Genomic DNA, 60,948 nt, shown 5'->3' with positions numbered 1-60,948 from the left:
TCAAATGGACTCTACTTCCAAATCTCCTCACTTAAGGCAACATTCTGACCAGAACCTGCACTACTGTTGATCAACCTACCAGCAGCATGGCCATCATGACACTTTTCAGGTTTTGAACACCATCTACTACATACATTGGCTGTGTGTCTGGATCTGAGGGTACCACAGTGTGGCTCAATAACATACTGCATTGTTTGCAACATAGGGGTTGGGGTGAGGTACATGGGCTGCTGAATGGCATACATCTGATTAGGAATCACCACGTTCTAATGAACCGTCACACTAGGAAGAGTAGCTGTGTGACTTGTCTTCTGCAGGTATCTTTTGCAGAGAAACAACCTTCTTCTCCTTAGTGATCACTTTCTCTGAGACAGGAAAACCATTTACTTGGAAAGAGCCTCCACTTAACCCCATTACTCCACTAGGCCTGGAAGACACATTTTGTTCTGCAAAGACTGCACTCTGCATTCCTGACAGCTGACCTGCCTGCAGTACCCCCTGGGTCAACCCTGAGGTTCCCGCCTGCACTACCAATCCGCTGGCTCCCTGTCCGTCCACAATGTGGATGTTCTGAGACCCAGAAAGGTTTCCCCTGTGTAGAGACCCTTGCTGGACCCAAGAAGACCCTCCTGGGATCACCTGTCCAGATGCCATCTGACCATCCACCAGCAAGATTTTCTGAGATCCAGACAGATCACGCTTCTGCAGGGTTCCATTCTGGAGAAGCTGGCCTCCGCTTCCTGCTCCTTCCAATAAAATAAGGTTCTGTGATCCATAGAGATTCTTCATGCCTACAAGGCCTGAGTTCACTCCCACTAAACCCTCTCGTACCACCTGACCAGTACCTACACTACTGCTGACCACCCCTCCAACAGCCGGACCTGTCACAACCCGCTCCTTCATAATCACGCTTTCTGGGCCTGGAACACCATCTACTACATACATTGTCTGCATGTTTGAAACTGAGGGCAACTCTGACACCAGCACAGTGTTGTGAACCTGTGGCTCCATAACATACTGAGTTGTTTGCAACACAGGGGTCGAGGCGAGGTACACAGGCTGCTGAATGACATACGCCTGATTAGGAATCATCGCATTCTCACGAACTGTCACACTAGGAAGAGTAGCCGTGCGACTCGTCTCTGCGACAACATGCTTTTCCACATGGCTACTGGGTGGAGGTAAACTAGACGCACTGAGAGCACTGTTTGTGACCACACTTGTCATCGTGGTGTGTTCTGCTTTGGGCTGTGGTGGTGGGACGGACACCTCTGGTTCCACTTCTGGACCTCTACAGATCTCCGCCAGGGTTTTGAACTTGGGGCCCAGGTTGTTCAGAAATTCCAGATCATTGTCTGCCTCAAGGAGACTGCAGCACCCAACAGACCCCACGGGTGATCCGTGTCCTTCGAAGTTAAATGCCAACAAGTCTTCTTTCGTGGCTTCATTCCCTGCTGCACAGCTGGCCTTCTACAAGATTGACAGAAAAATACAATAATTAGAAATAAACTGTCTGAAAAGCGGAGGTACTGTGATAGCTGTAACTACATTATTTAAGTAATTTCTGTTCTTAAAATAGAACAGCCATATTGATAACAAAGCATATAAAAGAGTACACATAATAATGTTTATGAAGTAAAATTGTTGTAGATACTTTTTCTCTTAAAGACATAAAATACAGGCTTCCCTCATTTAGTGAGTATAAATCATTGCAGAAAATCTTCTTGTGAAGTCAATTCTTGTTAAATGACTTTTATCATAATTTTTCATAATAGCCCAAAGATGTGTTTGGTCTATGAGAGAAAAGCATGATGTCATAGTTTTCTGCTGGAAAAGTGGGTTGCTCTCTCTGTGTGAAGTGTCCTGGGGTTTTGTTCACAAGTGAGAGAAATGGGGAATGGAGATCTAAAGGTGGACTGGGGTTGCATCAGCAGTTTTGCGGGCACTCTACTGATCTATGGTGGTCAAGCGGGAGTGAGGCTTTGAAAAAAGCTCTTGGTTCACCTCTCAGTCTGTGTCCCCATTGCTCACCTATGCTCATGAACTTTCAGTCATGATCACAACAATGAGGCTGTTAACAGTAGCAAAAATTATGCTTTTTTCACAATTCCAGTGAAATCTGGGTGAGGAGTTTTAGGCACTTGGGGGAAAAAAAGCTGGAAATGATGGATGCTTTCAAAAATAATGCTCTTAATAGTTATTTCTTAATTAATAAACTTCCTATAAAGCTCAGTAAACACACACACACACACACACACACACATTTTCAGAACCGCTTGTCCCATACGGGGTCACGGGGAACCGGAGCCTAACCCGGCAACTGAGGGCGTAAGGCTGGAGGGGGAGGGGACACACCCAGGACGGGACGCCAGTCCGTCACAAGGCACCCCAAGCGGGACTCGAACCCCAGACCCACCGGAGAGCAGGACTGTGGTCCAACCCACTGCGCCACCGCACCCCCTCCCTCAGTAAACAAAAAAGTTAAATCAAATCAATATTTGGTGTGACCACCCTTTGCCTTTAGAATAGCATCAGTTTTCTTAGAAACACTTGCGTGTAGTTTTTTAAGGTGCTTGGCTGGTAGGTTGTTCCAAACATCTTGGAGAACTTGCCACAGTTCTTCCACAGACTTTGGCTCTCTCACTTGCTTCTGTACCTGCATGTAATCCTAGACTGGCTCAATGATGTTCAGATCAGGGCTCCATGGGGACCAGACAAATTGCCTTCTGGTAAAGCCAAAAATGACAAATTGTGACTCATCGTCCAGAGGACCTATTGCCGTATTTCTGCAACCCAGTTTTCATGCGTAGGTGAATTGCTTGGCTATATTTCCACAGAATGGCTTTTGAGTCACATCTCTTTCTGAAGACCATTTCTGACAAGACTCCTCCGGACTATTGATGGGTGTACCAGGGTCCCAGTGGTTTCTGCCAGTCCAGAGCTAATAGTGATGCTAGACATCTTCCACTTTTGAAGGTAAGTAAACTTGATGTTCCTCTAATCTACTGCACTCAGTTTCCGTAGCCAAACACTGCTGTACTGGTCCTCAACCTAGTTTCTTTGTGCTTCTGCCCAAGAGCATGGCCTGCACATCTGAAAACAGCTGTCTGCTAAAAATTTTCAGCTTGGAAGGAACCTTGCTGACAAAGGATGACCACCTTGTGTCTTGTTGGTCTTGCCATGGTGTAAGATCTGAAAGTTAAACTGCCACATTTTCCACAATCCTTTTCAGTATGGTTGCCCCCCACCCAGTTTTATTGTCTCTTCACAGCTCTTTCTCTTGCAGTTCATCGGTTTTCTCATGTTAATGGACATACAAAATAGGCTTGGGTGTTTTTGTCAAATGCAAATTTCAGTCATTAAGGCCATTCTCAAAAGAAAATGCAGTCAAAAGTTCCAGTTTTTTACCTAGGCAAACTTTTTCTGTTGTTCACATTAATAATAATGCAGATTACGAACCTGTGCAAAGTTGTCTTTCAGATAATGATCAGGCAGGGCTATTCCATCATATATATCACCTTCAGCTCTTTCAAACCTTAAGAAAGAACTTCCTTGGTCCTTATCTATTGTTTCCCTCTGTGGCATATAATCCATTTCCATGAGGTCATTTGCCTGAAAAAAGGAACTAGCACCACCACCTGTCATGGAAGTGAACAGGAGACCAGTGCCTACAGGTACAGGAGGCCATCCAGTTTTACTGAACCCATTGTCCAAATCAGCAACTATATGCATTAGCGGGACTTCCTGTGGAGGAGAAAAATATACAGATATATGAGAGTAAAAGAAGTTTTAGTTATGGTCAGAATAAATACAGCATATGCACCAGTTATTTAAAGAACTAATACAAGATAATACAAGTATAAGGCAATACGCCATCCTACTGAAAGTGTTGTATCCAGCAAAACAAGATCTTCAAAAAGTGTGATATTCCTATACTTTTACAATTTAATATACTTTTATTAAATTGGTGCATATGGTGGAAAGAAACAAACTAACTTTGCTTAAGAATCACACATTAGCAACTATGTTTCTCTTTCTCCGAATGTTATGCACATATTGTATTCTCTGAGATGTACGTTGCTTTGGAGGAAAACGTCTGCTAAATGAATACATGTAAATGTATTCTGAAAGTATTCTAATGAAGTCACATACCCAGACATTCCCAATCAATGAAATAGCACTGACTCCTAGCTCTGATATGAGTGCATATGCATGGCAATTATTTGGATCTCATCAACAAAACTATAGCTGCTTCCTTAATTCATCATAGCACTCTGTTCCACGTTGTTTTTGCAAATACAGACTTCCCTTCCATACTGAATGTTATCTGATCCTGAATATCTGCCTGTAAGATGAATTCTCAGAAACAACCTTATAATTCATTTAAATTAGAAAGAATGAATGATGCATTCCTGAGACATAACAACATTATCAAACTTGCAAATTCCTGCCATGTATTTTAAACATAAAAAGTTTATTTCACAGCTAAATCCAAAATCTCCAAAGTACTATTGACACCTTTAAGTCCAAGGTTTAGATGCACATCTTCAAGACTACTTATGGATAATGCATTCATGTGTCCTTCTTTAAATACTGATATTTATTGTATTTCTTTTGCTTTTGTTTACATCAGATAAGCAAGGAAGTACACAGCTACAAGACATCTAAGATGCGCAGGAGAAGCCACAACATGGGTGGGAGATTACTTGCTTTGTGTTGTGTTTGATGTTATCAAGGCTTGTATTCTGAATTTAAATTTCTGTTCTTGTGAAGCATCTCTTGTATGTCAGTAACTCATAATGCCAGCATGGTACAAATCACAAAATAGGTGACTCAATTTTGAAGTGACAAAAATAAACTTGAAGTTATAGTTAATCTCCTGTGAGCCCAACAAAAACTTTTTTAAAAAAAACTGTAACAATATACATAAGACTAATTCCTTATATACAGACAGACATAAACTTAACTTGTCTTATATAAACACAGCACATTCTAACAGAGTAATGCATAATAAACTTCAAGTGTCCACGCTTATTACACCTTAATTAATTCATTAAATATTAAGTATTTCATTACTTACATCTCTTTTACTTTGAAAAGCATAATAACTTCAAATAATTACGAATGAAACTATTATTCACCTTATCCTCCCCCTGTCCCTCAGTATGGTACGCAATCAAGTATTCTTTTGTGTCAAAGGGAATGTCGGCGAAGCCCCCTGCAATCCCCCCAGCACCAGCACCCCGGCATGTACAGAACAGCAGCAGAAGGGGTACAACTGCGGGAAATTGTAAAGAAACACAAATGTACCTGTAAGTACACTAAGCAGATGGGTTTAATTGGTACAATAACAACAAAAAACACTATAACCTTTTATATATTTCTAAAATGTTTTATAAATCCTCTTTCTACTTATGTAAAGCATATGCACAAAACCAGTTTATTCTAAGTAAATACTGCTAGCTAAAGTATTTTAGAATAAGCAAAGTGATGTTTGTACAGAAAACTGGAGACTGACTATTGATACCAGCACCTCTAAAAACAATTTACTCACATTTTTTTTAAGTTTTATCATCCTCAGCCCAAATCCAGAAGAATTACTTCAGTAAATATTAGAAATGCCATCACACTCTGATTGTAGTCTTCCACATCACTGATTTCTTGGGTTCTATTTGGTTCACTTAAGGTAATGAGAACTTACATATAAGCAGCAAAACTCCAAGGAAAGCTGTAAATATTCCTCTGATCCCAAAGGATTTTGAGGGCAGTAGATCTGATCTGATGTTACAGTCTCCATTTTCTGTACAAGTGCAAACGTCGAGACGAAGGACTTGGTTGTCAGGGCAGGCAAGTCCTTGGCGGTCTTTTATTATCATAGTGACCTCATAGAAACCTGGCCACAGGTCATCTTGGGATCTCAATACTGCACTCTTGTCTGCGGGGAAAAAAGCAGACAAGTTTCCTCAGGACATGTGCTGATGGCAGGATTCCAAAGGCAAAATAATTGTAATAACTTTGCGAGTTTGTTTAAAACGGGAAGGCAACAAGTACTAATAAAGCTCTTAGCCTTTGAAGATCTTACCATCAAATGTCTGCAACTTCCATTGACCTCTAGTACGTTCTGGTACAATTGCAAACTCAAAGGGGGCAGCATTTGGTTCAAAATCCTCATCGACAGCTGTGACGATCACAGGGTGGTCACCTGAGCACTGGGACTGGTAGGTACTGGACAGGTGAGGACAGTAATCATTGGTGTCCTGGACCTGGAGAGCGATGGTACCTGTGGCCGTCTGGGATGGCAGATCTGGAAATAAAATTCCCGTAAGCACACGCACACGCATGCGCACACGCACGCGCACACACACACATTGTCTGAAACTACTTGTCCCGAATGGGGTCGCGGCAAGCTGGAGCCTAACCCGGCAACACAGGGCGCAAGGCTGGAGGGGGAGGGGACATACCCAGGATGGGATGCCAGTCCATCGTAGGGCACTCCAAGCGGGACCTGAACCCCAAACCCACCAGAGAGCAGGCACAAGCCAAACCCGCTGTACCACCACACCCCTCATTCCCATAAGCATTCATATAAATTGATAAGAAATGCTGAAAGGAGAACTATGACTCTACATTTTCTTCATCTTTTTTCTTTGTTTCTGTTTTTACAGCTCCAATTTCAAAGCTGTTCTTAAACTGTTTCACAGCGTATGAGTGGTACAAGAGGCTGTGAGTTCAGGCCCTGCTCACTCTGAGTGGAGTTTGTATGTGCTCCCCATGTCTGTGTGGATTTCCTCCGGGTGCTCTGGTTTCCTCCCACACTCCAAAGACATGCTGTTCAGGTGGATTAGTGACTAAGTCACCCATAGTGTGTGAGTGACACAGAGAGTGTATTCCATTGATGTATCGATGAGTGACTAATTGTAAGTAGTGTATCTAGCAATGTAAGTCACCGTGCTGAATAAGGTGTGTGGGCTGATAACACTGCGTAGTGTTCATTGGAAGTCACTTTGGAGCAAAGCATCTGCTAAGTAACATAAACATAAATTACCTTCAACTGTGTGCATTTATGCAGTTGGCTAATTTTTACATTCAGATTACTTCATTTAGCAGACGCTTTTCTCCAAACTGATTTCCAATGAACACTACGCAGTGTTGTCAACCCACACTTTACATACTAAATTTTACTAGAGCAACTGAGGGTAAGTGCCATGCTCAGGGGTACTAAAGCAGTATGTGGTATTTATATCTGCAACCTTTCAATCCAAAGGCTACAGCTCTAACCACTCGGCTACCAGCTGCCCCTCCACCACTGTGTGGTCTTCTTTGCCGTCATAGTTTGGCATGTGCTCGTTTAAGTTCTCAGCCTCCGTCATCCTTTGTTTGCTAGTTTCACCCGTTACGATTTTGGTAAGCATGGCCCCCTTATGGACTATCAAAACGATGTCAAGCTTCTTAGATGAGCATGAATTACTTTGCATTGTTTTCATTGATTTCTTTTTTAACTGTCCTTTCTTGGTTTCTGCATTAAAATGTTGGATTGAGGCTAAGTATCAGCAGCACAGAAGATAGTGCAACTGTGGTATTTCCTAACTGGTTTACCTGTTGCTCCCAGTGTTTTAACGCAATTTACCTCACCTGCATTTTACTGACATACTTGCCTGAAGTCATACAGATGATTTTTGCATGATATGTCCCATTAATCACATTTTTAGACTCCCGGTCCGGAATCTTCATCAGTTTGATTTCAGCTGTATTTTCATCGACCGAGAGCCAGTTTTCTGGATCGTAGCCTTTGGCGTACCTTGGATACAAGAAGAAGGCCTGTTCCCATGAGATCTTTACTATATATTATTTATGATATCGAACATCTGAAACAGGTAATCTTCATTAATGCTTATTCATATGCTATATATATAATTACAGTATACAGTATATACACACAAATATATACAACAATTAAAATTCATGCAATTTAAATAATTTCAGGATGGAGAGCTGAGAATAATGTATAGATAAGTTATATTATATAACATAATTAATTTTCATTAATTCCCTTACATATTTGACTCATTACCTATAAAAAAAGTATATATATATTCTTATTTTATTTGAAAAAAAATAGAAGTATTTGCAACAGCTCACCTGACATTTTTAGCAATCTTTCCTGTATCTTCATCAAAAGCTGGATATGTAGCAATGGGATGCTGAAGTTTCACCTCTGAGCGGTCCTCAGATACCGACACAGTCATCACACTGGGGCTGAACTTGGGCATGTCCTTCAGGTTCCTCATATTGATCTTTATTGGGTATTGTTTGAGCTTTCTGATTCCCTGGCTGGTGGCTGAGCTGGAACCTGAGCCAGAGGAAGAACTTGGCCCCATAGAAGAGACAGAATCCCCTTCTTCAACTTTAGCCTCTGCTTGCATGGGTGCCACATTACTAACAACCACTCCCAGCTGGAAATTTTGAACTTTCTCGTAATCAACTTCCTTAATTAAAACAGAAAACAAGCGTTCCGTGGGTATAGCAATTATCTTCATTCATAACAAGAATTTCCGTTACAGTGTAAAAAAGGCTCAGCTGGTAGTGGAGGTTAGAGCCACTGCCTTGTGCTCCAGGGACATGAATTTTGAATCCTACCTCCTGCTGTTCTACCCTTGAGCAGGTTACTTTCCCTGAATTGCACCAGCCAAAATTACCCAGTTGTATAAATATGCAAATCATTGTATGTAGCTTTGAAGAAAATCATCATGTGAATAAATAATAGCAAAAGAGGAATAGTGAGCCATTTTGTACCTTTCTCAAGATCAAGACCCCTTCATTGGTCTTGGGGTCTGTTTCAATACTGAAGATGCCATCCTCGTTTCCTGACACTATTTCAAACATGGCCAGCCAGTTGTCAGTGTTTTCTAAATCATTGTCCAAGACCTTCATTCTCAGCACTTCCACATCGGCTGTGTTCTCATCTACACTGGCATCATACTGAAAGAGGTACATGTAGTGATGTCTTCAAAAAGGGAGACACATGACATGAAGACACAGATATATAGTGCTTGTTTCCTACCTCATCCTTTTCTAAACTTGGTATGTTGTCGTTGATGTCTTCAATGATAACCTTCATTGTAGTTGTTCCAGTGTTCCCCCATGGTTTACCATCCATGTCTGAAGCTTCTATTGTCAGTATGTATGAACTGCTTCTCTGTTCAAAGAGTGAGCAAGAGAGTTTAATATCAATCCATTCGATGTAAACAAACAGGACTTTGTCTTTCTACTTGTGTGTTTAGTAGGTTCACTTTTCCACACCATGAAAAGAAAGTGGCTATAATGCAAATGGTGTGTGGAAACAACTGAAAACAGCAAGCGCGTGGTGTTACATGTATTTACAGTTTACAAACACAATCATTTCTTTCTGAACTCCATATGGAATAAACATTGAAAACATACATGAAATACATTTTAAATCATATTTCACATAAGCTGCTCCTGCCCTGTTGACACCTTGTTTACAGTGCCAAATTCTACAGCACATACATGTAAAAATGCATATGGTACATGTGTACGTACTTCTCGATCCAGAGTAGGTTTAGTAACGTAAATTTCTCCTGTTTCAGATCTGATCTCAAACATATTTTGAATGTCTTGGGGTTCCTGATGAATAATTTTGTATGCGATTTTAGCATGGAGGGTTTCAGGGTCGTCTTTGTCTGTGGCATTTACTTGAGTGACAAAGGTACCTAGAAATCAAAATTTATACATCGCTTAAAGTATTTTTTTCAGTTATTTAAAATATACAGTTGGTCTAATGGTCTCCAAAACTGCTTTCGTGACTCGGCTTTTTTTCTTAACATTGTTTAAATGAAGTTAGATGGTAAAATAGAAAAAATGCAATATCAAATTGTATATATGTCAAGTCGAAAGTAATGCACCGGTCAACTTTTGAATTAAACATTACTAGTACACATGTAAACGTTTTCACTTCTAATCCACCATTCATCCACAATTTGTATACATAGGGAAATTTTACCTGGTGAGCTGGCTTCCATGACAGAAACAGGTGGTAATTTTTCAAATATGGGTGAGTTATCATTTTCATCTACAACCTCGATAATTAGGTCAATCGAATCTTCTGCTGAAGAGCCATTGCTGAATTTTACAAAACCTTTCATCTGTCCAGAAAACCAATAAACAATCAAACAAACAAACAATTGTAGGTATGTGGTTCAGAGAACAAATGCTAAGGATAGAAACTAGAAGTAGTAACTATTACAAAGTATTTATAATGAAACTAGTAATATTCTTACGGCACTTACATTGTACCTTGATATTTTTTCTCTGTCTAAAATGCCAGTAACCCTAACGAAGCCACTGATCTGATTAACTATGAAGAGATTAACTGGGTCTTCAGTAGCACCTGGTCCTTCCAAGAAGTAATTCACATTTTCTTCGAGATCGCTGTCAGATCTAATCTGAAACAAACAAGAACAAATATTCCAGGAGTCAGATTGTAATACCAATACCACTATTAGAAGCGGTGGCAGATCATTTTGGCATAGCATGCAGTAATTTCTCAAAATAAAATATTCAGTAGTCTGAAGTATGAGATGGAAACGTGGATCCCATGGAGAATACTTCTGTTTTGGTGTTTGGTCTTCTTGGAGGGCCTACACCTAGCACTGGGCAAGGATGTTGAGCCCTCCACTTGGACCACACTTGACAGAGGACAGGAGATGATGGGGTGTTGTGAGCAGCACACATGGGACTGTTGAGGTTAATGGGCATCTAAATGCTTTATCTGTGATTGATAGGTGCTTACTGAAGGAAGGGGAGTCCAAAACTTCTCTCGAAGACTTTTATTTATACTCCCCGTTAAGCATCACACACAATTGTCACACACAAAAAAATAAATAAATAGCTGCTGCAAAGGAAGCAACAATTATATGTTAGCAACCGTGCTCACACACAAATGTCAGCAACAAAATTTATAAGCTCATATAGCTATATCAAATGTAGTATGCACCTTTTTGCTGAAAACAATATAGCATGGATCATGTTGAGGGATCAGCAGAAATACAGAAAACAATTAATTAAATTCCTGGTCTTACTTTCGCAATATAATCTCTGTTTCTGTAGTCCTTGTTTTCAACAAGCTTCGTGGGAATCACCCATTCTCTTTTTTGTCGTCTGAGCTTCGTCTGTTGAGTGGCATCTATGTCATTTTTTAAGACCTTTAAATGCAGAAAAATTTGAAGAATGTACATTGCAGTGTAGTGGCAATACTCTGTCTTGGTCAGAAAATGCAAATTAATTCTCAAGAGATTTAGTCATGTTCTTAGATGAAAAGGAACACCAAACCATATCAGCATGGTAAATAAGTGGATCAGTCAGAAAGTATCTGCAGGAATCTTGATTGTAATGGTAATCAGAATAATCTGTATTCTAATTCTAATAAATTATAATTTTATAATTTTATAATTATAATTTTTAATGTAGTGGACTCATTGTATTTTTCTCCGGAATGTATGCTGCTTTAGAGAAAGGTGTCTGCTAAATGAATAAATGTAAATGTAGTAATATAAAAAAAATATACACAATAATATCTTTATAAACGGACTGTATATTTTACTCTGTAGCATGCAGCAAGGCACATGATAACTGGAAAACATATGTGCGTGCATGTGTATACACACACACACACACACACACACACCATGGTCTATGTTAGATCAGTACAGTTATAAGGTGTTTCCTCCCATAGTCCAAAGAGATGCAGTTCAGCTGGACTGGAGACTCTAAATTGCCCCTAGTACGTGACTGAGTGAGTGACTGTGTGCATGTGGCTACCCTGCAATAGACTGGCATCCCACCCAGGGTGCAACTCCCCAGCCTTGCGCCCATTGATGCCTACATAGGCTCTGGGTCATGGTAACCCTGCTCAGGACAAACAGTTATTGAGACTAGATGGAAGGATAGAAAAATGTTTTTGATTACAAATCTATTAAAACACACTTTCTGAACCGCTTGTCCCATACAGGGTCACAGGGAACCGGAGCCTACCCGGCAACACAGGGCATAAGGCCGGAGGGGGAGAGGACACACCCAGGACGGGACGCCAGTCCATCGCAAGGCACCCCAAGCGGGACTCGAACCCCGGACCCACAGGAGAGCAGGACCCGGTCCAACCCACTGCGCCACCGCACCCCCTTCTATTAAAATACTTCAGAATAAATAATTGTGTGCACTATTGCCAGAAATTACCAGTGACACTTGTTTTCATGATAACTAAATGATTTTAACTGAAATGACCTATAATCCATTATTATAATAATGTAAATAATTGTAGTAATGCTATGTTAATATAATATTATAATAATCATTAACGGCATTATATATCGTTAACATTTATCTAAAAAAACACAACAAATGTTTTACACATAGCCTGACCACCATTTGGTCTTAGGTCCACAAAAATCTTTTAAAGTGTTTAGAAATCTTTGTTTCTTACCACCACAATGAGGAACCAAATCATGCCTGATCTTGCCAGCGGACTGAAACTCATGATTAAAATCTTGGAAACTGATTTTTTGACTAAATTAAAAGTCACACATGTAAGTTGTTCTTCCTTAGTGATGGATCCTGTCCCAGTAACTGCTGACAGACACTGTGAGAAGAACAAATGTAAAGTTTTCCATTTCCTTGGTCACACACCACTGCAAGTCTTATAAAACAAAGTGTCCCGCCCACAACACACACACACAAAAGACAAAAAAGAAAAATGAGGAAAAGTTGTACCCAGGTACTGTATTGATGCACACACACACCTTGGTTGAATATGTTACCGAATTCTTTAGAATTTCCATAGTCACACCTTCTTCTTAGTAACACAGGAAGGAGGGGAATTTAACTATAAAACTGAAATGTAAAACCAAAATTAAAGGTTAAACATGTACATTCTCTGTAGAGACCTGCAAGTAGAAAGAGGGATTAATAAGTCATCCAAAGCACAAAGCATCTTACTGCATCACTTCTTAGTCTTGTACTGTCACATCCCAGACCATACCCCACTCTACCGCACCATCAGGAATGAGCAGGGTCCAATATTTACATTTACATTTATTTATTTAGCAGACGCTTTTCCACAAAGTGACTTCCAATGAACTCTGTGTAGTGTTATCAGCCCACGCGCTTTATTCACCGTGGTGACTTACACTGTTAGATACACTACTTACAATGAGTCTCTTATCCATACATGAGTGGAACACACTCTCTCTGTCACTCACACACTATAGGTGAACCTGAACAGCATGTCTTTGGACTTGGACAATATAAAAGAAGAGAAGCCACGCCACTGCTCCCAAGTTGTACGATCTCCATGAAACAACCATCCCCTCCGAGTTCGCAGCTTGCTTCTTTCGTCCTTCGCCCTGTGTTCCTGCCTTGTTACCCCAGCCCTGACTCCTCACCCCAAGTCGTGACATCCTGACCTCGACCACGACTTCGGATCATCCCTCGGTAGGATGTTCGCTCCTCGATTCATAGACCCACGCCTGTCCCCAACCACGATGCTTGCCTTGCTCTTCGGAAAATAAAAAAATCCAGCACTTGGGTTCTCCTTCCTGTCTCCTGTCCTTCTGTTCCTGACAGGTATTGTTAACTGTCATGTCTTTCTAGAGTAAAATATAACTCTGACCGCAACATACAAGTTACACAGACTCTAGAAAGTTTAACTGCGTCTACAAATAATGTTGTAGATCCAAACACTGTAATAATCGCTAGATGTGTCATAAATATACATTTTCTTAATGTTTTCTTTGACTTTTTTTAAACACTGATACAACAGAAGCAAATTGAAACTTCCTGCTAAGACTGTTCCAGTGAACCATCCTAAGCACTTGCTTGTGGAAATTACAGCAAAACACTGTGCCATTTTAGTTACTGTTTTCCTACCTTTTACTTCAGGTAGACCTAATGACAGAAAGCACTTTATATGCTTCCTTCAACATAGCTGCTCATAGTGTCACATTAAACAACACTGACTTTTTGAATTTCACTTTCACACTGGCTGTTCTGTGGAAACCAACTTCCTCAGCACTAGTTAACTATTTAATAAATTCCAAAAATTTCAGAATTACTGTTTCTCAAAAGAATTTTAAAACAATTCAGCATTAAATTAAACCTACTGAGAAAATATTTGCCTTTCAAATCACAAGGCAAATCAGAATGCTTCAACTTAACTAAATGGGGAGTTCCGACAAGTTGAAGCAAACTAGCCAGTGTTTGTTTACTAAAGTTTTTATTAACAATTATAATAGCTATGTAGTCTTTGTTATTAAAAATAGACAGTTAATAAATTAACAGATTGAGTAAACATCACATCAAGAAGTAGAACTTTATTAGAGCCTTCTAAAAATACATGTGCAAGAAGAAATTGCAATAACATGTAAAGCCACAAAAACATGCCCAGGGCTGCCAAGTTTGTCTGATTCTCTAATACAGGAATGGAAAACTTGCTTCATAATGGACGAATTTTAATGGACGAAACTGAATGGATGTAATTCTAAAAGAAAAAAAAAAAAAAAAAAAAAGGCCTTCAAATTCACTAACACATCGCTGTTCCCATAAAAGCAATATATTTCCCCTTACCTGGCAACCTGGTACATTGTTTGTTGGTAAAACATTCATAAAACACAGTACAATTTATTTCAAAAGCCCCAACTATGAAACAATAAAAGGCATTCATCAGTGTTATAACGTTGATACTGCAGATTTTTGCACATACCACAATTTCAATTAAAGTATAAATTCAGATATATACAGCTGAAAGCATCACTAAAGAGTAAAAAATAATCACAACAACTATACCATCAAAATATCTATAAAACAGAAAAATATGACACCACGATTTTAACTATAAATTCAGGAAAATGCAACATGTATGACAGGAAATGTGTGGGGTATAAAAATTTCTAGCATGAAAATAGGTAAACAAGAACATGCACAAGCTCAAAATAAATGCAGATATTTATCTATTTTCTGACAGCTCATTCTTAAATTTTTGACTCCACTTCAGCACATTTACACGGTTTAATGAATCTTGCACCAATAAAGTGTAAGGTACCATGCTCCAGTATAACATCAGTTAGTTGCCTGTCAGACCAGTTCAGAATTTCCTCATAGGCAAACTTTTTGGTTCTCAACTGGTGGGTTTTTTTTTAGCTTGCTGAAAGTAGCTGGGGGCACAGTGGTGCAGAAGGTTTGGCCGTGGCCTGCTCTGTAGTAGGTCTGGGGTTAAAATCCTGCTTTGGGTGCTTTGTGGCGGACTGGCGTCCCATCCGGGGTTTGTCCCCTCCTCCTCCAGCCCTGAACCCTGTGTTGCTGGGATCGGCTCCAGCTCGCTGCGACCCCGCTTGGGACAAGTGGTTGTAGACAGCGTGTATGTGTGTGAGAATGTAGCTGCTGATAAAAACATAATAATGCTTGTGCTGCTAATGTAGAGCTTTGGGACTTGAGCTTTTGAACAAAACATTTTCCACTTCAGACCTTAGGAAGATCCACCACTGCCAACTTAAATTACTTGTGATGGTAACAGTACTCTAAGATATATCAGAAAAAGCTACAGTAAAAAATACCATTTTGGAAAGTTCTACATGACTGTACCTGTTAACTTTTTGACCCTGAACCATCACTGTACGTATGTAGTCATACTTGCTTTTTCTTGGTTTATGGTCTTTCTGTATGCTGCTTTGACCGTGTGCTGTACATAAAAGCAAATCTAAAAAAAAACAAATTCCTAACAATAAAAAAAAAGTTTCTTCCCCACAACTGACAGAATGCAGGAATACCTGTTAGACTTGTGCTGTCCTGACAATCTGGATGGTCTGAGCAGCAGCCTGCTTATTTTCACTGCCTTATTTACCGAAACCATCTAAACATCTAGTTTCAGTAAACATTAACACACTTAAAAACAATCAAAAACTAAATTAACCGCTGTGAATAAGGATATCAGCTTTTTAATAAAGCAAATTTTATATTCCCCATGCACAATTACTTTATATGAATTAATTTAATTTTAATTTCCATTGTATTTTCAACATTTCTTTCACTTGTTTCATTTTAAAAATACAATAACAATGACTGAGAATACAAACACCTTATTCAAATTATTATACTCTATTAATACCATCCATCCATCCATCCATCTTCCTCCGCTTTTATCCGGGGCCGGGTCGCGGGGGCAGCAGTCCGAGCAGAGTACTCCAGACCTCCCTCTCCCCGCACACCTCCTCCAGTTCCTCTGGGGGAACCCCAAGGCGTTCCCAGGCCAGCCGGGAGACATAGTCTCTCCAACGTGTCCTGGGTCTGCCCCGAGGCCTCCTCCCAGTGGGACAAGCCCGGAACACCTCCCCAGGGAGGCGTCCAGGAGGCATCCGGAACAGATGCCCGAGCCACCTCAACTGGCTCCTCTCGATGCGGAGGAGCAGCGGCTCTACTCCGAGCTCCTCCCGGGTGACTGAGCTCCTCACCCTATCCCTAAGGGTGCGCCCAGCCACTCTGCGGAGGAAACTCATTTCTGCCGCTTGTATCCGCGATCTCATTCTTTCGGTCATGATCCAGAGTTCATGACCATAGGTGAGGGTAGGAACGTAGATCGACCGGTAAATTGAGAGCTTCGCCTTACGACTCAGCTCCCTCTTCACCACAACAGACCGGTACAATGACCGCATTACTGCGGACGCCGCACCGATCCGTCTGTCGACCTGCCGCTCCATTTTTCCCTCACTCGTGAACAAGACCCCAAGATACTTAAACTCCTCCACTTGAGGGAGCAACTCCCCCTCCTCAACTCCTCTATTAATACCTAAAAATGAAATACAACCAAACTAATTTAACAACTAAAATATTGCTGAAGTAAATATTTTTTCTAGTAAATTATCTTATAAGGCTATGGTCTCAAACTAAAATTAGCTGACAGGTAATGAGAATTGTAGTGTTGAAAAAATGTGTGAAAATGAAATTCAATTAGGTCACAACAAATACACAAAGGAGTGTACAGAAGCTGAAGATGTATGGAGAGATAAATGGATATAAACTAATGTTCTCTTATTCAATACTAACACACTGAGGACTGCTTGTTCTCTTTGCAAATTTTACCACTTAGATGTTACAACTATTTTACAGTTTAGTTTTTCTTTCTAAATTGTGTAGAATTGTCTGATGTGTATACACACACACATTTTCAGAACCGCTAGTCCCTTACGGGGTCACGGGGAACCGGAGCCTACCCGGCAACACAGGGCGTAAGGCCGGAGAGGGAAGGGGACACACCCAGGACGGGACGCCAGTCCGTCGCAAGGCACCCCAAGCGGGACTCGAACCCCAGACCCACCGGAGAGTAGGACTGCGGTCCAACCCACTGCGCCACCACACCCCCCTGATGTGTATATGTCTTATCTACTCTACACTATGAGCCACTGTGAACCGAAACCAAATTCCTTGTTTGTGTGTGCATATTTCGCCAAAAACACTGGATTCTGACTCTGATACTGTGAGTAGCGATACAAGCAATGAAGCTGCCCTTTAACAACATGTTAACATGCAAATGCGTCAGCACTGCATTACTGCTAAACATCAGCTGCAATTATTACCACTACATTGATATTCAACTGGAATATTTCAACTGATAAATTTCTGGGCATGAAAATATTAGCATTTCTGTATGTATAAACTGATACTGGAAAAAACGACAAACTATATTGAATGGTATCATTAGTATTATGAAGCAGCTACTTAACAAAACTCTCACTATGACCACAAGAAATGACAAGTCACAGTAAAATGCACTGCTTACTGACGTCCTCATTCTGTAGCTATCTTCTGCAGAGAAACAACCTTCTTCTCCTTAGTGATCACTTTCTCTGAGACAGGAAAACCACTTACTTGGAAAGAGCCTCCACTTAACCCCATTACTCCACTAGGCCTGGAAGACACATTTTGTTCTGCAAAGACTGCACTCTGCATTCCTGACAGCTGACCTGCCTGCAGTACCCCCTGGGTCAACCCTGAGGTTCCCGTCTGCACTACCAATCCGCTGGCTCCCTGTCCGTCCACAATGTGGATGTTCTGAGACCCAGAAAGGTTTCCCCTGTGTAGAGACCCTTGCTGGACCCAAGAAGACCCTCCTGGGATCACCTGTCCAGATGCCATCTGACCATCCACCAGCAAGATTTTCTGAGATCCAGACAGATCACGCTTCTGCAGGGTTCCATTCTGGAGAAACTGGCCTCCGCTTCCTGCTCCTTCCAATAAAATAAGGTTCTGTGATCCATAGAGATTCTTCATGCCTACAAGGCCTGAGTTCACTCCCACTAAACCCTCTCGCACTACCTGACCAGTACCTACACTACTGCTGACCACCCCTCCAACAGCCGGACCTGTCACAACCCGCTCCTTCATAATCATGCTTTCTGGGCCTGGAACACCATCTACTACATACATTGTCTGCATGTTCGAAACTGAGGGCAACTCTGACACCAGCACAGTGCTGTGAACCTGTGGCTCCATAACATACTGAGTTGTTTGCAACACAGGGGTTGGGGCGAGGTACACAGGCTGCTGAATGACATACGCCTGATTAGGAATCACCGCGTTCTCACGAACTGTCACACTAGGAAGAGTAGCCGTGCGACTCGTCTCTGTGACAACATGCTTTTCCACATGGCTACTGGGTGGAGGTAAACTAGACACACTGAGAGCACTGTTTGTGACCACACTTGTCATCGTGGTGTGTTCTGCTTTGGGCTGTGGTGGTGGGACGGACACCTCTGGTTCCACTTCTGGACCTCTACAGATCTCCGCCAGGGTTTTGAACTTGGGGCCCAGGTTGTTCAGAAATTCCAGATCATTGTCTGCCTCAAGGAGACTGCAGCACCCAACAGACCCCACGGGTGATCCGTGTCCTTCGAAGTTAAATGCCAACAAGTCTTCTTTCGTGGCTTCATTCCCTGCTGCACAGCTGGCCTTCTACAAGATTGACAGAAAAATACAATAATTAGAAATAAACTGTCTGAAAAGCGGAGGTACTGTGATAGCTGTAACTACATTATTTAAGTAATTTCTGTTCTTAAAATAGAACAGCCATATTGATAACAAAGCATATAAAAGAGTACACATAATAAAGTTTATAAAGTAAAATTGTTGCAGATACTTTTTCACTTAAACACGTAAAATACAGGCTTCCCTCATTTAGTGAGTATAAATCATTCCAGAAAATCTTCTTGTGAAGTCACACACAAACACACACACATTTTCTGAACCGCTTGTCCCATACGGGGTCACGGGGAACCGGAGCCTACCTGGCGACACAGGGTGTAAGGCTGGAGGGGGAGGGGACACACCCAGGACGGGACACCAGTTCGTCGCAGGGCACCCAAGCGGGACTCGAACCCCAGACCCACCGGAGAGCAGGACCCAGTCCAGCCCACTGCGCCACCGCGCCCCCTTGTGAAGCCAATTCTTGTTAAATGACTTTTATCATAATTTTTCCGAAAAAGCACCTTCTGAAAGCTGCCCCATTTTTTTTTACCAAACATGTAGCTGCCCTTTTTCTTTTAGACATAAAAAAAATCTTGATTTCAAAATGAAGGATTGAATGTAAGAACTGCTCTTTCCAGGCTTAAGACTCACATGTTCAAAACTGCTTACACCTAACACATTTGTGCACTCCCTTTTATGTAGTTCATCTTTTATGTGCTTTATGTGGAGTTTACATGTCTTTACTCTCGTGGATTTCCTCCTGGTGCTCTCTCTACTTTTCTCTCATAGCCCAAAGATGTGTTTGGTCTATGAGGGAAAAGCATGATGTCATAGTTTTCTGCTGGAAAAGTGGGTTGCTCTCTCTGTGTGAAGTGTCCTGGGGTTTTGTTCACAAGTGAGAGAAATGGGGATGGGAGACCTAAAGGTGGACTGGGGTTGCATCAGCAGTTTTGCGGGCACTCTACTGATCTGTGGTGGTGAAGCGAGAGTGAGGCTTTGGAAAAAGCTCTTGGTTCACCTCTCAATCTGTGTCCCCATTGCTCACCTATGCTCATGAACTTTCAGTCATGATCACAACAATAAGGCTGTGGACAGTAACAAAAATTATGCTTTTTTCACAGTTCCAGTGAAATCTGGGTGAGGAGCTTAGCTATCCAGAAGAGCCTTGGAACAGTGTTGCTCCTCCTCTGGTTTGACACAAGAACATTCTTTGGTTGGCCCCTTTTGGAGCTATACCAGGCATGTCCCATCAAGGCAGACTCCAGGGGTGAGACCTAATACCCACTGGAGGGATTATACAGTACTGTGCAAAAGTTTTAGGGACTTTGGGGAAAAAAGCTGGAAATGATGGATGCTTTCAAAAATAATGCTCTTACTTAATAATCTTCCTATAAAGCTTAGTAACCACCCATCATCAACAACAGCTTGTCCCAAGGAAGGCTGAGGCAAGCCTAACCCAACAATACAGGGCACAAGGACAAGGGAAACACCCAGGATGGGGTACCAGTCCATCACAAGGCTCCTCAAGCAGGGCTTGAACCTCAGACCCACCACATAGCAGGCAATGGCTTTACCCACCACACCACTATGCAGTTTAGTAAACAAAAAAGTTAAATCAAATCAATATTTGGTGTAACCACCCTTTGCCTTTAGAATAGCATCAGTTTTCTTAGAAACACTTGCGTGTAGTTTTTTAAGGTGCTTGGCTGGTAGGTTGTTCCAAACATCTTGGAGAACTTGCCACAGTTCTTCCACAGACTTTGGCTCTCTCACTTGCTTCTGTACCTGCATGTAATCCTAGACTGGCTCAATGATGTTCAGATCAGGGCTCCATGGGGACCAGACAAATTGCCTTCTGGTAAAGCCAAAAATGACAAATTGTGACTCATCGTCCAGAGGACCTATTGCCGTATTTCTGCAACCCAGTTTTCATGCGTAGGTGAGTTGCTTGGCTATATTTCCACAGAATGACTTTTATGTTTCTCTAATCTACAGCACTCAGTTTCTGCAGCCAAACACTGCTTTACTGGTCCTCAACCTAGTTAGTTTGTGCTTCTGCCCAAGAGCTTTTGGGCAGCACATCTCAAAACACCTGTCTGCTGCAACTTTTCATCTTGGAAGAGATCTTCATGATAAAGGATGACCACCCTGTGTCTTGTTGCTACACTCACTCTTGCCATGGTGTAAGATCTGAAAGTTAAAGTGCCACATCTTACAAAACCTCATATTTTCAGTATTTATCATTTTTTGGAAGATTGGTAATATTACGATTTTTTTATATTTTTTTGGGAAGATGGTGTTTAGAAAATAAATCACAACCCCTGAATCAGACATTGTGATCCAGTTTAGCAATCTTTTTGAAAGAATTAACTTTTCATTTCATACATTAGTATGTACTAGAAAGGGAGGGTCAATATCAAGACCTTAGGAAACAATTTAATATGATGTGCATTATGTAGATGTATACAGTATGTTCAGTTTCAGTCCTGGAGCAGGAAAATAATATACAGAATAATATAGACCTACAGATAATATACAAGTGACTTATTTGAGAAATCATTGGTTTGGGTTATGGAAATTTGCTCACGAGTTAGAAAAGGCTTTTAGAATTTCTTTCCCTTAAATGTTTTCCAGTCCAGTTTTATATTGATTTGTTTGGTATTTTTATTTACCTTCTCTAACTTGGGCCTTTATTATAGGTAGTCCACACATTGGTGGCTCTCTGTGATTGGTTGGTGTCACTCAAAAGTACTTCATTTGTCATATGCTTTGGGTTAATTTATGTGTACTGAGAAGCCACTTGTTCTTCATGATTTCCTTTCAATATGAAAGCAACCTATAGCACCCAAGGTATTAATGTAATATTGAGGATGGGGAAAAATATGTACGTTAACGTCCTTAGAAAAATTAGTCGTGATAAAGAATACCATTTTTAATTATTAAATATTTTAAAAATATTAATGTAAATTATTAGTCATGTAAATTATTATTTTTCATTCCTATTTTAGTTTGCAGGGGGGCTGCGGTGGCACGGTGGGTTGGACCACGTTCCTGCTCTCCGGTGGGTCTGGGGTTCGAGTCCCGCTTGGGGTGCCTTGTGACGGACTGGCGTCCCGTCCTGGGTGTGTCCCCTCCCCCTCCGGCCCTATGCCCTGTGTTACCGGGTAGGCTCCGGTTCCCCGCGACCCCGTATGGGACAAGCGGTTCTGAAAATATTTTTGAATGCAAATTTCAACCAATTAGGCAGTGGGAAATCTCGGAAAATGGAAACGCAATCCATTTTGACTGCAACAGCATGCAGTTAAAAATGCCAGTTTTTTAGCTAGGCAAACTGTTTTTCACCTTCATTTGACCTCATAATAATTCAGATTACTAACCTGTGCAAAGAAGTCTTTCAGATAATAATCAGGCAGGGCTATTCCGTCATATATATCACCTTCAGCTCTTTCAAACCTTAAGAAAGAACTTCCTTGGTCCTTATCTATTGTTTCCCTCTTTGTCATATAATCCATTTCCATGAGGTCATTTCCTTGGAAGAATGAACTAGCACCACCACCTATCGTGGAAGTGGACAGGAGACCAGTGCCTACAGGTACAGGAGCGCATCCAGTTTTACTGAACCCATTGTCCAAATCAGCAGCTGGGTGCATTAGTGGGACTTCCTGTGAGGGAGAAAAATACACAAATATATGACAGTAATAGAAGTGTTAGTTTTGTTCAGAATAAATATAGCATATGCACCAGTTATTTAAAGAACTAATACAACATAATACAAAGCAATACGCCATCGTACTGAAAGTGTTGCGTCCAACAAAACAAGCTCTTTAAAAAGTATGATATTGGTGTACTTTTACAATTTAATATTAACCCTTAACTGAAAACAAAAAATAAAAGTCAGTCATATTCTGAAAGTATTCTATGCAGTTACATACCCAGACATTCCCAATCAATGAAACAACACTGACCCCTAGCTCTAATATGAATGCATATGCATGTAAATTATTTGTACCTCATAAACAAAACTATAGCTGCTTCCTTAATTCATCATAACACTCTGAGATGCACAGGAGAAGCCACCATCGGTGGGAGATTACTTTCTTTGTGTTGCACTACCAAGGATTCCATTCTGAATTTAAATTTCTGTTCTTGTAAGGCATTTCTTAAGGTTCATAATGCAAACCTCATTGTACAAATGACAAGGCTTCATTACAGTGATCATAAGTTTTTGCAAGAGAAGCCCACACAATAATGACAAACTTTTTTTAAATAGGTGACCTGATTCTGAATTGTTACAAAATAAACTTGAAATTATGGTTAACCTCCTGTGAACCCAGTATGAGCATTTTTAAAAAAAAACATTTTATAACATTTATAACATTAACATGCGTGAGACTAATATTAACTTATGTACAGACGTAAGCTTAACTCATCCTATATAAACATAGCACATTGTAGCAGAGTAATGCATAAACTACAAGTGTTCACACATTTCATTTTAATTCATTAATTAAATATTCATATAGGTATTTCATTACTCACATCTCTTTTACTTTGAAAAGCATAATAATTTCAAATATTACAAATGAAACTATTATTCACCTTATCCTCCCCCTGTCCCTCAGTATGGTACGCAATCAAGTGTTCTTTTGTGTCAAAGGGAATGTCGGCAAAGCCCCCTGCAATCCCCCCAGCACCAGCACCCCCACATGTACAGAACAGCAGCAGAAGGGGTACAACTGTGGGAAATTGTAAAGAAACACAAATGTACCTGTAAGTACACTAAGCAGATGGGTTTAATTGGTACAATAACAACAAAAAACACTATAACCTTTTATATATTTCTAAAATGTTTTATAAATCCTCTGTTTCTAGTGATGTAAAGCATATGTACAAAACCAGTTTATTCTAAGTAAATACTGCTAGCTAAAGTATTTTATATTAAGCAAAGTGATGTTTGCACACAAAACTGCAGACTGTCTATTGATGACTATTTACTATCTCTAAAAACAATTCACTTATTTACTTGTATTTTTCATTTTAAGATCCTCAATAAGTGTATGATAAAATAATAAATAAAATGGATTAAATAAAATTTGAAATTAAATTGCTGGACCACAGATGTTAACTGACAAGCTGTTGTAAGCTATATGTGTTTTTGAGTGTGCGTGGGAGGCTGCACACTCACGGAGGAGCATCAGGAGCCCAAGGAGGAGTAGACCAATCCCCGGGGCCCCAAACACGGCCCCCTTCGCCTCCCTTGCTTTGCTATGGCACTCTTTGTCCACGGTGCAGGTGCAGGCCTTCACATTCAACACCTGTTTGTCAGGACAGGCATATCCTTGCTGGTCCTTTATCTCCACAGTAACCTCATGGAGACCAGGCCATAAGGGCTTCTGGACTCGCAGGATAGCTGTCGTGTCTTCAGGGACAAAAACAGATTAAAAGTTAACTCAAAAATAAAGTTACTATATATACACACACACACATTTTCAGAACCGCTTGTCCTATACGGGGTCACGGGGAGCCGGAGCCTACCCAGCAACACAGGGCGTAAGGCTGGAGGGGGAGGGGACACACCCAGGACGGGACGCCAGTCCGTCGCAAGGCACCCCAAGCGGGACTCGAACTCCAGACCCACCGGAGAGCAGGACTGTGGTCCAACCCACTGCGCCACCGCACCCCTCGTTACTATATGTTCTCACTAATATTTAGGAATTCATGCAGGAATCAGCATATTTATCTGAAACAGATCCTAAAGGTACAGAAATGTATTTTTATTCATTCTTTGCTAACAGCTGTATGATGCAGGGTCATGGTGATTCAAAGCTCATCCCAGTAGCATAGGGTGCAAGGCAGGAGTAACCATGGATGGCATCTAAACCTGGTAAATTGCTTTAGTGGTACTAAATCACATGAAGCGCATGCCTTTGGATCATGGAGGGAAACTGGAGCACCCAGAAGGAACTCATGAGAAAAGGAGAACAAGATGCAAACTCCACAAAAACAAAACTAAACTAAACCCAGGTCCGAAAGCACTGTCCACCACCCACTGTGCCATCACGCCACCCAACAACATGTAAATATAACAAAGGCTTTTTGATGTGCATGCCATAGCATTACTTAGTGGTATTTCTTCTAGTGAAAAAACACCTCATATGAATTCTGAGTCAAATACCCCTTGAAGTGTTAAACAGCCACAATAAACTTTCATGTTATAAACATTCAAGTTACATGTTTTTGAAAACACAATTTTCCCAATCTACTTTGATTGTATTTCCTTGTCTGCTCTATTTTCTAAAGTATCTTTAAACTTTTGTTTATGTAGATGATAAAGCTGAAACTGGTCTGCACATGACAAACGAGACATTTTAAGTGAATAAACTGATCAATGGCACTGAATGGGATGTTGTGAAAAAAATATATATACATTTTAAGTAGTTTTAAAGAAGTTCTAATTTTAATATATGTTGGCATTTAAAAATAAAATTACACTGTTAACCTGTGATCTTGAGGCATGATGTCTGGAGTATACCCTGTCTTGCAACGCGTACTTCCAGGTGGGCTTGCAAACACTGCAACCCTGCTAACTACTGATAATGAATCAAAGCGTTACACAGGTTTTTCAAAATTACCATAGCTTTGCCTTGGGTTTTTACACACCATAACTTGTTAGTAAGTGAATGGATATATGTATTATTCTGCTTTATTGACTGTGACTAAGTGGTGAAAATAACTTTGGAGTTACAAACAAATAGATTTAAACACATTTCCAGTCCCTAAATTAAAGATCTAGCATACAAATAATTGTCAGACTGTTATGAACTGCTAACCGTTTAAGCGCTCCACTTTCCATTGTTCCTTGGCACTTTCAGGAATGATATTGAACATAAAAGGAACACCATTGGGGTAAGAATCATCATCTCTAGCAGTGATGACCAGGCTGTCATCATCTGTGCACACAGTCTGGGAAGTGCTTGTGAGTTGGGGGCAGTGATCATTGAAGTCTTCCACCTGGATGGCAATGGTGCCAGTGGAGGTCTTTGATGGCATGTCTAGAAAATAAAACAATTAATTTGTGGTCAACCACCAGATGGCGCAAAAGTAAAAGCACTACACTCTTGAGGGACCGTCAAAACAACTCTACAAAGTAAACATATTGTAATGTGGAACTAAGATAAAAACAAAGACTTTTCATTCTATTTTATTATTGATCCTAAATCTGAGGCTACAACATTCAAATTTTAATGTACTGTCAATGTAAACTGGGTTCTACACTAATTAATAGCATTAATAATATTGCGAACATTTATTTATTTAGTGGACACTTTTCTCTCAAGTGACTTCCAATCAGCTCTACATAGCATTATCTGCCCACAGACCTTATTCACCAAAGTGACTTACACTGCTAAATACATTACTTACAAAGGCTGACATATCCATATATTAGTGGAACACATTCTCTGTCACTTACACACTAGGCATGAACCTGAACAGCATGTCTTTGGATTGTGGAAGGAAACCCACACAGACACAGAGAGAACATGCAAACTCCACACAGACTGAACAGGGATCGTACTCATGGCCTCTTACACCAGCCAGGCACTGTAAGATGGCAGCATTACTCGCTGTACCACTGTGCTGCACCATAAACTGTACAGAAATCTAAATGTAGTTGTACGTAACCTGGTTGTACTAAAACAGTAATACCTGAATGTTTAATGTACATATTTTGTGATGCATGTATATAAAAAAGCATGAAAATTACCCAGACAGATAAATGGGTAAATAACCGTAAATATCTTAACATTTGCAGTTGCTTTGGACAAAAGCATTACGTAAATAAACAAACGGAAAATTAATAAATGCATAACGTATATAATAAAATGATGAAGACAGTGGCGTTGGACTTCACAAAATTACATTCAACAAAAATAGTCTTTTTCAGTGTGACACTTGCCTTGAGTCATGCAGAGTATTTCTGCAAGGTATGTTCCATTAACAACATATTTGGATTCCCGGTCTGGTATTTTGTTGAGTTTGATTTCAGCAGTTTTTTCATCAATTATGAGCCAGTTGTCAGGATCATATCCTTTGGCATACCTGATACATGTAAAAGAATACGACACGGTTTCAGTTTCCTGTTAGCGTTCAAACATGACACATGCTCTGCACTCAATGGACTTTTTATATTTTTTCTATTATTACTGAACTCATAAACCACAACTATTGCACACAGGGACACTGAAATTCATGCCGTAGAAGAACTTTTGCACACCAACCTCACGTTCTGTGCAGGTTTTTTGGTGTCTTCATCAGTCGCGGGGTATTTTCCAATCACACTTTTGAGGTTGATCTTTTTGATGTCCTCAGAGAGGGGGATTGCTTTTACTTTGGGGCTGAACTTGGGACCCTCAGGCTGGTTCTTCACACTGATCTTTACTGGGTACGTTTTTCCGTACCCTGTCCCGGTTATTCCGAATCCTCCACCAGTTCCTGTTCCTCCACCCCCTGCCCCACCTCCTCCACCTCCTGCCCAACCTCCTTCACCTCCTGCCCCACCTCCTTCACCTCCTGCCCCACCTCCTTCACCCCCTGAGAGATAGAATGGTGCTTTGTTTGCCACAGCAACTTTGAGGTCCAGCTCTTGGAGTTCTTCATAGTCAACAGCCTAATAAAGACAAAAACCCTTTGTGTTGTATTTTTTACTTCACACTTTGTCATGGAAGAGGGCCCTATAAGCCACATAAGCTTTGACGTACCTTATTCAACATCAAAACTCCCTCGTTGGTTTTTGGATCCGTTTCAATGCTGAAGTACCCGGCTTCATTTCCTGAAATGATCTCATACTGGGCCAGCCAGTTGTCAGTATATTCCAAGTCAGCATCAATGGCTTTGAATCTCATCACCTCCATGTTGGCTGTGTTCTCTTCTATGCTGCCTTCATACTGCAGGTGAAGGGAATTCAGGGATAAATGTAAGCACCATAGACCAGTTATATGTGTAACGATACACTGTATAGTAATAAGAAAAATATGTTTTATTTACACTGTCTTTCTCCAGGACAGGAAGATTGTCATTTATGTCAAGGATGTTAACTACAACAGTCCCAGTTCCAGTATTGCCATTGACTGCACCATCGAGGTCTGTTCCTTTGATAGTTAACTTATAACTGTCCTGTGTCTGTGAAAAAGTAAAACATAAAGTATGTGACAGCACAGTTTATTACTAATAGAAAGTACAATGTCAAAATATACTGTAAAACACTATCTGCAGTTTTCAAAATGAAAATAAAAGCATAACAACAATCCAAGAAAGTAGAAATAGTTGAAACGGTACTTGGCGGACACTGTGGAATCGTTTTCTAGTTTTTAACATGTGACAAATTATCTTTTCATTGATCAAATTAATTCACTTATACTGTAATTGTATTGTGTTATACACTATATACAAAAGCATACAAAGAGAACAACAGCCATACACATATAATCTCAGAAAATATTATTTATTGAATATTGTACTTACTTCTCTGTCAAGATTCAGATTCTGAACATAGAGGTGACCCTCTGAATCAATATAGAACATAATCTCTCCTCCTGGTTGTTGGTCCAGAATAGTGTACTTAATTTTTGAATTTAGATGACCAGGTTCATCGTCATCCCTGGCAGTTATTTTCATAATATAAGTGTCTAAAAAGTAGTAGAAGAGATATTACAGTTTGCCCTCCAAAACACTGGTGAAAGCACATCTGAATACATAGGCCCCTGAGCTTACAAAACCAACTAGGAGTGATTAGTTTGTAACTGAATTGTACCAATAACCAACATTCAATGAATGCCTAATAATTCAAACATCCCTTAATTTATTTGCAGGTCAGGTTCTGTAATAACCTTTGATATGATTACAATAAATACACATGAAAATCTTAAAATTTTTTATTTCAATATTTCATTTACTTTGAACTACCCTAAAACTAAAACTAATTTAAAATGAGTACAAAATAAATAGCCTAAAAATATACTGTCTTTACAAACTCCTATCCAATTTTGACTGCTCTGACTGTTCCCATAAACCTGGGGAATGTCTGTCAGTTTGTTTCTGCTCATCAACAGACACAAATATCAGGCATGAGCTGTTAACACTGTAGAAGTAAAATGAAGTACCACAGTCCTATTCTTTCTGGCTTTGTTTTACTGACACCTCTCATCTGAGAACTATAAGTGAAGAAAATGCTATTAAAATAAATAAACTGGAAAATGTTTGCATCTTCAAAAACTCTGCCACTCAATAACTCATAAAAAGAGGTGCCACTGTACTGATTCTTCATAACAGGGCATTTGTCTGTGCTGCTTTAGAATGTATTATACAGCACAGACAAATGCCCCTTCACCTATGACATTCAATTTCATTCATTTTTATACTGTGCTATTCTTACACAGTTATACAGAGCTCTGAAGAAAGGCACAAGACAAACAACCAAATAAGACAATTGACTATATACTAGAGTAATACACTATCCATGCAGTTATTAAAGCTATACCTACTAGCCATGGACAAAAGGAAGAAAAAACTCCCATCATCAACAATATGATTTTCTGAAACCACAAATGTAACACAGAAAAAGTTTTACTTCTAAAACAGGAAAGCTGTGAATTACACTGCTCTCTTGTGTTACAAACCTTCAGGTTATGGGTTTTCAAAGATAGAAATATTTTCCAGGCTACTTTTACTGCATTTTATTCACTGTTATATTTCCTAAAATATGTGTCTGTAGCAGAGCAAATGTAACGTAATTAAATGTCAAGAAAGCTAGAATGTAGGACTAACTATATTCACCTTACTTCCACATTGTTTACTGTTCATGTCTGGTGTTTATAAGTGTTGACTGAAATAAGAGAAAGAGTGTTTCATATTTTAGGGTACACCTTGCTCAACAATCAGCAATGAACAGGAGTTTGTGGAAAGAATTTATTTTTTAGTAATTTTAAATTAGTTTTGATGTATCTCAAGTAAGTGCCCTTGAGCTGAAGTTTGCACACAGCAAGTACTTGAGTGGTTTTCAAGGTAATGGATGTTAGAGTCACTTTACTGTTACTTATTTCTGTGCATTTCTTTGGAAGAAAACTTATTCAAACAGAGAAAACCTGCAAACTCTGCAGAGATTGACTGGGGACTGAATCTCACATCTAACCCTACAACCCTGGTTGCTGTGAGGCACCAGCATTTTTAAGTGTAAAATAGTGTTACAAAAAAATTTAATTTATTACAGCTATATACATGGGACTTCAACATAACCTGACACATAAATATATTGAACAGTGCGTATATTATTAATTTTTTTATTCAATCTGTGAATATTAAAGGATGTTGTCAAATGGCTGGAAGCTAGTGATTCCGGGATAGACTCCGGACCCCTGCGACCCTTTCAGGACAAGCAGTGAGTAAAGCGAGTGAAGCTGAATTAATACATAAATAATGAGTGTTATATATTCATAAGTTTTGTTTGTGAGTGTTAAGTATATGATATGTAATCACTGCTCAACTAGTACAGGCAAACAGCCATAAACTATTACAGTGCGGTTAATGAAAGAAAACTCCCTTGTTATGTTGCATTACGATAACTAATGTTAACTACTGAAGCAATTTTTTCAGGGTTTGGTGATATTTTATCATAAATGTCTCTTCTGGAGCTCAAGAACACAAAAATGGGATAGCTGGTAGCACTGTGGTTAGCGCTACTATCTTTGGACCCAAAGGTTCAGGTTTGATCCCACCTCCAGCTGTAGTACCCTTAAGCAAGGTACTTACCCTAAATTGCTCCAGTAAAATTACCCAACTGTATAAATGGGTAAATGACTATGAGCATGCAATAATTGTGACCTTAACATTGTAAGTTGTTGTGGAGAAAAGTGTCAGATAAATGTACAAATGTTTACCCTTAAAACTAACAGTAATTACATTTTTGAGTCAAGAGAATTCACTTTACGAGGTATTTTCAGCAATGTTTTAACTTCATAAGGTGGTGGATGATTCTGCTGTCTTCTATCTTACATCTTCCACCATTTGAGGCCAAGTTGGATTTGCAATGATTACTGTACACCATAATTTTTTCTTTTATACCTTTTTAGAGGTGTTCAAGGGACACAAGACTAAAAACACAAAAACCTTGCCTTTTGGGCTTGATTCATTTACAGCTCCAGGGTTTACTGGGGCAAAAGTAGGCTTGCAATCATTTTGATCCAGGACCTTAATACGCAAATCGAGGCGTTTTTCTGCTTCTGTTCCATTTGTGTAGAGTGCAATTCCAGTCAGCTGATAAAAAAATAAAAAAAGGAAACATGACCATACAATTCTAAACTTAACATACGTTATTTACTGATTCTTGATTTTAAAAAATATGGTAATCTGGAACACATATTGCACTGCCCATCACTTCAAAGAGTATGTACTCAAAATACAAGTGTAAGTTAATATGCACAAATTGTTCTCATTACATTTTTCAAGAGCTGTACACGACCTCCTTCCTTAGGCATGAGGAAGTTGCTGGCTTTCATCTGTTTGCCATCATCTGTTCAGCACTTTCTGACAGTTCTGTTTAACAAAATGTGTTCTACAAAATAACATTTGATTGATTAACGGATTGACAGACTCACATTGTAGAAGGCAATTTCTTCTCTGTCCAAAACTTTTGTGACACGAACATAACCAGTTTTCTCATCTACAATAAACGAATGCATAGGGTGCTTCGAGGCACCTGCTCCTTGTAAGTGGTAGGTCACTGTCTTTGCAAACTCTTTGTCAGACCGAATCTAGGAAAAATAAATACATACACACATACGTCTATATAAATATATAAAAGTACCGGATAAATTTATACACATAATACAAAGTTACATGCAAGCAGTAACTAACGAAGGATCTGCAAAAGCTCACATTTGAGATAATGGATACTTCCTTTATGGTAATAAATGTTATTAATCTTTATTTAGATGGTATCTTCATCCTAAATGACTCATCATTGTAGAATGAACTTTACAATCCATAAACAGTATCCTTGCTGTATAAAATCAGAGAAAGTACTTTGAGCAAGGGTACCACAACAGGAGAATCGGGAACCTTCAGATTACAATTAACACTACTTGCCTCTGCTAATAATATAAGAAAAAAAAGAAAAAGGAAGTGATTTACAGAGGAAGTCATCAACCAATAAGGTTATGAACTGAACAAAATGTGTAGCTTTTTTCTTAAAGTAATCTCTCTGGGAAGTTTTTATTTTTTTTTTTTTTAAAAAAATGGGGTAAAAACTTACTTTAGCAATAAATTCCTTAGGTGTGTAGTTTACATTTTCTTCCAGGGGTATTGGTGGTATCACCCACTCCCTCTTCTGTCTCCTCAGCTGTGCGGACCTTCCTGCTTCCACTCGTTGAGGTCCAACAGCCTGCCACAACCGACACACACACATTCTCCATAAATAATAAATACCGCTGAAGTGAAGTCACAAAGTTTATTCTGTTCTTCGAAAATGCTATTTTTTCCACAAGTTGGATATATATATATCGTATGCGCCACAGGTGACAAAGCCAGGGGAAGAACAGCTCGCGTCAGACTCAGATCAGTACCGACGACAACTAACTAGCTCGTTAATTTATCTAATTAAAACTTAAGACTCGACAGTTTTATGCAGTATTTTCGGGGGAGCAATACACTTGTACATGTGGAAGCAGTTTTTCGACTTTTCCAGCAGTCTAACCGCGACAACAACGTCTCCTCGGCTCACCTGTCCGTTTTTGACAAACATACAGAGACTACAGAGTTTACTAACGCAACAATGAACTAGAGGTTAACTCTGTTCAACTGTCAATGTTCAACTTATACCTTCAAATAACACAACGAAAACTGAATAATCATGAGCCCAAAATAAAGGTGTCGCTTCACTCACCGCAAATATGAGGACGAAGGGAAAAGCGATGACTGGCAGACGAAGCTGCCACATGTTTTATTCCAGAAGTAAAAAGTTCAGCCAGTCTGCGAGAGCGCCGCTGTACAGTAAATGCAGGTAGTGAGGGCGGCGAAGCGACTCTCTCTACCAATTTAATGGCGTTTTCACTGGCTCCACACCCTAACCTGACTTGTAGGAGGACCTGCCCCGAGCGGAGGAAACAGTATCTCGAGCCAGTGCTCTTCAGCGGAACTGCGCGCTCCATTTTCACACACAGCACAAGCGCACAAGCACACAAGCCGCGAGCGTTGTTTACTCTCGGTTATGGTACACTAGTGTCGGCATCATTTCCAACTTTATCACTTTCATACACACAGGAATTCGAGAAACCCCGAAAATATGAATGAAGCAATTAAATAGTGCAAACTTTTAGAACTGACATTTTGAAGATTGTTCTTCGATAGAAACCGTTTATCTTCGGAGCCGTGTGTCACTGTGTGTATCCGAAGAAATTAAAACATACATTTTGTGTAATTGACTAATATTTCATGTATCGAAACACGTGACTCAGTGATGTTTTTCTTCCATTAGAGACAGCTGGTAGCGTAGTGATTAAAGTTATTGCCTGTTCTATCCAAAAGTTGCAGGTTCGATGCCTACCTCCGGCTATAATACCTTGAGCAAGGTACTTACCGTAAATTGCTACAGTAAAAGTTATCCAGCCGTGTAAATGGGTACATACTTGTAACCTCGCTTGGAGGAAAAGCATCAAGTAAATGGGATATCTTCCTGCCAACATTTCAAGACAAATTTCATTTAGCAACATTATTTTATAATCTAATGTTTCGTTGTCTTCATAGGAACGATGAAATTTGGCTATTTAAAAGTAACCAAAAAATTCTAGCGTAAAAAGTGTAAAAAATCCAAAAACTGAAACCCGAGAAACTTGCTTTGTTGGAAGGAAAGTGCTGAAAACGGAAACTCTCGACCATGATTTCACAATAGTGGTGGCGACTGTACTAGAAAACTACAAAATTTATAGAACGATGTCATTGTAAAAAATACACTATGCACAAGTTTTCAGTGTTTGCAACGAATCTATCACTTCTTAAACTGTGACTGTGTAACCGAGCTCGGGTAAAACACGTCTCCTATACTGCCAGCAACACTTTTAAACTCGGGTTTGCAAACATTTGGCAATATTTGTTTAAATTGTTACCTGGTAACATTTTATTATAGTGTGCAATCAGTTTTAAACTACAGGGGATGTTTTGGGATACCCAGCTCCACTTTGACTTTGCACCACTGAACCTTGTGAATATCTAGTGTTTGTGCTTATGATATGGAGAAAAAGCTGGGTAACCCAGAAATGCTCTTCAACAATACGACCAAAAAGTGAACTTTCACATTTGAGAGCAGAAACGTTAAAATCCAGAAATACACACACTATCTGACCCGCTTGTCCCATACAGGGTCGCGGGGAACCGGAGCCTAACCCGGCAACACAGGGCTTAAGGCTGGAGGGGGAGGGGACACACCCAGGAGGACGGGACGCCACCGTGGCCAGACCGTCGCAAGGCACCCCAAGCAGAATTCGAACCCCAGACCCACCGGCGGAGAGCAGGATCCGGTCCAACCCACCGCGCCCCCCTTCCAGAAACATACACTCTGCCTAATTTTCACTTCCACACACAAACGCAGCTCCAAAGAGCCGTTGCGACCTTCCTGCCCTGCCTGCCTCAACTACAGCCGCCATCTTTGGGTAGGTGTTGGCGAAAGGCTGCGGGTGTGGCCCACGAACCCGGGCTTATCGCCGTAAGGGATGCTGTTTCTGCATGTACGGGCAGGTGTGGCGATGTTATGACTGTTCGGGTGTGTCCTTAGCAACCGCCAGTGCTGAGAATGTGCTTTTGTTGACGGATTGCTACTCGAAAGGAACCAGTTCGTCGAGAAAGTCGCCGCACACCGATACCTGTCCAACTGAGAGGCGGCCGCGCGCGCCTTCGTCGAGCGCCGCTCAGAATGCAGTTTCTCGTCGGAGGCAGACGAGGCAAACCTCATGACATGAGAGTCATGGATCCCAGCCCGCGTTGACACGCAGCAATTCGCGCGTTCTCTAAAGATTATTTAAAGCTCAATAAATACGCTTTTTTTTTGTTGGCAAGCAATTGAATTGTAACGATCTAGCTAATGAGTTAGCCCAGATCCTCACGTGTATTCCAAAAAGGTGTATAAACCCAGACGGACACGGAAGAATGGAAGCTCTTCGTTTAATTATTAATATGTTGTAGGCAACTATGCTATGGGTGACTTATACTTCACGCAGCTGTCTTCACGATAAAATAAACAACATTAAACTCCAAAACAAGCGGGGCACAAAATGCGTACACGGCCAAGTAGTATATCAGCCTGCGCGGGAGAGAGAAGGGACCGGGGGGGGGGGTAACCCCTGTCTCCACAATAATACGTCATCATTACACAATGTTTTGAAAAGTGAAGTCAAGTTAAATTCATGGCTCAGCAATGCAAAATGTGTAGGAATAAAATTTTACAAAAATATGTGCGAGGTTTTTGTTAGGGTTATTTCTTTATTTGTGTTAACGTCAGGACACCCACACTGTCTGAAACCGCTTGTTCCCAGCGGGATCGCGACAAATTGGGAGTCTAACCCAGCAACACAGGACATAAGGCCCGAGGAGGAGAGGACACACACAGGACAGGATGCCAGTCCATCGCAAGGCACCCAAAGCAGAACTCGAACCCCACACCCATTAAAGAGCGGGACCTAGCCAAGCCTGCCGCACCACTACACCCCACTTAGTGACAAGATATTCAATTCAGTTTATTTTTATAGAGCACTATTCTCACACAGTGACACAGAGTGCTGAGCAAAGGTATAAGACAAAGAAACAAAGAAGACAGTTGACTATATACTAGTAATACATTATCCATGCAGTTATTAAAGCTATAAGTTCTGTCTTACTGGTCATGGTGGAAAGGAACAAAAAACTTCCAACTGAAAGTCAAAGGAGGAAAAAACCTCTGGGGTCCAGGTGCCAGTGGCTGCCCATCCCTCCAGGGCATTGTAGATTAAAAAAGATGTTTAAATCAATTACAACTAATAATAACATTGCAGATGACTTAACTTGATGTCCCAGTTCACGCAGGTACGTCTCGGCCATCGTGGCAGGCGGTCGTCAGCTTCAATCAGCATGGGGTGCTGTTGTGACAGCCAGTCGGCCTCCTCGGGTCATATATTGAAACAATGCTCAACAAGAAAAAAACTGAAAGACATTGGAAGCATGATTGTGGTGGTCTCAAGTGCAATGCTTTTTTATGCTGATAAAAGATTTGTCAAATTAGTAGTAACATTTTCTTGTAATGGTCTATGCCTGAAGGTGCCCTCTGCTAAAACAATATATTGATGTCCAAATGAATGAATGAATTTTCTTCTGTAAGAAGAAAATAAACATTTAATCTGTATGGCATTATTATCTGTATAGCATACAGATGTTGGACATCTCTTTGCATTGCGGATTTCTCGGGCAAAGGTAGTTGGTCACAATAATGAAATGTTGCCATTTTTGTCCTTATGCTATGTATGTGGTTGTACAGATAACATGACGCTTCTTGTTTTTACTGTGTTTTGCTCCGATCCAGTGTTGCTACTGTTGCAAATTTAAATAAATAGCAGTGAGAACATCAACACTGGACTAATACAAAACAAGGGTTTGATTCCTTCTGACTTTACAGAAACAAAGCAGGTCTCGATTTGCTCGACAAGTGACATGACACAACACGATTCTCTAAGTGGAAGTCGGCTTCCTTTTTAAAATCCTCCTCGAAGTTCCGTGGAGGCAAGATCTGTCACAAGCGTTCTATGGGAAACAGTAAACATTTTAAGTATTGTGCCTCTACTTCAGTATTTTTTTATTGTATGCCAAAGAAAGGATTGAAAAGCCTACTCTGATGATATATTAATTTGTCCTTTTACAGATAATGGCCTCAGCAGATGGTATTGTTTGCATAAATCCCAGCAGCAACTGTAATCTAGGGTTTACATGGGGTTCCTTTCAGTTCTTTTGAAAGCATGCTTAAAAAGTAACCTTAACCTTAGAGGGCACAAGTGCCCCATGGAGGAATGTCATATATCCTAGCCCCAAAATCATTGCCACCTCAATCGGTAACCTGTCGCCGAAAGTAGATGAATCATTTAATTGCATTTTCCCAGCAGATATGCTACATTTAGCCACTGGCTTTAACTATCCTGCGTTAAAAGTTGTTTGAGGTGTGTCATGTTTCTACAAATTCTGCCTTTTGACACATGCTGAAACTATGCTGTGGACCTTCTTGCCCTCAGTCTGTACACTCAGAATCACATGCAAAACATGTCTGAATGTCTCATCAGTGAACCTGTGAGGAAAAAAAAAAGCAGTGGCTATGTGTATGAATTGTTTTTTATTGTGGGACTACAAATTTGGACAGTTGGTTAGCTAAGTGTTTCTCAAAGCTTGAAATACAATATTGTAACGATCCATGTTACAGAGAGTTTGGGCAGGAAAACGGGTGTATTGTAAATTGTTGTATTGTGGGAAAATTGGGATCAAGTGTTTAACTGTAGGGGGTCTTTTAGGGAATATAAGGGGGTGACAGTGCTCGCTAAAGAGAAAAGGAAGAAATCCTGGGTGGTGCTAAGTAGGCTGGGGAGGCTGGCTTGAGGTAAAGGTACTTGAAGAAACGGGGTCCACAGACCAATAGCATTATTTCCCTGTGGGCTGGTGTTATGACAAATTTTCCTAATGAATGCTGCCTGTGCGTCCTCCTTCACCCCATCAGAACCTAGCACGCATCGCACTATAATATCTTATGTTTTCGTTTCTTTTCCTATGTATTGATTTTTCCAATATTTTAAAAGATTCACATAAAATAATATTTTTTAAAACGCTTTCTTAAAGTACAGTTGTTGGAATGGGAGGTTAGAGAGAGCCACAAAAAGAGCTTTGAGATGTGTTACAATACAGCTCAAGTTACAATGAGAAACAGACAGCAAATATTTTCATCCATCTATCCATCCATTTTCTATCCCGCTTGTCCTAATAGGGTCGCGGTGGCAGTAGGGAGAGCAGAGATGCCCAGCCGCCCCTGTCCCCCACAACTTCCTTGGGATCCCCAGCTGTTCCCAGGCCAACTGTGAGATATAATCCCTCCAGCGGGTCCTGGGCTGACCTCAGGGCCTCGTCCCAGTTGGCCGTGCCTGGTATACCGCTAAAGGGAGGCGCCCACGGCCGAACCACCTCAACCGGCTCCTCTCAATGTGGAGGAGTAAACGGCTCTACTCTGAGTTCCTCCCGGATGCCTAAACTCATCACCCTATCACAGAGAGCTAGTCTCAACATCCTGCAGAGAAAACTCATTTCAGCCGCTTGTATTCCCGATCTTATTCTTTAGGTCATTACCCAAAGTTCATGACCATAGGTGAGGGTAGGGACGTAGATTGACCGGTAAATGGAGAGCTTCGCCTTATGGCTCAGCTCCCCCTTCACCAATACAGTCCAGTACAGCGACCGCATTACTGCTGCTGCTGCTCCTAGTCTGCGGCCGATCTCACAATCCCTTCTCCCCTCACTCATGAACAAGACCCCAAAATACCTAAACTCCTCCACCTGGGGCAAATTCTCTCCCCTTACCTGAAGGGGGCATGCCATCAAACCATGGACTCACATTTTGAGGTGCTGATCCTCATCCCAACCGCTTCACACTCGGCTGCAAACCGTTCCAGTGCGTGTTGGAGGCAATCATGTGACGGTGCCAGAAGGACAACATCATCCGCAAAAAGCAGAGACGTCACCTTCCGACTCCCACAGAGAATGCCCTCCTGGCCATGACTATACCTTGATATCCTATCCATGAAGACCACAAACAGGAGTGGAGACAAGACACAACCTTGGCGGAGTCCAATACCCACATTGAACAGACTTGACTTAATGCCGAGTATGCGGACACAGCTTTCGCTCCGTATGTACAGAAACCGAATGGCCTGGAGTAGTGGCCCCGGTACCCCATACTCCCTAAGCACCTCCCACAGAATTTCCTGGGGAACACAGTCATAGGCCTTCTCCAAGTCCACAAAACACATGTAGACTGGTTTAGCAAACTCCCATGCCCCTTCAATTATCTGTGAGAGGGTAAAAAGCTGGTCCACTGTTCCACGGCCAGGGCGGAATCCACATTGTTCCTCTTCAATCTGAGGTTCAACTATTGGCCGGAGCCTCCTCTCTAGCACCCCGGCATAGACTTTTCCTGGGAGGCTGAGAAGTGTGATACCCCGATAGTTGGCACACACTCTCCAGTCCCCTTTCTTAAAGATAGGGACCACCACCCCAGTTTGCCAATCCAAAGGCACTGTCCCTGAGGTCCATGCAACACTGCAGAGGTGTGTCAGCCATGACAGCCCTGCAACATCCAGGGCCTTAAGCAGTACTGGGTGGATCTCATCCACCCCCGGTGCTTTGCCATTGTGGAACTTACCAGCTACCTCAGTGAGTTCCACCAGGGAAATGGACTCTGACAGCCTGGAAGCCTCTGGCCCTTACTCCTGTAAGGGAGGCATATCACTTGGGTTTAAAAGTTCTTCAAAGTGCTCCTTCCACCTCCCGACAATGTCGTCATCAGAGGTCAGAGTTTCTCCACTCCTGCTGAGCACAGCCTGAGCAAAGCTCCTCCGACCCCTCCTGAGCTGCCGGATGGTTCTCCAGAACCTCTCTGAAGCCGACCGATAGTCTTTTTCCGTGGCCTCATCAAACTCCTCCAATGCACCGGATTTTGCTTCTGCAACCGCAGCTGCTGCTGCCTTTTTCACCTGCCGGTACCTGTCTGTTGAGTCAGGAGTCCCCAGAGCCAACCAGGCCCTAAAGGCCTCCTTCTTCAGCTTGATGGCTTCTCTCACCACCGGTGTCCACCAGCGGGTTCTCGGGTTGCTGCCCTGGCTGGCACCAACAAGCTTTTGGCCACAGCTGTGCCTGGCTGCTTCCACAATGGAGGTTTTGAACAGGGTCCATTCAGACTCCATGTCCCCTACCTCCTCCGGGACATAGGAGAAGCTCTCCCGGAGGTGCGAGTTAAAATCATTCTGGAGAGGGTCATCTGACAGTCGATCCCAGCACACCCTGATTAAATGTCTGGGCCTACCAGGTCTGTCCATCAGTTTTCTCCACCATTTGATCCAACTCACCACCAGATGGTGATTGGTTGGCAGTTCAGCACCACTTCTCTTCACCCGAATGTCCAGAACATATGGTCTCAAGTCAGATGAAACGACTACAAAGTCGATCATTGACCTTTGGCCCAAGGAGCTCTGGTACCAAGTACACTTATGAGCATCCTTGTGTTCGAACATGGTGTTTGTTATGGACAAACCATGACTAGCACAGAAGTCCAATAACATTTCACCATTTAGGTTCAGACTGGGCAAGCCGTTCTTCCCAATCACCCCCCATCAGATTTCCCAGTCATTGCCAACGTGAGCGTTGAAGTCTCTCAGCAGGACTATGGAGTCTGTAGGTGGGGCCCTGTCAAGAACCCCACACATCCCTTCTAAGAAGGTCGAATACTCTGAACTGCTGTTTGGTGCATAAGCACACACAATAGTCAAAGTTTTCCTCTCTGCGACCCTAAGTTGCATTGAAGCGACCCTCTTGTCCACTGCGACAAACTCCAACTGTTTGGCAGCCAGCCGGGGGCTTGTGAGTATCCCCACACCCGCCCGGCACCTCTCACCCCATGCAACTCCTGAGTAGGAGAGGGACCACCCCCTATCGAGGAGTTTGGTTCCAGAGCCAACACTGTGAGTGGAGGTGAGCCCAACTATATCTAGTTGGTATTTCTCAACCTCCCGCACCAGTTCTGGCTCCTTCCCCCCGAGTGAGGTAACATTCCACGTACCAAGATCCAGTTTTTGTCGCGAGGGGCCGCGATGCCATGCACCACCCTGCCCCCCCCACCGCCTGGTACACATTGCCCCAAACCCCATGTCGGACCTTCCGGGTGGTGGGCCCACATGGCCCCCCCACGATGCCTTTTCGCGCTGAGCCCAGACGGGTTACGTAATAATTTTCATATTATTGTTATACTGGATTTGTCATTCATAATGTGTTTGTCACAACTTGCACTGGAAGCCTGGTGCAAAACACCCTCAGCAGTTGCAAAGGTTAAAAAAAAAAGGCAGCAAAACTTGATCTGCTACTGTTTTTCATTTCATATTGACAGCTGGCAGGTAACAGTTTTATTTATGGCTAGTTTTCATCCTAAAGTGTTTGCTGAAAATTTGTATTTATTTTTTCTGGCTATAATTTTGTGTTTTAGAAAAAATGTACCTTTGCTTTTTTCCTCGGGGGTCACAACAAAAAAATAACATGAAAAAAGTTATTGAATCCATCTTCATTTTCTTACAGATTTTCTACCACCTTAAAATTTTCTGTTAAAAGGCAGTAGTCTTTGCCTTTGTTGTTTTCTTTTTAGCAGAAGCAATCTTGTGTAACCATTCATTGCTATTATCTATTTGTCTTAAAGCAGGGTCACAGTGGACCAGAGCCTATCCTAGAAGCACAGTGCACAAGGCAGAGTATAACCTGGACAGAGCACTAGTCCATCACAGGGCAGTCTCTCTCTTCTTCTCTTTTTCTTTCTCTTACACACACACACACACACACACACACACACACACACACACACACACACACACACACACACAGTATTGGTAACTCAGTCACCAATTCACCTGTCACATGTTTTGTATTGTTAGAGCAACCCAGACCACCCAGAAGAAACCCACACAAATCAAGAATGTGGGAGCTACATACAAATCTGAACACACTGCCCAAATGCTACAAGGTCCAAACACTACCTGGAGCACCACAGTGCCACCCTTGTGTAACTATTTGTATCACATTTCATTTAATTTAATTTCATATTTTGCATGGAGCATGCATGCTACATTTGGCACTGTGGTGTAGCAAATAATGGTAGTGACTCATAACTTCACAAATGTGGGACACACTCAGGCTTCAGCTGCTCCATTGTATACTTTTGTGTATTTTAGTAGAATTCCTCACAGGGTCCAAAGACAAACTGTTTAAATGCATTAATTACCCTAAACTGACCTTGGTGTGTGAGTTTGAGTAATGGGAGGGCTGCTCCACATAAAGTAAATAAATGGACATTGTTTGCAGGAGCATTTGCACATTTATGAATATGAAAACCATGGTAATGGAATTCATCAGCACATAAATGGCATCCATTTGGAGAGTAAGTACACACACACACACATTTTCAGAACCGCTTGTCCCATACGGGGTCACGGGGAACCGGAGCCTACCCGGTAACACAGGGCGTAAGGCCAGAGGGGGAGGGGACACACCCAGGACGGGACGCCAGTCCGTCGCAAGGCACCCCAAGCGGGATTCGAACTCCAGACCCACCGGAGAGAAGGACTGTGGTCCAACCCACTGCGCCACCGCACCCCCTATCGGAGAGTAAGTATTTCAATTAAATTTTTTTTTTTTAAAATTTCAATGTAGTTAAAAGTTAATGGAAATGGTACAACAAAACGTCTAAAGTTTTAATTTAGTTTGAGTTTAATGCAATTTGAAGTAAATTAAATAACAGCAAAAGTGTGACTGTGAAGAGAGGTAAATTATTTATAAGAAGCTCCACCCTCAAATATGCCGTTTGACAATTAAATTTAGCAACTATTAATTCGGAGAAACACTCACCATTGTTAACTGCTTCTCTCAATCAGGGCTGTGGTGGTGTGGAGCCTATACTGGAAACACTGTGTCCAAGGTTAGTCACACTACACTCTGAACATGATGGACTAGTAGACTAGTCAAAAGAATGAGTTAAAAACGGTTTAGAACGTAAATGTCAGATCCAGAGAAAGTTCCAGTATCTTTGGGCTTTTGTTTGTCAACTATCTTAATTTTTGTGTTGTTCAAAATACATTTTGAAAATAGACAAATTTAATCTATTTGTTAACAAAAAAATAATTTCTGAAGCCAGTTTAATCCTGTTTTCGTACTTTTATTAAGTGTGTATTGAGTCACAAGCTTTACATGTAAAAATCAAAAACAACAAAAAAAATAAACGGTCCCTCTCCAGACAGTTGGATATATGAGTAAATATTACTTTAAAAATATAGGAACAGTGTCTATATCAGTGTTAGCTGTCAGTGTTGACTTTTGCAAAGCACGGACTGTGACAGGTGACTACAACTTGTAATCAGATATGAACAGAAAGGAAACTGTGGTAAAATATAATTTTTTAAAAAATGTTTTCTATTACATCAACCATGCAGCTTTTCCACATAATATGATGTTGGCTAGGTGGATGTATCTGTACAATAGAGAGTTATTGTATAAAATCAGAATCAGGCCCATTGGCAGAACACGATACTCTGCAGACCATCAGATTTTTTCCTTCATTCTGCAGTTTGCTTCTAAACCAAAACTTTTTCATCTCTTCAGCGGGTGTGTTTCTTTAAGACAGGAAGACCATTTATTTGCGCAGAGCTCCTCGACCCCATTACTCCACTAGGCCTGGAAGACACATTTTGTTCTGCAAAGACTGCACTCTGCATTCCTGACAGCTGACCTGCCTGCAATACCCCCTGGGTCAACCCTGAGGTTCCCGCCTGCACTACCAATCCGCTGGCTCCCTGTCCGTCCACAATGTGGATGTTCTGAGACCCAGAAAGGTTTCCCCTGTGTAGAGACCCTTGCTGGACCCAAGAAGACCCTCCTGAGATCACCTGTCCAGATGCCATCTGACCATCCACCAGCAAGATTTTCTGAGATCCAGACAGATCACGCTTCTGCAGGGTTCCATTCTGGAGAAGCTGGCCTCCGCTTCCTGCTCCTTCCAATAAAATAAGGTTCTGTGATCCATAGAGATTATTCATGCCTACAAGGCCTGAGTTCACTCCCACTAAACCCTCTCGCACCACCTGACCAGTACCTACACTACTGCTGACCACCCCTCCAACAGCCGGACCTGTCACAACCCGCTCCTTCATAATCACGCTTTCTGGGCCTGGAACACCATCTACTACATACATTGTCTGCATGTTTGAAACTGAGGGCAACTCTGACACCAGCACAGTGTTGTGAACCTGTGGCTCCATAACATACTGAGTTGTTTGCAACACAGGGGTCGAGGCGAGGTACACAGGCTGCTGAATGACATACGCCTGATTAGGAATCATCGCATTCTCACGAACTGTCACACTAGGAAGAGTAGCCGTGCGACTCGTCTCTGCGACAACATGCTTTTCCACATGGCTGCTGGGTGGAGGTAAACTAGACGCACTGAGAGCACTGTTTGTGACCACACTTGTCATCGTGGTGTGTTCTGCTTTGGGCTGTGGTGGTGGGACGGACACCTCTGGTTCCACTTCTGGACCTCTACAGATCTCCGCCAGGGTTTTGAACTTGGGGCCCAGGTTGTTCAGAAATTCCAGATCATTGTCTGCCTCAAGGAGACTGCAGCACCCAACAGACCCCACGGGTGATCCGTGTCCTTCGAAGTTAAACGCCAACAAGTCTTCTGTCTCAGCTTCATTTCCTGCTGCACAGCTGGCCTTCTAGAATGATGAATATGGAAAGCATGGGATTTTTCAGACATATATTTGCTATAAAAAACATGTATGCTATATAGTACATACTTTATGCTTTAAAAATAAAGTATATATAGAGATAGTAATTAGAAGTTGACCCAAAATGTTGATCTATTACTAAATGCATTTTCATTAAGACAGAAATGCAAATAGACTGAGGAAATAACATTGCAAACTAAAAAATGACTTCTCATTTTTGTCATTTTGAGGAGTCTCACTTTACCTTTTCACATTTCACTTTCAAGTAGTATTAGTATTTAGTGTTAGCATAGTATAGTATTTAGTATTTTATTATCGTCTTACATACTGGACAAGTTATAAATGGCTTGTATTTTTATTTTCAAGCTGTATGAGAATGTGTACAATTTACATGACATATTCAAAGCAAACTGAAATTGTAAAATAGAATTTCCTTCATGACCCACATCATACAGACATGCATTACAAATTAAATGGCAGTTGTGTTACTGCATTTACATTCCTGGTCTATGTTTCATTTGAACTATTTCCACGATTGGGGTCTCTAATCACCTTCTCTCAAGAAGTGCAGGGTAGCTCACTTTTTTGTAGTTTTTAGATGTGGAAATGATGCCAGTTTCTTTGTTATTAAACTTTCAGGACCTCTGTTGTTGTTCAACTCACTATGATTTGGAAATAAATCAGACTACTCACCTGCGAGTAGTACTCTTTCAAATAATGACCTGGAAGGGCTATTCCGTCGTACATATCACCTTCAACTCTTCCATGCCTCAAATTAAAAGCACTCCCTCTGTTATTGCCCAGCATGTCTTTTTGGGACATTTCCATGGGGTCATTGTTATGAATGACGAAACTGGTCCCACCACCCATCATTGAGGAAGTGGACAGGAGGCCAACGTCTGCAGGTACAGGAGCGCATGAACTAATAGCTGCAGATTTAGTGAATCCTCTGCTGAGGTCAGCAGGAGCACTTAGCAGCGGCACATCCTGTAGGGGTGAAAAATCAATTAGTTTGACAATTTCAAGCAGGTAGGTTATACTAAGAATGAATTAACTTAATGCTTTCTATATTTATGTGTTTTTTTTTACTTATTGTACTTGTTTTCCTATACACTGGTACACTTATATAAGCTGAGTCTTGATTTAAATAAAATTTTATAGTTACATTTAGTTCACACTTTCCAAAGCCACTTACAATAATGTACTCATTCATATAGCAGGATAATTTTACTGGAGCAATTTAGGGTAAGTACCCTGCTCATAGGTACTACAGCCAGCGGTGAGAGTCAAATCTGTGACCTTTGGGTCTAACGGCAGTAGCTTTAACTACTACGGTACTGGCTGTCCCACTAGATGCTGAACAATTTCCACTCATTTGCATCATCCCCTCCCCAAGCTGTTTGTTTTTTTTCGGACGTTATGCTTTCTGTCGATTGTAGTGTTGGACCATTGCCCAGGAAGAGCTGTGTGAATAAGTGTGGAATAACATTAAAGTGAACCTCCACTCTTAAGTATATTTCAGGCAGCTAAAATCATAAGCAGTTATATATCACTGCTCTGAATTTTGCAGAGTCTTTAATCAGTTCTCCACTCAGACTAAATTCTCAAGTGTAGACAGTACATTTCTGCTTCCACACCATCCCCACGAATGCGAAACTTGTTAAAATTTGGAAATCAGTTTAAGAATACAACTGCAAGACAGCATCAAAAATGAATACATAAAACAAGCTATGCACATTTGCCCACATTTTTAGGATCATTCATAATATGCCCCTTGTACATTTCTGAACAGTTAGAGTTCCTCATGTAACTTAGTTGAAAAGTCTCACACTTCTCCTACACTGCACATCCAAGTCAGGGGGTTCAGAGCTCATCACGGAAGCACAGGGTGCAAAAAAAGCAGTTAATCTCACACACACACACACAAAATGGGTAATTTAAAGTCACTAATTGACATGAAGAACCGTCTTTGGTCTGTGGGAAGAAACCAGAGCACCAGAGGAAGCCAAACCAACACGAACAGGGAGAGAACATACAAACTCCAGACTGAGCTGGATTAAAAGTGACACCCAAACAATCTGGGAGCTGTGAGGTATAAGTGCTACCTGCTGTGCCACTATATCACCCACCTGAAAAGTCTGAGGCTTCTCAAAGTTTCAGTAAGTGTTTCTGGATTAAAAATTCACACATCTGTGCAGGTTTTCACATAAATGTGAAGTAGAAATTACTAAAACTTCACCCATCAGAGTTATTTAGTGTCCGGTTATGATTTAAAGCGTCACTCACCTTGTCCTCACCCTGGCCCTCAGTGTGGTATGCCATCAGTTGTTCTTTGGTGTCAAAAGGAATATCAGAGAAAGCTCCTCCGATCCCTCCTGCACCAGCACCAGCACCACAAGTGCAGAACAGCAGCAGAAGGGGCACAACTGTAGGCAATTATAATAACAAACATGGCATATTCAGTCTAAGAATTATTTTAAAATTTTCTTTCTTATTTCATCCTGTCATCAAATGCCTGTGACCTAAATGTGTAACTATTTAACAGATTAATTTAGTTTTATCCTATGACCGATACTAATAAAATATAATTTTCACCAGCTCTCTAGATAGGGTGAAAACCTGATTAAAGTGAACTGTTCTTGAACACAGAATATAGCTAGTAACTCCATTCTAGAAACAGCATCAACATTTTTTACCTTATTACAGTGCAAAGAAAATTATTTATTTTATAGAATACCCCAAGGGCCATTTGAGCTACAGATTAAAACTAGACAATAAAGGAATCCATTAAATGCAAAATTTTTATTTAATGAAATTTGGAGCTAAATAAAATCAGATATCTTGTTCACTATGGCAAGGTAGTGTGTGTGTGTGTGTGTGTGTGTGTGCGAGACGGTGGAAAAGTGGTCATATGAGCAGTATGCTGCATCTTTTTCTACACTCTGTGTGTCTGTACTGTGCATACTTGTCTTTGGGTGTGTGTGACAAGCTATGCACACTCACGCAGGAGCATCAGGAGCCCAAGGAGGAGTAGACCAATCCCCGGGGCCCCAAACACGGCCCCCTTCGCCTCCCTTGCTTTGCTATGGCACTCTTTGTCCACGGTGCAGGTGCAGGCCTTCACATTCAACACCTGTTTGTCAGGACAGGCATATCCTTGCTGGTCCTTTATCTCCACAGTAACCTCATGGGGACCAGGCCATAAGGGCTTCTGGACTCGCAGGATAGCTGTCGTGTCTTCAGGGACAAAAAAAGAAAAATTTAAACGTTCAGTTATTTCTATAATGTTAATCCGTTCTAATTATACACATCAGGGAGAAGCTTGCAGTGGTGGAAATGTGAACTGTGTGAAGATGTTAAACGGTGTCTTCTGGCTGTCCCCCCTCCTTTATTTTGGTATAAAAATGCCAAATAGCAGTTAATAATAATTAGTGCTATTTATACTGATGGATTTTCCTTCAAAACTCAGCTGAAATATGGTAACACATGTCAAAACATCTGTAACTGTGAAAAATGATTTAAAGGGTTGAATCAGGTGAAAAAAAGTACTAATAGAGGAAAATTAAGGAAGTGCTGAATTTGTTAAGGCTATTGGACGAAGTTGGATGGTTGGTATGGTTATGTTCAAATTAAAAAATGTTCACTTTGCTGCAGTTGGTTATTCTTACCATTCAAACGTTCCACTTTCCATTGTTCCTTGGCACTTTCAGGAATGATACTGAACATAAAAGGAGCACCATTGGGGTCAGCATCATCATCTCTAGCAGTGATGAGCAGGCTGTCATCATCTGTGCACATAGTCTGGGAAGTGCTTGTGAGTTGGGGGCAGTGATCATTGAAGTCTTCCACCTGGATGGCAATGGTGCCAGTGGAGGTCTTTGATGGCATGTCTAGAAAATAAAACTCTTAATTAATTTATTAGAACTCAAATGACTTTACACTAGAAGCCTAAACTACACTCACTACCCCCAAGAAATGTTACAAAACTCAATTTTTAATTAAGTTTAATTCGAATATACAGGTGGTCCCCGATTTACGATGGGGTTATTTTCTTCGAAACCCATCATAAGTCGAAAATATTGTAAGTCGAAAATGCATTTAATAAACCTAATACACACCTCTGTGACATCGGGGATCACCTGTAATTCACACAGACATTTGCTTTCTTTATTATTCTGTGTATATATTCTGTTATGTCTGAACTCCATATGTATCTAATATAAGTATAGGACGGGGCACTGCTCTCTGCTTTATAATGTACATTAACAATTATTCTTATAATGCTTAAAATTTTTCGTTCAGTGTGACACTTGCCTTGAGTCATGCAGAGTACTTCTGCAACGTATGTTCCATTAACAAGATATTTGGATTCCCGATCTGGTATTTTGTTGAGTTTGATTTCAGCAGTTTTTTCATCAACTATGAGCCAGTTGTCAGGATCATATCCTTTGGCATACCTGATACATGTAAAAGAATACGACACGGTTTCAGTTTCCTGTTAGCGTTCAAACATGACACATGCTCTGCACTCAATGGACTTTTTATATTTTTTCTATTATTACTGAACTCATAAACCACAACTATTGCACACAGGGACACTGAAATTCATGCCGTAGAAGAACTTTTGCACACCAACCTCACGTTCTGTGCAGGTTTTTTGGTGTCTTCATCAGTCGCGGGGTATTTTCCAATCACACTTTTGAGGTTGATCTTTTTGATGTCCTCAGAGAGGGGGATTGCTTTTACTTTGGGGCTGAACTTGGGACCCTCAGGCTGGTTCTTCACACTGATCTTTACTGGGTACGTTTTTCCGTACCCTGTCCCGGTTATTCCGAATCCTCCACCAGTTCCTGTTCCTCCACCCCATGCCCCACCTCCTCCACCCCCTGCCCAACCTCCTCCACCTCCTGCCCCACTTGCTCCTCCACCTGCACCTCCACCCACTGCCCCACCTCCTGCCCCACCTCCTCCACCTCCTGCCCCACCTCCTCCACCTCCTGCCCCACCTCCTCCACCCCCTGAGAGATAGAATGGTGCTTTGTTTGCCACAGCAACTTTGAGGTCCAGCTCTTGGAGTTCTTCATAGTCAACAGCCTAATAAAGACAAAAACCCTTTGTGTTGTATTTTTTACTTCACACTTTGTCATGGAAGAGGGCCCTATAAGCCACATAAGCTTTGACGTACCTTATTCAACATCAAAACTCCCTCGTTGGTTTTTGGATCCGTTTCAATGCTGAAGTACCCGGCTTCATTTCCTGAAATGATCTCATACTGGGCCAGCCAGTTGTCAGTATATTCCAAGTCAGCATCAATGGCTTTGAATCTCATCACCTCCATGTTGGCTGTGTTCTCTTCTATGCTGCCTTCATACTGCAGGTGAAGGGAATTCAAGGACAAATGTAAACAGCAAACAATCATATATGGGTACTGACAAATTTTACAAGAAATATCTAAGTAATAAGGAGTTTTAACTTACACTGTCTTTCTCCAGAACAGGAAGATTATCATTGACGTCAAGGATGTTAACTACAACGGTCCCAGTTCCGGTATTGCCATTGATTGCACCATTGAGGTCTGTTCCTTCAATAGTCAACATATAAGCATCCTGTGTCTGCGAGAAGGAAAACAGTAATTTCATTAAAAAAAAAAGTTTTTTTGAAGTTTATGACAGAGGCACCAGGGTCAATGCAGTACTATATCTACCAAATTGTAACAACAACTGCCTTTTTTCCAGTTTATTTCCAACTTAAATTCAATTTTGTTGATGTCATTAAAAGAAAACTTGTCATTGATACTGTATACATTCTTTTCCCTCACACAAAGGCACACATGAAGAGAATACACACAAAACATTAGTTGCTGAATATGCTGCTTACTTCTCTGTCAAGAGCTGCCCTTCGAACAAAGAGCTCACCCTGCGGACTAATGTAGAACATACTTTCTCCTGCTGGTTTCTGGTCCACAATAGTGTACTTAATTTGTGAATTTGGATTACCAGGTTCATCATCATCCGTTGCATTTATTGTCATGATGTAAGTCTCTAGAATGTAAAGAGGGACAAACTGATCATTCCATCTAATCCTAGCATCTCTGTATATTCTGCAGTCTCACCGAATTCAATTTGACAGGTGATGTGTATATAGTAATTGAGAAGTGTTGACAGTGTGAAGCATGACAAACAAATGAATAATTGCAACAGTTTTTCATCAAAATTGATTTCAGACAAATAACAGAAACAGATTTCCTAAAATTTCTGATTTTGTTCCTGCGTATTAGGTTTCAAGGGATCTGACGAGTGGAGAAATGTAACGAGAAATGTTAAACAGCAATACAAAATCTTGCCTGCTGGACTTAATTCCTTCACAGCGCCAGGTGACATTTGACCAAATACAGGAGTACAATCATTTTCATCCTGAACTTTAAATCTCAGTGGGAGGTTCGTCTCTGCATTTGACCCATCGAGATACTTTGCAACTCCTAGTAACTGAAAGAGCGGAAAAAAAAAACAGACCTATACGTGACCAACATGTTTTTAGTAATAACCTAAATGCATTTTATTGAATGTTAACAATTAAGTTGCAAGTCTGACAGATGTACTTACATTGTACTCAGGGATTTTCTCCCTATCCAAAATGTCTGTAAGACGAATCAAACCAGTGTCAGGGTCAACGACAAACAAATTCTCAGGGTTTTCAGTGGCACCTTTCCCCTTCAACGAATACCTCACTGGTAAGTTAGCTTGCTCATCAGAAAAGATCTGAAATGAAAATATTAATGATAATCGTGTTTATTTGAGTTCTTTGTAAGTACAAAACAACATTTGCACTTTTTGAATAGTTTGTAGTTTGGGTTTTGGATAGACAAAGAACTGATAGCAAGCAATAAACTGGGTTCTGGACCATGTTTTATTCTGTCTCTTCTCAATAAAGACAGACAATCCCAGTTCTAAAATGACTGTTTAATAAGCTTAGAACACTGAATTTATACACTCACATTGTCTGGGCTAACTTTCTTCCAGTGCACTCTCTAAAACTGGTACCTGCTGCAACAGCATATATAACAATAGTTCCTATTATCACAGACCTGACTCAGCAAAAAAATTAAATTGAACAGGTGAGTTTACATAAATTAAGTTTTGATTGCTTATGAAAGCGTTGCCCTACTTTGTCATCTTACCCTAGCAATAAAAGGCTCGTTTCTGTAATCTACATTTTCTATTAGCATCTTAGGAGGAGGAATCCAAGTCCTCTTCTGCCTCCATAGCAATGGTCCTGCATCAACTTCAGATCTGGAAATCTGAAAAATAATGGTAAAAAAAAAATAATTATGACAACTAAGACTAAAAATGTCCAAATAAAACTTACTTCTTCTAAGATAGAAGAGCTCTAAACCAAGTACATAACATTGAACTAATTTTTCTTAAACAATAACAAAAAAATCACCAAATTAGCAAGAACTAAGTAACAATTTGATATTTATTTTGCAGCTGGTCATTTTACTACACTTTATTTGTGATGTTGAAGTCACATTTTATACAGACATAAGCACACTGCTACTGTACATCCAAAATCTAGAACTATAACTAGTAAATTATAGAAATAGAGTACAGTAGAGTATTGTTATTTTGAAGTATCAGAGGAAAAAATATAATCTACTGTACAAAAAATAATTCAGCAATGCTGCTGCATTATTATTACATTTTAATTTTAGAATAATATAGAATAATATTTAAATATTATAATATTTATGATATAATACACTTCAAACATCTGTACCTTTTCTGAAAGTTCTAAAGTGTAGTAACATTTTGAAAATTAATATTTAAGAAAAAGGAAAAGAAGAATGTCACAGAAATAAACAGCAGGGGGGAAAGAAATGTTTTACTTACCACAAATATGAGAAGAAAGAGCAGGGCTCTTCCAGGCAAGGAAAGCCGTTCCATGATGCTGAGATGCTCTCGATCAACAGTCTGCCCTGTGACTTTGTCTCAACATAATATCATGTTAGCAGAGTCACACCTGCCGGTACTGTACATGTTGTACACACACGGAGCCGACCCCAGACACACACCCAGACGAGTTTGTAGTAGGTCCTGCCCAGCAGGTAACAGGGTTTTCCCTCACTTTCGATAATTATGTTGGTGCCTCTCCTTTTGGCAATTATTAATGGTGACACACCCAACCTTCAGAAAAAAAAAATCCTGCTAGGGGAAGCTTTGAACATACAAACAAAAATAAAACGAAAAAACACACGCACACTTTCAGAACCACTTGTCCCATACGGGGTCACAGAGCCTACCCAGTAACACAGGGCACAAGGCCGGAAGGGGAGGGGGACACACCCAGGACGGGATACCAGTCCGCCGCAAGGCACCCCAAGTGGGACTCGAACCCCAGACCCACTGGAGAGCAGAACTGCAGTCCAACCCACTGCGCCACCACACCCCCACATCAACTAACAAACACACACACACACACATTTTCAGAACCGCTTGTCCCTTATGGGGTCACGGGGAACCAGAGCCTACCCGGCAACACAGGGCGTAAGGCCAGAGGGGGAAGGGGACACACCCAGGACGGGACGCCAGTCCGCCGCAAGGCACCCCAAGCGGGACTTGAACCCCAGACCCACCGGAGAGCAGGACTGCGGTCCAACCCACTGCACCACCGCACCCCTAACTAACAAACAATGAATATCAAATAATGAAACAAGCAATAGATGCACAATATAGTAATCAAATAATTACACACGCACTGTCTGAAACCGCTTGTCCCGAGTGGGGTTGTGGCAAGCCGGAGCCTAACCTTGCAATACAGGGCGTAAGGCCTGAGGGGGAGGGGACACACCCAGGACAGGACGCCAGTCCGTCACAAGGCACCCCAAGCAGGACTCGAACCCCAGACCAGGCTAAACCCACTGCATTGCAATCACACACACACACACATATATATATTTTCTGAACCGCTTGTCACATACGGGGTCGCAGGAACCGGAGCCTAACCCGGCAACTCAGGGCGTAAGGCCGGAGGGGGAGGGGACACACCCAGGACGGGATGCCCCATGCGGGACTCGAACCCCAGACCCACTGGAGAGCAGGACCCGGGCCAACTCACTGCACCACTGTGCCCCCTTAATAAAAATAATAATAAATTAAAATTATACATTTTTTTTTCCTTTTTTCACACAATAACTGGAAGACTGCTTGAAAAATGTTTTCCAAATGTTTACGCCCTGTGTTGCTGGGTAGGCTCCAGTTCCCTGCGACCCTGTATGGGACAAGCAGTTTCAGAAAATGTGTGTGTGTGTGTGTGTGTGTGTGTGTGTGTGTATTATTTTTATTATTAGTGTTATTACTATTAGCATTACATAGTAATAGTAGTAATAATACTAATAAAATGATGATCCTTTTGGATCCTTTTAGCAGAAGAGGGGAGCCAATTACCAGTCGCGTTATATCTGAATTCGTATTATTGCTTATAACAGGAACTACACACATATCAGCTTGATGGCCTACAAGTAGTGTCACCCACTTGAGTGCAAGATACTGGGGTTCAAATCCCGGTTAGGGCAAGCCTTTACTAAGAGTCCTGAGCCTAGACTCCTAATGCTATACGCAAGCCTATGTTGGAACATGATTGCCAGAAGTGTAACTGAAGATGCTGCCTGGATTATCAAGGAATACCTAGAAGAAGACATTCATGGACTGAGAACATGGAAGTAAGGGAGTACTACAACAGCAGACCCACGGAAGGGGATTACATACAATGTATGGAGGAGCAGAAGACCAGAATCTACACTAAGCAAGTGGTTACTCAATGCTGAAACATCAATAGAAGGAAGCTACCGTCACAGTTGGAAATTGTCTCCAACACAATGGCCATGGTACTCAGCAGCATGAAAACAAAGGGCTATTTGTGAGGGAGGAGAGCAGGATCAAAAAACCAGCTGCCCATGAAAATAATATGTCAACACAGCTCTGTTCACTATACCCACAACCACCCTCACCAAAAAACCAATGAGCCTGTAGATGCCACTGCAATAGCAATGCTGCAGAGATTCCCTCCCAAGAAAAAGACTTGAGTTCAAGATGAAGGAAATGCAGAGAGAGGTTAGCTGGTTAAGGGAGGCATCACACAACATCACTGTCTAGTGGCTGATGGACCTGAGAGGAAGAACCAGTCATTGTCACAAAGGCAGACATCCAACAGCGTGTCTCAAGGATGAAGAACTGGACAGGACTTGAGACTCCACACCTACTGGCTGAAGAAGCTCACTGCATGAATGAGCTATCAGATATGCAGCTGGAATAATAAGTTGGCCAGAGGAGCAAATAGATGTCAAGACACAAAAACTCCTCATGATGTGCAGAGGGACTGATGAGCAGCTGGCTGGCCAACCAACCAGACATAGTGGTTGTTGACAGGGAGGAAAAGGGGGCAATTGTGATAGAGGGAGCAAGTGTAACTGATAGCAATATCAAAAAAGACCATGAGGAGATTGAGAAGTAGCAAGGGCTGCAGGAAGAAGTGGAATGGCTGTGGAAGGTGAAGTCCAGAGTGGTCCCACTCTTAATATAAGCACTTGGCACTGTGACCCCCATCCTGGGAGAATGACTCCAGCAGCTTGGACCAACATCTGAAGTCTCTGTCCAGAAGAGTGCAATCCTAGGAACAGCTACGATATTGCACAGAACCCTCAAACTCCAAGGCCTCTGGTAAAGGACCCAAGCATGAGGAAGACACACACACCACCCCGTGAGAGGGAGATCTTTATATATGTATGTCTGCCAGAAGTGTTTATAGTTTGCACTGATACTTACTGATATTTAGTCAGGTTAAATTGACTTAAAATAAAGCCAAGACATCATTACATTTACATTTACATTTATTTATTTAGCAGACACTTTTCTCCAAAGTGACTTCCAATGAACTCCGCGAAGTGTTATAAGCCCACACACCTTACTCACCATGGTGACTTACACTGCTAGATACACTACTTAAAATGGGTCACTCATCCATACATCAGTGGAACACACTCTCTCTGTCACTCACACACTATGGGGGAACCTGAACAGCATATCTTTGGAGTGTGGGAGGAAACCAGAGCATCTGGAGGAAACTCACGCAGACACAGGGAGAACATGCAAACTCAACACAGACTGAGCAGGGATCGAACCCACGTCCTCTCGCACCACCCGGGCGCTGTGAGTATATTGGGAATTGCTATTACTGCTTGAAATGACTAATTTATAGTTTACTATTCACATATGCAAAGCCCCATTTTCAGCAGACATTACTCCAGTTACAACTGGCATTATTACTAGTAAACTCTACTGATGATAATGCAAATTGTAGAGAAACCTTTGTCATTGTGTATGCATACCTATAACCTGCTTTGCTCAAGAAAGCATGTAAATTGTCTTTCCTTGGGTTGCAAGGTACTACAATTCCCAAAGTTAATTTCTGGGATTAAAAATGGCCAAAACAACAACAGCTTTCTCAAGAAAGACATAAGTCTATTGTTGTTTTGCAAGAAGGAGGTTATTTCACGGATCAGATTGCCCAAAAACTGAAGATCTCATGCAAAGGTGTCCACTGCTGTCTTGAGACAGTACACCTGTAATACTTACACCTGTAATAATTTTGAACAAACATGAAGTTGTCTGTACAGTAAAACAAACAAACAAACACACACACACACACACACACACACACACACAGGCTGAAGCCGCTTGTCCCAAGCGGGGTCACGGTGAGCCGGAGCCAAACCCAGCAACACAGGACACACGGCTGGAGGGGGAGGGGACACACCCAGGACGGGACACCAGTCCATCACAAGACTACCTTAAGCAGGACTCAAACCCCAGACCCACCAGAGAGCAGGACCCGGCCAAACCCCCTGCGGCACCCCACCCCCTACAGTAAAACAGTATACAGCTAAAGGTACTTGTTAAATATCAGACTAGGGAGAAAGAAGTTAAAGGCCAAACCTTGTCATATTGTATGAGAATCATAATATCTTTATGTTCACAGCGGTTTAGGTTAAATTAAACGAAAATTTCAACATAATCCTCCAGAAAGTAATTCAATTAAAACAGACTCTTTAAAATATTGTGCATACAGCTCAGCTGAAAACAACTTAGCGAACAGTTTAGCTGGAACAAACATGAGCATGTGCACCAGGACGGGAGTCAGAGCAGCTCCAGTGTAATTTGGGAGCGAAGACGAATGTATTATTTTTTGTGGGTGTGCGCTTCTCAGTACATCTAAAACTTGTAAAACACACACACACACACACACACACACGCAGTGAACAGTGTTTTGATTCTTGTTTTTTGTGCGTTCTTCCCCCAGGGAATTGAGAGGGTGTGTTGCAGTGGGAGTTGACCTCAGAGAATGCAGGTGTGCTCAGTCTTCTTTGTTTTCATGTCCCTTGCTTGTGCAGCTCCTGCATGCAGGGCGAAGGTGTGGCACGGCTGTGACTCATCAGGGCGTGTTTGCTTTTGTTTGGACCGTAGTATCTGTCTGCGTTGTCAGTTTAATTCGCAGGGCACCAGTGGGAGGAAATCCGATCCCTGCAGTACACGTCCCTGCCTGTCCTTTCTCACAGCCCAACATGTTAGGGTGCTGTGGAATGATGATGACTCAAGAGCTTCAGATGATTGAAATGTCCTCATTTAACACACACAACCAATGCAATCACATTTTAACAATTCCAGAATGTAAAAAAAAAAAGAAAAATGACAGGAAATAGACTTCAGAGTGTATGAAAGTACTCCCAGCAACATTGGCACACCACACGATAAGTGCACAAAATATTCAATGCTCATGCAGGACACCTCACATTGATTCATTTAGCTGATGCTTTTCTCCAAAGCAACTTACAACATCAAGCTACTTAGAATTATTTACCCACTTACACAGCTGGGTAATTTTACTGAAGCAATTTATGATAAGTACCTTGCTCAAGCGTACTACAGCAACCTTTGGATCCAAAGGCAGCAGCGTTAACCACTACGCTATCAGCTTCCCCCACCTGCATGTGCAGAACCTGTTTAAAAACAAGAAAAATTTCAATATATGCATTTTAGGGGGGTGCGGTGGCGCAGTGGCGCAGTGGGTTGGACCACAGTCCTGCTGTCCGGTGGGTCTGGGGTTCGAGTCCCGCTTGGGGTACCTTGCGACAGACTGGCGTCCCGTCCTGGGTGTGTCCCCTCCCTCTCCGGCCTTACGCCCTGTGTTGCCGGGTAGGCTCCGGTTCCCCGTGACCCCATGGGACAAGCGGCTCTGAAGGTGTGTGTGTGTGTGTGTGTGTGTGTGTATATATATGCATTTTATCTATTTTATCTCAAAGGTTTTCTATGATGGAACCAGAAGTAAATATTTGGATGAAATCTTTTTTTCTTGTATAGTAAGGTAAGAATGAAATTATATATATATATACACATACTGTATATTATATATATGACAGGTAGGTGTGCCAGCTGTTGCAGGCAATGCAATGGAATTACATCTGTTAATGAAATGCTGTAGAGAGCAAAGTTCAGTATACTCTTGAAATGAGGGACAAGGTGATACCCGTACTTTCTGTCTTAAGGAATTTTTGACATCCACTTACATACTTTACTGAAAAGCCTGTTTGCTATGAACACTCCAAGTGTTTGTTACACAGAGAATGAGGATACACACACACACACACACACACACACACACATACACACACACACACACACACACACACACACACACACACAGGCTGAAACCGCTTTGCCCCAAGCAGGGTTGCGGCAAGCCAGAGCCTCACCTGGCAACACAGGGCGCAAGCCTGGAGGAGGAGGGGACACACCCAGGACAGGACACCAGTCCATCACAAGGCACCCCCAGCAGGACTTGAACCCCAGACCTGCTAGACAGCAGGACCCAGCCAAACCTGCTGTGCCACTGCACCCCCCCACACAGAGTACTTAGAGTAAATAAATATTGTCATGGCAACCTTAGTATCTGCAACATAAAAAATCTATTCATTAAATTTCAGGGAAGTAAATATAAGTAAATACAACATAATTAAATAGTCCTAGTCTAACTAACAGAGTAATATAACATTAAGTAGCAGTATAATAATGGAAGGGGGGATGCGGTGGTGCAGTGGGTTGGACCGAGTCCTGCTCTCCAGTGGGTCTGGGGTTTGAGTCCCACTTGGGGTGCCTTGCGACGGACTGGCGTCCCATCCTGGGTGTGTCCCCTCCCCCTCCAGCCTTGCGCCCTGAGTTTCCGGGTTAGGGTCCGGTTCCTCGCAACCCTGTATGGGACAAGCAGTTCAGAAAATGTGTGTGTGTGTGTGTGTGTGTGTGTGTGTGTGTGTGTGTGTGTGTGTGTATAATAATGGACTATTGTATATTTACATTCAAAAGTCACGACTACAGAGCAACACACTGCATTTCAGGGTTCACAAATCTTTCTTTATGGAATCATGAACAGAGATAAACTATGCAGCACAGATTTACGGTGAATACACTGTATTATGACACATTTATAAACCAGTGTAAAGTGATTGAACTAATTCATTACAAGGGACTTAGATTCATTAAGGCAACTTTAAGCTGTTGGACACAATCAGTAATTGATTTTTTCCATTCACATTCACATTCACACACACACACACACACACACACACATTGTCTGAAACTGCTTGTCCCAAGGAGGGTTGCGGCGAACCAGAGCCAAGCTCAGCAACACAGGGCGACGGCTGGAGGGGAGGGGACACACCCCGGACGGGACGCCAGTCCATTGCATAGCACCCCAAGAAGGACTCGAATCCCAGACCCACCAGAGAGCAGCCCTGGCCAAACCTGCTGTGCCATCGTACCCTCCTTTCTCCATTCATCATTCTGATTTTATTTTAACTTCTTCGTCCGCAAATAAAAGAGCACTGGGAAAGTCACATGGTAGTTTCATGTTCAGAATGAGCAACAAAATCTTAAAATATCAAAGAAAATGCATTATTTTTAAATTTTTAAACTGTAGTTACATTGATTAGCTGAATTCTTTTTACCATGATTAGCTGAATTCTTTTTACCATGATTAGCTGAATTCTTTTTACCATCAGATCAGGAACTGTATTCTAGCCAGTTTGGCTTTGTTACTTTGAACGAGTGATTTGGCTTGAGTTAAAGGACAACAGAGAAGTGTTTAATCAGGTTTTTTTAGTATTATGAACAACAAATTAACATTAAAAATGATCATGTCTATTAGCTGGAAGGCGTTGCCTGTAATTTCAAAGAAAATATGACTTAGTGTTGCGTTTGTCTGGCAGCAATAAACGGGATATGACAGAGTGAAGGTTCACATCAACACATGACAACTGAATGAGAAAACACCTGTTTTCTAGTTTCCTTGTGGTGTCATTGAAGAGTGATGACTATCAGGTGTTAGCCAATGTGAGTCAAATTGCTTTTTCCAGACAAATAAATTATTGTTATTTAGCTGACACTTTTCTCCAAAGTGACTTACAGTGATAGGTTTATAAACTTAGTTACTTACAGTGATTTTCCCCTTTTGGTAAGTAGGTTATTCTTTACTGTATCAGTTCAGAGTAAACACCTTGATTAAGGGTATTACAGCAAGGGGTGGAATTCAAACCCAGGTCCTTTACTGTTAACCACTACACCACCTGCTGACCCAGTATATGATAGATACGGTGCCTGTTTTTGTTCAATAAGCCTTCTTAAACTGAAATGATTTTGCAGACTAACACAGAAGAAAGACATGAGTTTTGCGACTGATTTTAGGGTGGAAGTGATCACAGTGGAAAGACAGAGGCACAGAACAGAGGGAGTTTGAACAAAAACAGGCTTTTAAAAACTGAAGAACAACCTGCGAATAAGGTCATGACCTTTAAAGCAGGAAAAACAACTGAAAACATGTGAACAGACAAATCACTGTCACCAGGGAGTTCTAGAATCCCTTTGTGTCTCTCAGCCTCAGACAAACTTCTTGACGTTTTTTAAGAGTTTAGTTACGGACAAGTAGTCTACATTCACAGAACCCCTGCTGTTGCTGCGCATGTTGCAAGCCTACAATGCATAACAGTCGCTACACTAGTTAAGTAACATTTTGGCTATACACTCTTCTGTATTACTTCTGTATTCCTTGCTGCCCAATGAATATCATGAAACCAAAATTATTCTATTCCACTGACAACAACTGCTTGTCCCAAGCAGGGTTGCAGCGAGCTGGAGCCTAACCCGGCAACGAGATGTAAGGCCAAGGTAGAGGGGACACACCCAGGACGGGAAGCTAGTCCATCGCAAGGAACCCCAAGCAGGACTCAAACCTCAGA

At 41.4% G+C, this 60,948-nt stretch overlaps 3 protein-coding genes across 3 annotated transcripts; all 3 read right to left on the bottom strand.

Annotated features, from left to right (window-relative positions):
* Positions 1-282: 282 nt before the first annotated feature.
* Positions 283-12,523, bottom strand: LOC108931679 (desmoglein-2-like). The gene is made up of 15 exons (XM_029246477.1): positions 12,500-12,523; positions 11,100-11,222; positions 10,308-10,463; positions 10,022-10,163; positions 9,562-9,731; positions 9,062-9,196; positions 8,794-8,979; positions 8,140-8,486; positions 7,656-7,798; positions 6,083-6,304; positions 5,702-5,935; positions 5,142-5,278; positions 3,460-3,744; positions 491-1,470; positions 283-421 (listed from the first exon to the last, which is right to left on the bottom strand). The coding sequence occupies exons 1-15, from the start codon at positions 12,521-12,523 to the stop codon at positions 283-285; spliced, it is 3,423 nt and encodes a 1,140-aa protein (XP_029102310.1).
* Positions 12,524-17,399: 4,876 nt separating this feature from the next.
* On the bottom strand, positions 17,400-32,223 carry LOC114909177 (desmoglein-2-like). Its single transcript, XM_029246476.1, has 13 exons — positions 32,212-32,223; positions 31,677-31,832; positions 31,194-31,335; positions 28,549-28,712; positions 28,072-28,206; positions 27,786-27,971; positions 27,306-27,694; positions 26,984-27,126; positions 25,857-26,078; positions 24,212-24,445; positions 23,626-23,762; positions 22,404-22,688; positions 17,400-19,014 (listed from the first exon to the last, which is right to left on the bottom strand). Exons 1-13 carry the CDS (start codon positions 32,221-32,223, stop codon positions 17,851-17,853), a joined length of 3,369 nt encoding a protein of 1,122 aa, XP_029102309.1. The 3' UTR covers positions 17,400-17,850.
* A 10,808-nt stretch (positions 32,224-43,031) lies between these two features.
* On the bottom strand, positions 43,032-52,657 carry LOC108931669 (desmoglein-2-like). Its single transcript, XM_029246110.1, has 14 exons — positions 52,499-52,657; positions 51,787-51,906; positions 51,212-51,367; positions 50,953-51,094; positions 50,487-50,650; positions 50,087-50,221; positions 49,795-49,980; positions 49,246-49,703; positions 48,924-49,066; positions 48,278-48,499; positions 47,613-47,846; positions 46,896-47,035; positions 45,303-45,596; positions 43,032-44,597 (listed from the first exon to the last, which is right to left on the bottom strand). The coding sequence occupies exons 1-14, from the start codon at positions 52,550-52,552 to the stop codon at positions 43,479-43,481; spliced, it is 3,567 nt and encodes a 1,188-aa protein (XP_029101943.1). The 5' UTR covers positions 52,553-52,657; the 3' UTR covers positions 43,032-43,478.
* Between the last annotated feature and the right edge of the window lie 8,291 nt (positions 52,658-60,948).

The sequence above is a fragment of the Scleropages formosus genome, chromosome 19 (assembly GCF_900964775.1).
Source record: "Scleropages formosus chromosome 19, fSclFor1.1, whole genome shotgun sequence".
Lineage (NCBI taxonomy): Eukaryota > Metazoa > Chordata > Actinopteri > Osteoglossiformes > Osteoglossidae > Scleropages > Scleropages formosus.
Note: the sequence above shows the minus strand (reverse complement) of the source record. Positions and strands in the feature narration are given on the sequence as shown.

What these genes read in the sequence shown, in the direction of transcription:
- LOC108931679 (XM_029246477.1), bottom strand. Translation starts at nt 12,523, where the DNA reads ATGATTTGGTTCCTCATTGTGGTG. An exon ending in CAAGTTTAGAAAAGGATGAG is followed by an intron (nt 8,980 to 9,061) that starts GTAGGAAACAAG and finishes TACCTCTTTCAG; the next exon opens with TATGATGCCAGTGTAGATGA. An exon ending in AAGATTGCTAAAAATGTCAG is followed by an intron (nt 7,799 to 8,139) that starts GTGAGCTGTTGC and finishes CTTGTATCCAAG; the next exon opens with GTACGCCAAAGGCTACGATC.
- LOC114909177 (XM_029246476.1), bottom strand. An exon ending in CTGTCCTGGAGAAAGACAGT is followed by an intron (nt 27,972 to 28,071) that starts GTAAATAAAACA and finishes CTTCACCTGCAG; the next exon opens with TATGAAGGCAGCATAGAAGA. An exon ending in GAAAGTGGAGCGCTTAAACG is followed by an intron (nt 24,446 to 25,856) that starts GTTAGCAGTTCA and finishes TTGTCCCTGAAG; the next exon opens with ACACGACAGCTATCCTGCGA.
- LOC108931669 (XM_029246110.1), bottom strand. Translation starts at nt 52,552, where the DNA reads ATGGAACGGCTTTCCTTGCCTGGAAGAGCCCTGCTCTTTCTTCTCATA. An exon ending in TGGGCTCCTGATGCTCCTGC is followed by an intron (nt 47,036 to 47,612) that starts GTGAGTGTGCAT and finishes AATTGCCTACAG; the next exon opens with TTGTGCCCCTTCTGCTGCTG. An exon ending in AGGGCCAGGGTGAGGACAAG is followed by an intron (nt 45,597 to 46,895) that starts GTGAGTGACGCT and finishes TCACCCCTACAG; the next exon opens with GATGTGCCGCTGCTAAGTGC.